The sequence below is a fragment of the Plecotus auritus genome, assembly GCF_963455305.1.
Source record: "Plecotus auritus genome assembly, chromosome: 5".
In the NCBI taxonomy this organism is placed as follows: domain Eukaryota; kingdom Metazoa; phylum Chordata; class Mammalia; order Chiroptera; family Vespertilionidae; genus Plecotus; species Plecotus auritus.
Genome location: NC_137776.1, coordinates 12,443,171 through 12,515,259, shown reverse-complemented (window position 1 = coordinate 12,515,259; position 72,089 = coordinate 12,443,171). Strand labels below are relative to the sequence as shown.

At 40.2% G+C, this 72,089-nt stretch overlaps 1 protein-coding gene and 1 pseudogene across 2 annotated transcripts; one reads left to right on the top strand and one right to left on the bottom strand.

The window, feature by feature from the left end:
• Nucleotides 1-31,803: 31,803 nt before the first annotated feature.
• On the top strand, nucleotides 31,804-33,065 carry LOC308249209 (glyceraldehyde-3-phosphate dehydrogenase-like; annotated as a pseudogene). Its single transcript has 2 exons — nucleotides 31,804-32,589; nucleotides 32,786-33,065. The product of its transcript is annotated as a glyceraldehyde-3-phosphate dehydrogenase-like (transcript).
• Nucleotides 33,066-38,675: 5,610 nt separating this feature from the next.
• On the bottom strand, nucleotides 38,676-58,261 carry ICOS (inducible T cell costimulator; the record flags this gene model as incomplete). Its single annotated transcript, XM_080668650.1, has 5 exons — nucleotides 38,676-38,716; nucleotides 40,901-40,985; nucleotides 42,021-42,127; nucleotides 44,079-44,408; nucleotides 58,204-58,261. 5 exons carry the CDS (start codon nucleotides 58,259-58,261, stop codon nucleotides 38,676-38,678), a joined length of 621 nt encoding a protein of 206 aa, XP_080524776.1.
• Nucleotides 58,262-72,089: the final 13,828 nt, after the last annotated feature.

Genomic DNA, 72,089 nt, shown 5'->3' with positions numbered 1-72,089 from the left:
ATAATGACTATCCATCCTTGTGGCCAGAGACTACTGTGACCAATAGCTTCAATAGCACCCCATGGAATAGACAGGAGAACTTATCTCATGAAAATTAAGGGAGTTGTTGCTAGAAAAAGGGTGAATATATTCTGGATAACATAAACAAAAGATATTCACTGTATTTCACCCCTTCATTTCCCAGCATGTTTACTCTTTACTGAATACAAGTAATCCCAAAGGTGTCCCCACCTGAGAATTTGATTACCTTCCCAACTCCATATCCACATCTAGCATCTTTGGATCATATACATTGCCTTGACTAGATCCAGAAATAATATCTCACAACAGTGGAACCAAGAACTAAATAATGAGGTTAACCACCTCAACATACAAAACATAAAATAGTAGAAACAGGACAACAGCAATTGAAACTCCCATTTGGTAAATAGAGAAGAGAAAAAAATACAAATACCACATGCCATATCCTGCTGGACAGAAATCATAAGAATGTATGTCCCTAGGGCTAGAGGAATTCTATGGGAAGACAATCCCATTCCTACTCCTACTTATATACAGGGTCCTCCTTGGCCATTGAACTCCATGGCTCTCCCTGACATTGGTGGAGAGGGATATTCTGGGGTGTTGTTAGCAGCCCAATTCCAAGGCAAAGTTATGGGGTCCTGGGTATTACCTTAGGGGTTGAGTATCACAGGCCCCTTTCTTGGTCTGTGGTTTCTCATATAGGCTAACTCCTTAAAATTCTAGTAAGCTGTTAATGAATCAATTCTGGAGAAACTGCATTAGGTCAGAACCAGTGCCAAAAATGTTAGCCAGTAACAATTTGTAAATCTGAATCCTGACTTTCAGTTTCTGTGTCTTAGCAACAAAACCTGGTCCTCTGCCCATGCTTCTAGCTCTCTTTTATATCTGTCTATCTTGGTCTCTGCTGTAGGACCATACAAGACAATAAATTGGAGTAGTGAGTTAGAGCTAATCTATCCTTGGCCCTCAGGCCATATCCCATTGGAATATAGGGGCATAAGTGTCATTATTATTTTATTTAGCAGGAATGACTCAGAGTAGGTAGTATTTAGGAGAGGTTCTCATATTCTCTGGCCTTTTCTGGTTCCAAATATAATCTCCTGTCTTTCTGTGTACTAAATTGAGAATGGGACAGATATTTTGGCATTTGTAATTCCACAAATAAATGACCCTTAGTAGTCTTGGCTTTCTGGCTATCAACAGATATATGTTATCCTTTCACTGTTTTCAACCCACCAACCTGTCCCTTTCTTCAGGGCAATAGCAACTACACAAGTAGCTAACATCCTCCATCATTCTTATATTTCTCTAGCAAATCCCCTACAGCTCCAGGCTTGGTAGGTTTTTAATCTGAGTCCTAAAATACCTAGTTCAAATTCTTAGTGCAAAGCAAAAATTTGATCTTTCCAGCCCAGGAAAGAAGACTCACTACAGTCTTCTACTTCACCTCAACCCAAGTACAAAATTTCACATTATGGGGCCCATCACTGGCAATGCCCTACTTCTAGATACCAATTTCTGTGTTGGTCAAACCCCTGTTACTTGCAGATTACAGAAACCTAATGCAAACTAGCTTACATAAAAAGGAGACTTAACTCACTCTCATAACATAGGTTGAGGAAGCTTCCACCTCAAGCAGATCTGGGGAATAGTGAGGTCCTCAGGTCTCTACCCCTTGGCCCTCTTCTCTCTAAGAGCTGGTCTCATTCTCTCCTGGAAGATGGTCTCCTCTTGTGTGATGAGGACAAGCCCCTTGGCAACCCCGAGCCCACAGCATTCTGGAGCAGATATCCCAGCAGAATGAGAATCATCTTTCTCACAGCATCCAGTTATAGGTCCTTTGAAAGGTCTCTGATTGACCCTGGGTAGTCATATACCCAACTTCTAAGCTCATCCCTGTTTCCAGGTGAAAGGCTTACAATAAAGTGATCCTCCTCATGGCTAGGGATTTGGTAAAAGGATGGGGATTTTGAGTAGCAACTCCACCACCACCACCACACGGTCCCTGAAAATAGAGTAAATCCTGTTGTTAGAATAAGTAGCAAGGAGATACAGGGCAGACAAAAAATGATACTGATTTTACTATATAGATTTCCCTGCCTCCCTTGGGCTGAGATCCCTAATTAAACTCACACACACACTGACTTGATGGAGAACCTGAGACTTTAGGATCCACAAAGTATATTGATTCATTTTTTTTCTTAAATATCCACCAAAAAACAACAACAGCTTGTGTTACTCATAAATATGTTTGAAGCAGATACTGTATGTGAAACCTGGAGGGAGAGTGATGCCTCAGGCCACCGAAACAGGACCTGGGAATGTCCACCACAGAGGCCTCTTGCACTTCTCAGAGATGGCTTTCTCTCTTCATGCCATGTTGGTCTAAACCAGTGGTTCTCAACCTTTCTAATGCCGCGACCCTTTAATACAGTTCCTCATGTTGTGGTGACCCCCAACCATAAAATTATTTTCGTTGCTACTTCATAACTGTAATTTTGCTACTGTTAATGAATCGTAATATAAATACCTGTGTTTTCCGGTTGTCTTAGGCTCTACAGCATTGGTTCTTAGGCTCTACAGCAGTGGTTCTCTGATGGTCTTAGGCTCAACCGCTAGCAGGGTTGCCTAAGATCATGGGAAAACACAGATATTTACATGACGATTTATTAACAGTAACAAAATTATAGTTATGAAGTAGCAACAAAAATAATTTTATGGTTGGGGGTCACCACAACATGAGGAACTGTATTAAAGGGTCGTGGCATTAGAAAGTTTGAGAACCACTGGTCTAAACACAGGGACTATGGTAACTTAACTCAGGGACCACACTTTTGGAGTCTTCTTGGAACTCTGATGTTCAAGGCCTTATGTTCTAGTTGTGTTTGAGGGAGCAGAATTAAGGAGCCTGTACCAGATTCAAGTTTCTGTGGACAAGATTTGAGTAAGCAGCCTATCACACTGGAGACAGTGTAGCCAAAGGGATAGGTCTTATAACAGTAACGGACACTTAAAGGTCATAGAGCGGCAGACAGCCCTGACTGCCAGATTCAGGAAGGAGTTGGGAAGTGATTAGAGATGGATCAGGACAAGTGGTTCAGGACTCATGATATAAATGACACTGAAATCTTGAGTTCTACTTTCATGAAGTGCCCTGAAAACTCTTGGGGAGATTAGGCTTGAGGCTAAAGGATTAGAGGCAAAAGTAGGATAATGGATTATGCATCAAATTAATTTTCTAAGCGCCCAATTGCTTTACACTGTTAGTTTTTTTAATGTATATTTTGTAGATTGTGATTTTCAAATGAAGATGTATGTTGCATAATGGGTTAGGATGTTTTTGCCTTGAGACTATTATATTGCTTATTTTTATATAATTGACATTCTAAACTTCATAGAGGTAATTTTCTTTAAAGCATAGAAGGCTTTATTGAGTACTTAATCCAATGTTTTTTACTTTAGTTGTTTTTTTAGCCACTGATTTTTTTTTTTATTCCCCAAATAAAACTTCACAAAATTCCAATCTATAAGACAGTGTCATTCATTTAACAAATATCTATGTTCCAGACACTGGGCTCAGAACTGAAACATCAGGAATCAAATTTTATCTCCAGGGCAGCCTGGAGGGTCCCAGGAGCCCTCTCAACTTTTCTGCTGAGCCTGTCACCTCCCTCAGCAGCCTTGGGTTTCCTGAGGCTCAGCTCTCAATTTATTGATCCCTGATCTAAGTTCACTCCCTCATTCAGAACAAGGACTCTGAGGTCAGACAGCAAACCATTCTAGTAGCATTTTAGAACTTAAGTATCAGAAAGTTAAATTGCATCCATGACTTTCCTCTTGCTTTAGATCTGAAAGAGCATCACAAGTTGCCCACCTTCCTCTTTTTAAAAAAGAGCTATTCCTCCTACATCTGTCTTCAGAATTATTTTGCTTTAAGTAGAGGAACACAATCTCTGTTTTTCTTTTTTGGTACTCCCTTTATACTGTCATTTTGCTTCTTGAAGGAAATCTACATGGGAGGATGGTAGTAGAGTTAAATTGGTGCAATTAAGAAAGCACATAATGGTTCCTGCAGTGTAGCACCAGATTGAGGGGGTGGGGGGGCGGGTGGAAGACTAGGAGGTACAGAAGTGTGATTATGATAAAATTACTAGGAAAGAAAGCCAAAAAGTTGAAGGTCAAGAGAAGAGAAGAAAAAGCCACTCACTGAGGATTCTACATGGATCGCCAGAGCATCAGGGATGATAGAGCGCTGTTCATGAGGGATAAGTTATAGAGACTGAAAGAAGTTTGTATGGAAACATTCCCATGGGAACATATTTTCTTCATGGGTAGTCTCTCATCTTGTCATCTTTGTGATCAAAGAACCACACTTGCTGGTCAAACTTGAAACCAACCCATGACATTGAAATAGACTATAATATAATTCAAAATACATTAACTGAGCACCTACCACATGGAAGGTACCATGGCACACACTAAGAGTCTAAAGGACTCAGAGTTACAGCCCTGTCTCCCAAGAGCTTTCTATCTGAAGAGATAGAAAGACCCATAGGCAAATAAACATAACACTGAGTCATTCATTGACCACTATGTACTTAATGCTTACCCTGAGCCGGGCACTGGGCTGGGTAGGCCAGTAATAATAGGAACATTTCTTCAACTCTTGGCATATGTGGTATGTGACAGAGGCAGCAAATTGGGTAATCACACAAACAATAGTAGAATTTTCCCTTACAGGGCTATAAAGGTGAGGCCTAGGCAGCTATAAGAGCTAAAAGTCAGGCATTTGACCTAGTCAGATAACTCAGGGAAGTCTCTCTCTCTAGCTAACATCTGAAAGAAAAATAGATATTGAGTAGGTAAAGAGGGGGAGAAAAGAGCCTTCTACACAGAAAAAAATAGCTCCATCAAGGTCAGAGAGCGATGGGGAAAAGCTGAGTGCAAAATTGGTGATGTGGGACAGAACCTATGCAGGAACTTATAAGCCACACAGAAGGGTTTTGTCTTTACCCTAAGGGTAGCAAGGAGCCGTAAATGCTTTATAAACAGTCTATGTAAGAAGGGCTATGGGCATAGAGATGTTGTAATTAATTCCTCCTGAGGGATGAGGAAGTCTGAAAAAGCTGCTAAGAAGGTGTAACATTTGGGCTAGGCCCTGGCAGATATGTGTGTATTTTTCCTCAGGTGATAAAATTGGGTAAAGCCATCCCAGAGAATGCCAATGGCATGAGAAAAGGAAAAGGGGGAAATGGAACTTGGCTATGTCAGGGAAACATGGGACAGGACACCTGACATTCTGGTTGTGTTAGCAAATGGTGGTGGCAAGGTGGGAAGGGGGCTTGGGGGCTGCTGAAGGAGCAGTTAGAGATGACGTCAATCAAAGAAACTTGGGAAGTGCAGGCATATGTCAGAAATATAGAGAAGAGAAGAAGGAACAGGTATGAAGGAAAAGACAAAGCCAACTGGCCCAAAGGCATTGAACTGGAATCTTAGTTTTCTTATACCTGCCAAGAATTGTCTTCTCTCTCCAATCTAAGTAGCCAGGTAGACTACATTGCTTCTACCACCATAATTAGGTGCTTGCGCTCTGAGAATCTGGCTCTGGCTCTGGGCAGGGTGTTCTCAGAATGCCCATTTCCCAGCAAGCTACACCCTCTTCTCAGCCCTTGTGCCTTGATCACAATGATTGGTTGCCCAGATTTTTTATCTAGGCTTCTCTCTTTTTTTAAAAAATATTTTTATTGATGTCAGAGAGGAAGGGAGAGGGAGAGAGAGATAGAAACATCAATGATGAGAGAGAATCATTGATCAGCTGCCTCCTGCATGCCCCTTACTAGGGACAGAGCTTGAAACCCAGGCATGTGCCTTTGACCAGAATTGAACCTGGGACCCTTCAATCCACAGGCTGACTCACTATCCACGGAGCCAAACCAGCTAGGGCTAGCCTTCTCTTGATCCAATGTCCTATGGCCTTCCTACTTTCATTTTCAAGTTTCCCATTTTGAGTTTTTGTTCCTCCAGCTTGACTTTCCAAGTTAATTGCCTATCATTTTCTCACGGCCAAAACTGACCCATTTACCTCTATTCTTTGGACAGTCTGAGGAATGTAGCACCTGAAACATTTTAGACATGACTTTTCACCACCTGAATCAGACAGACATCAAATGATGACATACATTTCTCTGAATCAGCTTCATGGTTCTGGGAAACTGAGTTAAATTGAACACTTTCTTTTTCAAGTAAAATGGGGCCCTTTTAGGGTTTTAAGAGATAATATAAGTAAAAGGCTTAGCCCAATGGCTAACCCATGGCAAGGGCTCATTGAAGAATTGCTACTATTAAATATTTTGATAGTGAAAATATATATTCGTATACTTTTATCTCATATTTTCCTGGGATTATTGTATGACAACTAGTTTATAAGCCAAATAAGAGTAAATGTCTTAGATCGGAGGTAAGCAAACTTTTCTTGTAAAGGGCCAGATAGTATTTTAAGCTTTAGAGACAACATGTTCTCACAACTCCTCAATGCTGCCTTTGTAAAATAAAATCAGTCAAGGACATAGTAAACAAATGGGTGTGGCTGTGTTTCCATAAAATGTTAGTTACAGAAACAGGTGATAGTCCAGTAGTGGGCCATGTACATGGTTGCTTGTGATACAATATTGACTAATGAATTAATGAATTTCTTAATTTGACAAATAATCATTGAGAACATGTTATTCTGGGTGCTGGGCACACTATGGTTCCTGATCCATTAGAGATAACAGCTAAGTGGAAGAGATGGACATTAATCAAATAAGCACACATATAAAATTACAAATGTGATTAGAGCTATTAAGAAGGGATATGTGATGCTATTAGACTGACAAAGAGGCATTTGTTTACTTGTATATTTGGTGGGGATTGGTTAGGAAAGGTTCTCTGGAAATGTTGCTTGGGCTGAGATCTGAAGAATGAGAATGTTGACTAGATTGAAGAAGTTGTGGAAGGCTTCCCAGACAAAGGAACTAACGTGTGCAAAGCCTGTGAAGGGAGGAAACATGAAATATCCCCCTGAACTGACATAAGCCTTGTGTGGACAAAGCACATGCAACACATGGGTAAAGACATGACTGGGAAACCTTGGTAAGGATATGGTCTTTAGCCTGAAAACAATGGCAAGCCAATAACCAGCTTTATAGCATGGTTGAGTTTGCATATTGACAAAATATCCCTTCAGCTAAGTTGTTCCAAATGGAGTGAAAAGGTCATGCAACATTTCAATGAGAGAAATTTCCCCATTCTTTTGAAAGAGGGAGAATGTACAGTTTGATGATTTGCAAGTAAAAATGTCTTTCTGCACCATGGATAAATCATTTAAACTCTTTCTGATCTATGGAAAATGAAGAAAAAATGAATATTTGTATTTTTACTAATGCCAACTTTTTATCGTCTCCATGTTTCTCTTTCAGCAACAAAATGCAGATTAATTTGCATAAAAGTTTAGTCACACATAGTTCTGATGACCTACTGCCTCAACTTGTTTTCCAACTTAACTTATTTTCCACACGTGAAACATTTGGCTCGGAGAGGAGACAGATGTAATAAAACATCTCTCTTGTTGTTTGACCTAGAATACCGTTAATCAAAACTATCTGGGAGTAAATTAACTATTTCCAAAGGTGAAAAATTGGTAATCCAACTATTAAAATGAGGTTTAGAAATGTATTTAAGCCCAAGCCGGTTTGGCTCATTGGATAGAGCGTCCGCCTGCAGACAGAAGGGTCCCGGGTTAGATTCCAGTCAAGGGCACATGCCCGGGTTTGCGGGCTCAATCACCAGAAGGAGGCATGCATGGGGGGGAGGGGGAGGGCCCCTCAGCCCAGCCTGTACCCTCTCCAATCTGGGACCCCACAGGGATCGGGCCTAAACTGGCAGTCAGACATCCCTCTCACAACCACTGGCTCCTAACCACTCACCTGCCTGCCTGCCTGATAGCCCCTAACCCCTCTGCCTGCCTGCCTGATTGCCCCTAATCACTCTGCCTGCCTGCCTGATCACCCCTAACCACTCTGCCTGCCTGCTGCCCCTAACTGCTCCCCTCCCTGCCTGATCACCCCTAACGGCCTCTGCCTGCCTGCCTGCCTGCCTGATTGCCCCTAACCGCCTATGCCTGCCTGCTTGATTGCCCCTACCTGCTTTGCCTGCCTGCGTGAGGCCCCTAACTCAGGGGTGGGCAAACTTTTTGACTCGAGGGCCACAATGGGTTCTTAAACTGGACTGGAGGGCCGGAACAAAAGCATGGATGGAGTGTTTGTGTGAACTAATATAAATTCAAAGTAAAGGAGCGGAGGGGAGAGCAAGAGAACCGGATAGAACAGCCAATCCGGCCCATGGGCCGTAGTTTGCCCAAGGCTGCCCTAACTGCTCCCCTGCTGACCTAATCACCCCTAACTGCTCTCCCCTGCTGGCCTGATCACCCCTAACTGCTTTCCCCTGCCAGCCTGATTGCCCCTAACTGCCTCTGCCTCGGCCCCTGCCACTGTGGCTTTGTCCAGAAGGATTTCTGGAAGACATCTGGTCTATCCAGTCTAATTGGCATATTACCCTTTCATTAGTGTGTGATTAGCCTCCTCATTGCACAACAAGCCACATTTATCTGTGTGCCTTCTAACGGTATGAAAAACTCTCACAAGGTCTAGAACAGTAGTTCTAAACTGGTAGTGATCTCCTTCTCACCTCTCAGACAAGGGGACATTTGACAATGTCTGGAGACATTTTTTGGTCACAGATGGAAAGGGGAGGTTGCTACTGGCATCTAGTGTGGAGAGTCCAGGGATGCTCTTAAACATTCTACAATATTCAAGGCATCTCCCCTACAACAAAGAATTACCCAAACCAGAATGTTAATAGTGTTAATAGGGTGGAGAAAACCTGGTCTTGAATAATGTTAAGCAACCAACCCCCTTCAGTTCTGTTTGTTCCAGTTCATGCTATAAAGTCTTTCTTCTTTTTTTCTTTCTACCCTTTCTTTTTTCTTTCTTCCTTCCTTTCTTTTTCTTCTCTTTCTCTTCCTCCTGCTCCTCCTCTTACTCCTCCTCCTCTTTTTTCTCCTCATCCTCCTCCTTTTCCTTCTCCTTTTTCTCCTCATCCTCCTTTTCCTCCTCCGTCTCCTTTGTATTCACCTTTGCTGATTCACCTGCTGTCCATAATCTGAAATGAGATACCTTAGTTTTTACTGAAGTCATAAAATCTTTCATAGATGCAGGTCACGTCCATCCTGGTATATCTTGGAATCCAATAATGATTGACTCAGCTCCTATCACAGTGACTTGTGTCCTCAGTATGTCAATTATTATCTCTCACTAGGACTCACTCATCTCCCTGCATCCATTCCTGTGTCCTCTCCTTCACCATGAAGACTTTTAAACATTCAGTTTAATCTTGTTTATCTCCTATCTACACACATAAAAATTCAATGACTTCCCAAGAGGAAGTTCAAAAGTTTTCTTGGTCAGCAAGACCTTGCATAATCTCTCTCTGCCTCACCACTTCCCAGGTTTTTAGTTTCATCTGTGCCACTCCTCCCCTTGCTCTGATTTCTCTTAGTTTTGAGGCTATGCTCTGTCTGTCTCACAGGCTCTTCCTTCCATCTGGAATGTTGTTCCCTTTATTTATTTGCATAGCTTCTACTTATTCAAGTCTGAATTTAATTACAATTTCTCAAGGAAACCTTCCCTGACTTGCAGACTAGGTATATAACATCAGAACACTCAAGAAAATTTAATTACTTATGTATTATCTTTTGTTTAATGTTAATGCTGGCCCTCTCCACCAGACTATACAGCAAACCATGAGTGGGTGTTCAAAAAGAACTTTGCATTTGGGGGTGTTTCAAATACTTTTCATCTTTTATTTGTAACCACATGTCACAGGCCTACTGTTTTCTCTAAGAAATAGGGGACTAGGGCAAAATTAGAAATAATCCTGGAATCTCACTGTAACATTGCACAACAAGCCACATTTATCCATCCCAATACATAGTCATTCTGCCTTTACTATTATCCTGGGGACGTTATTAGCCATCCTATATGCCCCATCTTGTGTTCTTCTGGATCACTGTGGCAACAAGCAGTTGGTATAACCTTACCTTAGCTGCTCACATATCTCTAGCTTTCAGCCCTAATAGTGATGTATCATGTGATAACTGGGGGAACCTGCCTGGACTCATGCATGTGCAGCTTAGAAGTACAAGAAATTTAACACCCTGCAGGGCAACTCTTAACAATGGTTGATTAAGTTAGTGTTCTCCTACCAGTCCTACTGTCTTAACTGGACTAGTCTGGAATAAATTCTAAGTCTTCTTCAGAAAGTCCTAGCTCAGTGGTCAGCAAACTGCGGCTCTCGAGCTGCGGTTTGCTGCTCTGTTGACTAATGAGTTTGCCGACCACTGTTCTTGTTGGAATGGGTATGAAAATTGACAGGGAGTTATAAGAGATGAAGCTTTTGCAATAGGCAGTGACCACATATCTCCCTTGCATGTCATACTGAGAAGTTTGGATTTTATTAGGAGCAATGGGAAGCCACTGATGAACTGATCTAGTAACACCCATATTTCTGGCTTGGGCACCTTTGTGAATTATATTATTATTAACAGAGAGGGAAAAAAAACACAAGAGTTGGGAGCGCATTTGGGGGATGGATAGCTCTATTTTGTATCTGTTGAGTTTGGAGGGCCTGTGGAACTTCAGAAGGTATTCAGTAGCTAATTAGGAGCTCAGGAGAAAGATCTGGGCCAGGACTTAAATCTGAGAGTAAACAGCCTACAGGTAGTTGAGAAAGTTGTGGGATAATTGCAATTTCCTATTAACGGAACGAAAGAATGAGAAGAGAAGATGACAACAAACTGAAAGCTTACAAAAGAAACCAGGAAGGAATGATCAGAGTAGTGAAGGCAAGTCAGGAAGAAGCCAATGTGATAGAAGCCAATGGAGAAGAGAACTTCATGAGAGGAGTCATCAACCACTCCAGATGCTACCAAAGAATGGTCAAATCATATTGGTATTGAGCTCTGTTATTAATGACCTTGGCAAAAAAACATTTCAGAGGCTGGGATTTCAGAAAGATGGAGAGAGAGTACAGATGGGAAGATTAGCAAGGCAAGACAATCAGAGAAAGAGAGAGCAAAGAGTAGAGCAGAACAAAATCTTTGTTTTGGGAATCAGTGAAATGAGCGTTGTATAACATTGCTTATGCCATGTTTTGATCTCCCTTTGCATGCAAGAAGGAGCCAGTTGGGCAGGACACACAGCTGTGGGCCAGTGTCTCGAGAGGAGCTAGTCTGAGTAGGTATGTGGAGGGCTGGCCCTTGTTCTGTGTGCATGGACCTAGGGATGATCCAAGAAACTGTTTGCAAAAATAGGGTTGCACTGGATGTTCTCTGAGGGCTCTTTTGGCTCTAAAATGTTATGATTCTGTGATTAATTTACTAAATAAATTAATAGTGTAAACAGTATTTCAAGAGGAATGTTTAAATTACTTATGAAAAAAAACTTTTTAAGTACCCTCAAGCATCACCAAAACATCTACTCCCATAGAAATAATTGATACATCAATTATAGTTTTTCTTACATATTCATTCAAGCAGATTTCCTAAGAAGTGTGCTTGGCCACATTCTATTTACCCAGTTCAAGTTCTTGTTTGTATTTCAAAGCCATCAAACTGCATTTCTTTAAACAACATGTTTCAGCCTGGCCAGGCCCCCAGTGGGGCTGAATTATTAAAGTTTTATATTATGCGCAAGATGGGTTCTTGATGAATTGGTTCATCTCTGGAGATATGCCCATCTTCTTCTTAATTTAGGACACAGCTGTTAGAATTGCCGACTTCATCAAAAACGGCCATATATAACTCAGACATCTCAGACACATTTCCTCTCAACTGGCATGGTCTTTGATGACAAACCATGTTTGTGTAACAGGAAAATGCGGTGTCTAGATGATCAAAACAAGATGGAAAATAATATATTTTTACAAAATTTGCATATATTATTAAAAACCACCCGATGATACACCTACAAAATGAGGACATAGCATTTAAGAGAGACAGCCTCATTAAAATGCAGACAGATTAAATGTGCATGTGACTGACAGACCAAGCATTAACAACAATAAATTTTTTTTAAATATATTTTATTGACATTTTACAGAGAGGAAGGGAGAGGGATAGAGAGCTAGAAACATCTATCAGCTGCCTCCTGCACACCTCCCACTGGGGATGTGCCTGCAACCAAGGTACATGCCCTTGACCGGAATCAAACCCGGGACCCTTCAGTCCACAAGCCAACGCTCTATCCACTGAGCCAAACCAGTTTCGGCAACAACAATAAATTTTTTTTCTTCTTCAAGTTTGGGAGTACATCAGCAATGCTCCCTACCATTGCAAAAGCAGGTGAACCCTCTGCTATTAATCTTATGTTTTGGTTATTTTTTATTGGGATGAAATGTGTGAGCTACTTAACCACTCTAAGCCTTAGTTTCCTTAGTTATACAAGGCTACAGGGCAGGGTCCTGGAAGAAATCAGATGGCTCATACAGACTGGATAATTCAAGGAGCATTTAATCTAAAGCTGTTTACAGAAATGTGGGCAGAATTCAGGAAAGGCAGCGAGTGATGGGACAATTTCCAGAGATAGCAGGAGCAAGGGCAAGCTCTATGTAGAAGTTACCTGACATGATCTGTGAACTTAGGAGAGGGATGCAGTCAACCTGTTGTAACCTGGGAGGGAGAGAGCTGAGACCTCACTGCCCACTCACCCATCAGATCTCTTGTTGCCTCCAACTGGCCAAACCTAACTAGAAGTGAGAGATCAAGGGAGCTAGTTGAGGCACTCTATATGGACTCACCTCCCAGGGTAGAGAAGGGAGAAAATGGATTTGAGGGTCATAGATGATATCCACTATCATGGATAGTATAGGTACCAACCTTATATGGTTGTTGTTAAAATTAGGGGAAAATGGAGAATAAGTGTTTAGCTCAGAATCTGACTCCTATTAACTACTTAGCTTAATAAATATTAGCAGCTACCATCATTTTTATTAAGAAAGGAATTCAATGGTCTGACTTTCAAAGAGATAGTATAGCCCTCGCTGGTTTGGCTCAGTGGATAGAGTATTGAACTGCAGACTGAAGGGTCCTGAGTTCCATTCTGGTCAAAGGCATATGCCCGGGTTGTGGGCTCGATCCCCAGTTGGGGGACGTGCAGGAGGCAGCCGATCAATGATTCTCTCTCATCATTGATGTTTCTATCTCTCTCCCTCTCCCTTCCTCTCTGAAATCAATATATACTTGTATATATCAATATATATATACATATAAAAAAGGTAGTATATTAGTTCCCTACAAAGTGAGAGCCCAAGACAAAGTTTTTGTGCAGATGGTTTATTTTAGAAGTGGTTCCTGAGAGCGTGAGTGATGAATTGAAGAAAGAGGGAGGGAGGCAAAGCCAATTCAAAGATGCATTATTGATTTGACCATTATTGTGGGAAGCTGGGGCTTGATTCAGCTAGGACAGTGGTTGGCAAACTCATTAGTCAACAGAGCGGCAAACTGCGGCTCACGAGCCGCAGTTTGCTGACCACTGCCCTAACCAGTTTGGCTCAGTGGATGGAGCGTTGGCCCATGGACTGAAGGGTCCCAGGTTCGATTCCAATCAAGGGCATGTACCTTGGTTGTGAGCTCGATCCCTAGTAGGGGGCATGCAGGAGGCAGCTAATCGATGTTTCTCTCTCAATGATGTTTCTAACTCTATCCCTCTCCCTTCTTCTCTGTAAAAAAAATCAATAAAAATATATATTTTAAAAATCCTCAGACTAATATTGGTTAATATTCCAAGAGTCAGTTCAAAAATGATCGCCTCTATAAAGCTTTTTCTCACCAATATCCACCCCCCCGCCCCCACTGCTTGAGGATTCAGTCACTCCCCTCTTCTGTGCCTCCTCTATGACACTTAGCTGTGCATAGCCCAAAGATCTTAGACAAGGTTATTGTCATTGAGAATAGGAAGAAAGAAAAAGTTCCCAAGTCACAAAGAAGAAGCAACTGTGTTGAGGAGATCCAAGTTTTCTCAGTTAGGGTGAACTAAGTTACCAGCTTTACAAATGGGAGATGTTCAGAGCTTTTCCCTCTTTAAGGTGTCTTTGCACAGGATGCTTTCTTGAAAATGAAATGGCTCTGTGGCTCTGTTTATGTAACAACTTTTCTGCGGTTTGTTTACCTTTGGCTGCTGAACTCTGGAGACAAACATCTCAGAGTGCTGCTAACCAAAACCTGTTAGCAGGGCGTAGAAAGGGGAAGGATGCATGTTCCCTATCTGATGGCTTTAATCTTTTAAGGCTAGACATGGGGCAGCTGATGGAGGAGACAAGCTGAAAAACAGAAGATGCCAAAAAATCACAGGTATAAAAGATTTCACAGAACCAACTGCCCTGATAAGGGTGAAGGTTGGTGTAGTAAGATGGAAAGAAAGGATTTGTCTCTGTTCACTTTGTCTACTTGTAGCTAAGCTAGAGTTGACCATGACCCTTGTATCCACACTGTCTAGCCAAATATCCAGAAATCAATAATATTTTCAAGCTTTTGCAACTCAGCTCAGTCTTTGCTTTCTTTTTCTCAAATTACCTCCAAGACCTCAAATGACTGAGGTTACTGAAGTCAGAATTCTGGCAGCAATAGTAAAGAAGCATTGATATGGTGGTCAGTCCCCACACCCTACCATGTCCACATGTTTACTTATTTTATATTCTATCCTTGAGTATTTAAATATGTCACATGTTTTTATCTAACCTATCTGAACTCCCATGTAAAGATTGATGAGATCAGATCCCTTGCACCTAACGGTACTTAATACATGGTTTCTGGTCTAGAAATTAAAAAAAAAAGTAAGAACTGGAGAAGCAAAGTCTCAACTATCATGTTTCCCAGAGGGAGTCTTTTGTAAATTTCTTCTATTAAGCAGCAGGATCAGTGACTGACGATGAAATCAACCAAAGCTGGTATCTTCTGTTTCATTTCACTGAGGAAAAAGGAGGTGGCTCCACACGTAATTAACAGTATCTGATTGAAATGAGAGTTTCTGAATGATTAAGAAACTAGAACCTGACTAAGTCAGAAACCATGTGGTCTATAACAGAACACCTTCTAAAGAAAAACAACATACATTTCCAGGTGAAAAAACATGATTTCTGTAACTTCATAACCAGGATAAGAACTCCATTTGCCTTTAGTTGTAGACAAAGACCCTGAACCAAGGCCACTCCAGGACAAGGAGGTAAAATGTGTTTTCAATTGCTTAGTTTTTGAGGGCAAGAACTGTGTCTTTTCATTTTATTAAATTTATTGAGGTGACATGAGCTAATAAAATGTTATAGGTTTCAAGTGTACAATCTATAGCACATCATCTATATATTGCATTATGTGGCTTCTTGGAAAGAGAAAAATTATCTATGGAAATTGAGCCCTCAAATTTATTTTAATAATGTCTCCACTTTAGTCAGGTGAATGGTGGTGAGTGGAGTGAATTTTTAATTGCCTGCTTTGCCAGTTAATATAAATGGTTTGTACTTGTTATATTCTTCTAATGAAAAGGAAAAGAACACTGCCTGGCCAGTGTGGTGCAGTGGTTGAGCATCAACCTATGAACCAGGAGGTCACAGGTTCCATTCCTGGTCAGAGCACAAGCCTAGGTTGCGGGCTTGATCCCCAGTAGGAGGTGTGCAGGAGGCAGCCGATACATGATGTTTCTCTCTCATCATTGGTCTCTCTCTCCCCCCACCTCTCTCTTTCTCCTTCTCCTTTCCTCCCTGAAATCAATAAAAATATATTTTTTAAAAAAAGAAAGAAAAGGAAAAGAACACAATCCACACTAAGGGAAAAAGTACTAACATTTTATGGAGTCTGCACAGGCTCTAGACACTGTGAAAGAGGGTTTTTCACATACATTCTCACTTTTAGAAATAGCACCAATAATGATAGAATTCTATTGGCACATCCACTGAATATCCTCTCCTATTGTAGTCTATGAGCTCCTCTGTAAATAATGAATTCCAAACAATGTCTCCCAATGTGAAGACAATCCCTATTGTCACTTTTAGGAGACACATAACATTGTGAATCCTCCATTACCTGCATTTTGAGCTCTGAGGCCAGTTGGCTTGGTAATATAGCACCCATTTATAAATCAAAGGCAGAAGAACCCAAATATTCCAGGCCTGTCTCAGCTCATGTGGGAAGACAGACCAGATTAGGAGAAATTCGTTTATTTAAAGTCTACTGGTCCTTGTGTGTTTATCACCATGATAATTATCTGTTTTACTGCTCCAGTATTTGGGCTTCCCATGAATTCCCTTTTGTGATTTGTTTTTGCCCATTATTTGATCTTAATGGTACAAAAAAATTAGGTAGGGTGACCAGAATGGGATTGGGCACACCATTTCCACCTAAACATTTGGATTTTTTTTCAATTTGTTTATTAAATAATGTAAAGAGAGAGAGACTCACAGTATTAGAAGCAACCTTGGTCAGCATCCTCTTTTTAAGAGGCCTGCCAAGATCACACAGCCAGCTAGCAGCGGAGCTCAGGTTAAAGCCCAGAGAACGGTATTTTTCTGGTGAACCAAAAAAGATATCATGAATATATATCAGAATCAAAAGATCTAGCTGTGAATCTTCACCCTACCACTTCTTAGCTGTGAGAGGTAGCATAAGTTACTTAACCATTTCCTCATGGATGTGTGAACATTAAATGAGATAACATGTTTTGTAAAGTAACAAACATTGCACTTGTGCATCATCTAAGGGCTTGATAAATGTAAACTCCCATCCTTACCAGGTTAGGGCTCTTTTGTTTTTGGACTTTGAGAGGTTCCTCCCAGGTAGCTGACCAAAACCCATGGTTCCCCATTGCCTCTTTCATTTCCAAAACAAGGAGACTGATTAGACACCTGGCTTCCTAGGTTAGTGTCCTTTGGTGAATTGTAACCTGAATGCCAGTAGTCACAACTCCAAAATAGAGTAAGGGACAGTGTCTTTGATGGGCACAGTGCTTCCTCCAATCCAAAAGATGCTTCATTTGAGTCTTGAAGCCAGTAGTCATCTCAATTCCTGTTATGGTCATCCCAACTGAAGAATCCCTGGTAGACTCCTAGACAGTATTTTGAATAGAAAGTAAAAGTTTATTGTTCCCACTTTGTGGTTCCCAAGGGTGAGAATGAATGTAGTTTGAACTTTCTCTTAGGCCCTAACCACATTACACTATCAAATACAACCCAGTACTTGTAATTAAGTCATATTACATATAATCACAGTTTTCCCACTGCAAAATATTGTCTTAATTTTAATAGCATGCCAACTCCTCAAAATCTAACTGAAAACTTCCCTTGCTACCCAAATGTTCTGGCTAAAGAAACATAAGCCTTGCAGAAATGCTTGTTCCAAACTTCCTCCTTTTTCATAGGTCATTGGCTGGGGGTATTTTTACATTTTGCTACTTTTTACATTTGCAGTTTCCCAGATATGGATCTAATTGTTCTGAAACATATTTTCCTCGTCTTACAATCTTTTACCCCTCATTGGCAGTCCTCAAGGTTTTTCCAGAGCCCACTCCTGAAATGATTCACCATCTCAACATCTTTACTCCAGCAACGTGGAGGGGGGAAAATCAAGACACTTTCCTTGACAATTAATTACTTTTGAGGGAGGCTATTTAAAAACTAAACAATAATCTATCACTTTATAGGTGACCTAATGAAAACTACTTAACATCCCTAAGCTTCAGTTTCCCCATCACAAATGAAGATAGTAATAGCACCCATTACATAAGGTGGTTTAATAAGAAAGATAGTGAATATAAAGGGTTGGTGTAGTGGCTCACATACATAAGTAATCAACTAGTGTTGGCTATTCTTGTTTTTGTCATTAGACAATAAGGAATACAAAGGTACTTAAGACACAAACCTTAAGGAGCTTATAAGATACTTGGTATTATAAGACATAACCATGTGACAAGACAACAGCATTGTAAGTATTCTAATAAAGTATGTGATGCCATTATTTGTCAGATGAGTGAGAGACAGAGGACTGTGGGCTAAAATATAACTTGAACAACTTCAGTCTGATGGAGAAACAATAAGCTGGGCCTTGACAGATGAAATATACTGAGATAGGAGCATTTTAGGTAGAAGAAACAACAATAAGAAACATATGGAAATAGGAATGTTCAAGTGTTCAGGAGACCATGAGTGACAGGTTAAGAGGAGAATTCATGCCAATGTAGTTTAGAGCCAGCTTAAAATGAGCGCTGACTGTAAATGCACACAGTAGACATTTGACATCTTAACACATTGAGGACAGATCACGAGAATTCTCGTGTTAAGATGCACAGTTGTGGGAGCTTCTTCTAGTGGTGACATATGGGATGGGTTTGGGAGAGAGATACTTAGCCATTTGTTCAATAATATTAATTCTGCACTCTGCCAGGTCATTGAGATCCAAAGATGAATACAGCAGTCTCTGCCTTCCTGGAAATAACAGTCTAGTCAGAAGAGGAAACCAGCTTGGAAAAGAAAGCTTAATATTTACTCATAAATTGGTAGACCTGGAAAAACTTAAATGTCATGTAGAGTACTCCTCACTCTGCCCTGCCTGAAGCAAACTAAAGATAAGAAAACTAAAGTCCAAAGAGAATAAAATTCACACCTCTATTTACTGTCAGAGCCAGCCCAGAATTTTTTTTAAGAGGAAATGGTTGGTGAGAGGAAGTGGTAAGTTAGGTTGCTAACCCAGTTGGTCACCTTCACACCACGCTCATGTGAGTCCAAAGGTGATTGTTGGACCTCTATTTGGACCTGAGCTTGGCCTGTAGGAGGGTCATTGGGGGTGGGAAGGTGGAAGTTATGTGAGATCTTCTTTTCCAGCTTTGTTCTCCCAGAACCTTCCTTTGAAGTTAGGTTCTGGGAGAGGCCGGTGTTTGCAAAAGTGGCATGAGGCTTACCTAGGGTCTTCTAAGTTCTCACCCTGAGCAGCTGAGGGAGTTAGAAAAGGGATTATTCAGGGGAGGGCTACAGGCCATCTGAGAAGTTCAGATGCACCACTGATTGCAAAGAAGAGTTTGTCCAGAAAAGAATGCTAGTAAATGGCTGAGCCCAACAGAATGAAAGACCCCAGCAGATGACCCGCAAGTACCATTTCAAAGAATCAGGACTAAGTGCCCTTAAATAGCCCTAAACCTGAAGTGAGGACCTCCCCATCCAGAGAGAGCACAGGCCCCTGAAAGCAGCTTTGAGGCAACTGAGAGCATGCTTCAAGGTGAAGGCAGGAGATACGGACTTTGGCATTGGCTCTGCTGTTCACTAGCTGGGTGTGTAAGGACGACCAACCTCATTAGCTGGGCTTTAGCTCACCTTCTGTAAAATGACACCTCAAATGTCAGTCCCTTCTAGTAATTTCCCAGCAGTCCTTGGAACCAGAGGGAAATCCACAGGCCTTCGATTTGACCTTATAGTTAAGTGTCCTGCACTCAGTCCTGCAGAAATAAAAAGAGGATGCAGGAGTTCCTTTTCTTTAATGGTTGAATCATATGCTAGTGTATATATATACTAGAGGCCTGGTGCACAAAATTCATGCATGGGGGTGGGGATTCCTCAGCTCGGCTGCACCTTCTCACAATCCTGGACCCCTCGCAGGATGTCCTACTGCCGGTTATGAGTAAACAGGCAATCGGACATCCTTCTCACAATCCTGGACCACTGGCTCCTAACCACTGGCCTGCCTGCCTGCCTCATCACGCCTAACCACTCTGCCTGCCTGCATCATTGCCCCTAACCACTTGTCTGATCACCCCTAACTGCCTCTGCCTGCCTCCCTGATCACCCCTAACCACTCACCTGCTTGCCTGATCACCCCTAATCCCTCTGCCTGCCTGCCTCATCACCCCTAACCCTTCTGCCTTCCTGCCTGCCTGATAGTCCCTAACCACTTGCCTGCCTTCCTCATCACCCCTAGTCCCTCTGCCTGCCTGCCCAATTGCCCCTAACCACTCACCTGCCTGCCTCATTGCCTCTAACCCCTCTGCCTGCCTGCCTCATTACCCCTAACCATTCACCTGCTTGTCTCATCACCCCTAACCACTCGCCTGCCTGCCTGATTGCTCCTAACCCCTCTGCCTGCCTGCCTGATCGCCCCTAACCACTTCTGCCTGCCTGCCTGATTGCTCCTAACCTCTCTGCCTGCCTGCCCAAGTGCCCCTAACTGTTTGCCTGCCTGCCTGATCACCCCTAACCACTCACCTGCCTGCCTAATTACCCCTAACCACCTCTGCCTTGGCCCCTGACACCGCAGCTTCATCCAGAAGGACATCCGGAATGATGTCTGATGTCCTGAAGGTTGTTCAGCTGTCTGGTCTAATTAGCATATTATGCTTTTAATATATATATATATATATGTATATATATATATATATATATATATATATATATTAATAATAGCCTAGGTGGCATCACACCCTCATGTCATCACAAGATGGCAGTCACAAGATGACTGTCCCAAGATGGCCGCACGCACAGCGGAGGCGGGGCCCGGCGGCCACTCCACATGGTAAGGCCTGGAGGTCCTGCAGCTCTGCATGGTGCGGAGGAGTCTGGTCCCGGCAGAGGAGGCGGGTCACGGCAGGGGAGGGTAGTTGGGAGCAATCAGGCCAGCAGGGGAGGGCAGTTGTGGGCAATCAGGCTGGCAGGGGAAGGCATTTGGGGGTGATCAGGCCGGCAGGGGAGGGCAGTTGGGGGTGATCAGGCCAGCAGGGGAGCGGTTAGGCATCAATCAGGCTGGCAGGGGAGCAGTTAGGGGGCAATCAGGCTGGCAGGCAGAAGTGGTTAGGGGCAATCAGGCAGGCAGGCAGATGAGCGGTTAGGAGCCAGCAGTCCTGGTTTGTGAGAGGGATGTCCCAGATTGGAAAGGGTGCAGGCTGGGCTGAGGGACACCCCCCCATGCACGAATTTTGTGCACCAGGCCTCTAGTATATACAGTGAGTGGCCAGATTATTATGATCTCTGAACACATAATAATCTGGCCACTCAGTGTATATCCTATATAATAAAAGGCTAATATGCAAATTGTCCCCTTGACCAGGAGTTTGACCAGCAGGCAGGCCGGCCAACTGCCCATGTCCCCTCCCCCTGGCCAGGCTGGCCAGACCATGCACCGGGCCTCTAATATATATATATATATATATATATATATATATATATATATATATATACACACACATATATACACACACACACACACACACACACACACACACACACACATATGGAGTGGCCAGATTATTATGCGTTCAGAGATCATAATAATCTGGCCACTCAGTGTATATGTCATATATATAATATCTTTATCCACTTATCCATCAATGAACACATTTCCATACCTTGGCTGCAATTAACATAAGGGATGCATATGTCTTTTCAAGACAGTAATTTTATTTCCTTCAGATAAATACCCAGAAGTACAATTGCTACATCATATGGTAGGTTTCTTTTTTATTTTTTTAGGAACCTCCATACTGTTTTCCATAGTGGCTACACCAATTTATAATCCCACCAACAGTATGCAAGGGTCTCCTTTTCTCCAAATCCCTTTTCTCCCCCTCTCTCCCTCCCTTCCACTCTCTCTATAAATCAATGGAAAAAAATATCTGCAAGTGAGTATTAACCAAAAAACAAAAAAAAAAATTATTTCAAAGTTGTTTGGCATTGGCTACAACTTTTTAAACTGTACACAGGATAAGGTCCAATCTCCTGAGGATGACCAGAACTTATTTTCCTTCTAGTATTTGCTTGCCACTTCTTTTCAGGTACTCCATTTTCCCACAAAAAAAAAAAAAAAAAAAAAAAAAAAAACAACTATCACCATTATCTGAGCACCTCAAGATTTTCACCTCCTTATGCTTTTACACATACTATACGTTCTGCCTCTTTTTCTCCTTGCTACCTAAACTCCATCTTTCAAAGCCCACCCCAAAATCTACCTTCCCTGAGTCTAGACTTCTATTTATCATATTTATTGATAAAACAAGAAGAGATACATACTGAGATGCAGACTATATAGCAAAATAAAATTTATTTTAAAATTTAGCAAATGTTAGAAAAATAAGATGAAGACAGGAGTGATGTTAGACCACGATGTGCTTCTAAAAAGTTCCTATGAATTTGCTAGCCCTTCACAGTCATTCACTTAAGCCTCTGAGGCCCTTATGTGTTTATGTGTCTTACTCTTCCCCTAGACTGTGAGTTCTTGAGGACAAAACATTCACCTTAATCATGTCTGTACCTCCAGGGTCTCAAATAATGTCTAGCACTCATTAAGCACTCAATAAATGATTATTGAATAAATAAGTAAATGCGTGTTTCCATAAATATCATGCTCATTTTTATACCCCCTCGTAGTACTGAGCAATTTATATATAACATATGAAGTGATAGAGAGTTCAGAGAGAAAAATGCAAGTACTTGGAAATATGGTCATCTTTTTTAAGGAAAATATATTAATCTTTAGAAATATGTTGAATATCAAGGGGGGAAAAGCACTTGGAAGAAAAGAAATGGAAAAAGAAGCCAGTGACAGAGAGAAAAGATAGCATCACAATAGGAAGGAATAGTAAGAAGATGGGGAAGACAGGAAGAGTGATGAGTCAATAGCTCTGAATGCTCAAGAGAAGCAAACTCTTCTTGAGTCTATGTTTTCATTTCCTGCGCCCTTTATATAGTAGGTACTAAATAAACATTGTTAAGTCAGAAGTTGGGCAGAGAAACTTTAAAGTGCCAAGTCAGGAGCACAGCGGGGTGAGTGCCTTCCTTGTCCTCAGATTTAGTTAGGGCCTTCATGTGAACACATCTTCATATTATTTGCTACATTTATGTTTATATCAGCTTTAACCCATTTCCTGCTACCTGTGTGTCTATAGACTCAATAGAGCTTTCAAAAGCAACCCCTTTTATCTATATTTACCTACCCTGGTTGTTAACTCTTTGAGGAATATGCATTCCTTCCAGATCCCATTTGATTTCTTCATCTGCCTGGCATTCCTGACTTACTCGTGTCCTAGGACACAACCTATGGATCCACCTGTCCAATCCTGGTTAGTATCTCACCTCACTCTGTGTGCATACGCCCACCTGTGCAGTTACACCATTCAGCAGCTCTCATCTCCTTCTCCAGTCCCAGCCCTGACCTCACTTAGATGTGACATACTCAGCGATTAAAATGCTCTTTTTCTCTTGAGCTAAGTGTTTGAAGACTATATTGCTTTGTGTTGTTTTTTTCCAATGTAGCTTAATTTAAAATCACTATAAATTCTTAAAAGACTGACAGTTGGTCGCAAAAGACAATAATTACTTTTAAATACTCTTTCTAAAATCTCTACCATGTTTTGTAAGAAATTACACTCAAATGTTTCTGATTTTAAAATCGCTCACTTATAATTGCTATTTAAGTCCATGAAGCATTTCAACTTCATTTATAACATTTTTTTAAAGTTATTTCCCCCTTGAAAATCTCATAAAAGAAGCTCGTATCACATATATTCTTATTCTAAAAACTAGGAACTAGGTAGTTGCTAATTCAAACATATCCCACAGTTGGATTGCCACCAATAAAACTGCTTCTTTTAGTTTGCAAAGTCGTTCCTTTCTACCCATTTTCATGGGGGCAATCCCCTTCTCTCCATTTAAATATCAAGGGGGAAAAGAGGCACAATATAAAAATAAAAATGTAAAAACGGGGACTCCCAAATTGAAGTAAAAATCTAAACGGGCTACCGCTTTTCTAAGCAAGTCGTCCAACAGTAAAAGATGGAGGTAGAAAATACTATGTGAGTAGAGTGGTTTTCACAGTGACTTTGGGAGTTTTAAGAATTTCCCAGAAATTAGAGAAGTAAATTGTTAAATCCCTGACTGCGCAGCTTTAAGTACAAGACTTTACTGAACAACGTTTCAAATATAAATTCATCTTGTGAACGTAATTATTGTACTTTTTGCATACAAGGGTTCTTCTGTTAACCAATTGAGGAAAATAAAGACCTGAACTACAAGTGTTCAGCAGTGAACTAAAACAACGCAGAATCTGATCATCTTTAAAATTATCACCAGGAAAGATTTTAAGAAACGCTAAAATGTAAGTGCTGGGGATGGAGCTAAACATGTTTGAATACTAGAATAGTAAAATTGTAAAGGTCCAAGAAACATCGGGAACTATTTTGTAAATGAGGGAAATGAGACCTAAAGTGTATTTGACTGTCAGTGAAATGATTTGAGTGTGTGATGATAGGTGCACTGACAATAAGAAAAATTATGTGTGAAGGTTAAAACTAAATGGGATTCGGTATAATTGTGATGCAATTACACAGTGGCCTCACCTGCAAGGACCCTAAGCTTCAGTCCAGCCTCACCTATAGCACACTCCTTGCTTCCTCTCCCTGAGTACAAAGAAGCTGGCAACAATGAAGGTGATAATATTTTTTTTTAACTGGAAAATTCAAAGCTAGTGATAACGGTGGGAAAATGAAGAGGTGTGAGGTGTGAAAGCCAAAAAACTCATGCTAGTTATAAGAATAAAAATTTGACTAATTTTAGACAGGTTATTAGTAAAAAGTGTATAAGCACATTATAAACCTTTTTTTTCCCAAGCATATAATTAAAAAAAGCATGTCTTAACAATTAGGACCTAACTTATTTTTAGTGTCTTTTTTAAAATTCAGTTTTGTCTTTTGTAAAGATTCATGTTAATTCAATCTACAGCAACAGTAAGTGCCACTTCTTTAGAAAAGCAAATTATGTTTGCTTCTAGATTATAGGCACCAGAACTTGGCCGAATTATCTCTCTGTGCATTGTGTTCTGCCTTTGATATGCTTCTTGGTAAATGGCCCTCAGTTGCACCCCACCCCCCGCCCCCATAGCCAGCTGTGGTTCAAGGTGCTTAGCAGGCAGAGTTTGAGTTGGGTGGGGTGCTTGAAATTGTAATACTCAGTGCCTTCAGGCACCAGAGTTTGCTGTTGATAATGAAGATAATAAAAGGAGGGGAAAACCCAAGACTTCAAATAAGCCTCAGCATCAAAAGTTTCAAAAACTCAGAGGCTGGTAATTTGAGTTAAAGATCTTTTATGGGCTGAACTTGACTTAATGTCCCACCCCTGCTTTACCAATAATACATTCAAAAGAGAGAAATTGAAACCATCTTTTGGAAATCAGATGAAGGAAAAAAAATTAGTTCCATTTGGCCTAAAGAAGAAAAAGTAGAGATTTGTTAATGATATTATGAGAGGGTTGGTGGACTTGTCCTAACAGGCATTCATTAATAGTGTGAGTTATTTTCATTAACAAATGAAGAAATTGGGTTAAATTTGAACAAATAAGCACATTCTAGTGAAAATTACTGAAAATGAACTATATAGGAAATATCCATCTCTGAATACTATAACAATTAAATAGAAGACAGGAGCATAGATTATACTTTTTTTCGAGGTCATATCATGTATGAGCACATCAAAGTTCATCTTACATATTGCTCTTGGATACCTCCAGGATTATATGGAAGAAAAGCTATTGTATTTATTTTGTGTTCCCAAATTGCTAGTAATCTATTTTCCACAAAGAAGTGAGGAAAGCTCTCTGTGGCTACAAGCTTCCCTTGCTGACCCTACGAGCAGCAGAGGATGAAGGAGGTGGGATGAGAAGCCTAGGAGAATAGAGGAAAGGATACATGAGAGTGCTCAGAATCAAAGACAATCATCTCAACCCAAGGAAACCCCTGACCCCGGAGTCAAGTAGATATCAGGGACTCATCCTCCACCATAGCCCAAGCTGTCTCCTCAGAGGAATAGGACTTCTGGGAACCTGAATTAAAAGGTAAAGATAGTAGATACCATCTCTGACTGTCCTATACCTTGTCATCTGAACCTGTTTGTGGAACCCCTGTCACCCCAAGAAGATCTACCTTTCTTGAAAAAGCTTAAGTCTGTCCTAGCCAGTTTGGCTCAGTGGATAGAGCGTCAGACTGTGGACCAAAGGGTCCCAGGTTCGATTCCGGTCAAGGGCACATGTCTGGGTTGGGAGCTCAAACCCCCAGTAGGGGGCGAGCAGGAGGCAGCCAATCAATGATTCTCTCTCATCATTTATGTTTCTATCTCTTTCTCCCTCTCCCTTCCTCTCTGAAATCAATACAAATATATATTTTTTAAAAAGCTTAATTCAAGATAGAAAACATGATTTCTAGAATCTATTCCTTATTACATTAGCCAAAATATATTTTTCAAACTTTTCCTCTTTCCCTGAAGCTACCAGAGTCTCTAAAACTTGGGAAGAATAATGACATCTGAACTATAAAATCTCAACTATAAATTCTCTAGAAGGCCATCCCTAAATCCCACCTACTGCTCCGTTGGTATCCTCCTGTGGAAGCCTAAAAGTGCTCCCAGACAGTACATTCATTAGATAAATTCCAAAGCTACACCTCATCCATGGCTGAGATTTTGCTCCCTTTTCTATTTCCCAACCCAAATTATACCCAACTACACTGCCCAATATAGGTCTCCAGATGTTAGGTGTTACAATTCACTGGCAACACTAATATATTCCACTAACAAATTTCCAACAATGTAAGTATGCCCAAAATTTGCATATGAACTCCCTCACATTGTTAAGTTCCCAGAAGAAATTGTGAAGTCCAAAGATTACATTCTCTTGCATGTTCAAGTTCTAACAATTTAATGTGCAAACGAATTAAGACCCTTAATTCTTCCTCCCCAAGTTCTTATTCTACTTAGACTCAACTAAAGGACTTAGTCTCAGATATCTGGTAGAATCTGAGTTCTTTCAACCACTGCTGACTGGGATTTTTATCACTGAAATAAGTGTAATTTCTCGTGTTTCCCAACAAAGACACACCTAGATTATCATGACAGGCAGTACTATGGTCGTAAAATTTAAAGCAAAACAAAACCCAGCCCCTAGAAATTTCTCAGGTGAAACTATTTCTTGAACATAATACTAGACCCACATTAATGTGGCCAAAGAACCATAGCAGTGAATCGTGGCACTGAGGAAAGAAGAATAGTCAGAGAGAAGAAGACCTTAATGTTAGTCTTGCCAAGATGTCAGTCAGCTTATGTCAGTTATCTAAAGTTCATGACTATAAAATTAAACCCAGTTGGGAGAAATTTCTCAAAACAGATTAATTTCTCCTAAGAGGTTAATGTCACATTTGAGGGAAAATCCCAGTGCATACTGCCTTTTCCGTCAGAGAGAGGTGTAGGAGACGTTGTAGCCTTCTTAGAAAGTGTAGAAATTTACAGTGGTTACAGCACCAGTCACGAGATATTTGCATCTCCCCTTCAAGTCTGGTATTTCTGGTGCCCGGGTGCTATACCTAGTGTGGTATCTATTTGGACCATCATTATCACACCGATTTCAGAGCAAACATATTCAGTCCTATGATGTAATAGCTGCTACTCCTATCTTTTGAAGTAGAATTGCTTGCGCTTGTGAAACCTGTATTATAGAAATGATATTACCTTACTTACTACATTTTTTTTTCCTGCTGAAGTCTCACCCTCAGTAGATCCCTGAACTGAAGCTCCTACCATGTTTCAGAATATTTTCCTCCTAAGGATCTTGTAAAAGCTGGGATTTTTTTTACCTTATATCCTCAAAGCATATTGTCTTCCCTCAGATTTTGGATATTCAAGGCTTTTAGTAGAATTTCCTTCTCCTCCTTCTCCTTCTCCTTCTCCTTCTCCTTCTCCTTCTCCTTCTCCTTCTCCTTCTCCTTCTCCTTCTCCTTCTCCTTCTCCTTCTCCTTCTCCTTCTCCTTCTCCTTCTCCTTCTCCTTCTCCTTCTCCTTCTCCTTCTCCTTCTCCTTCTCCTTCTCCTTCTCCTTCTCCTTCTCCTTCTTCTTCTTCTTCTTCTTCTTCTTCTTCTTCTTCTTCTTCTTCTTCTCCTTCTTCTTCTTCTTCTTCTCCTTCTTCTCCTTCTTTTTCAGTCATAGGACCTATCTCTGGGGGTTCATTTTTCTCTTCTGCCCTATAAATTTTTCCCCAAAGGCTCAGTTGAGATTCTAACTATTAAACCTAACACTTAAATGGATCATTTTCTTACTTACCACAAATAGGAGTACCATGATCTTTGGACTTCAGTATCAGCAGTTAAGGGCCATTTTGGATGTTCTCATTTTTTAGTTATTATGAACTAGAGGCCCGGTGCACAAAATTTGAGCAAAGAACTTGGCCCCTGCCACCGCAGCAGCTGCCTCGGCCCCCTCTGCCGCAGTGGCTGCCTCTGCCTTGGCCCCCGTCACTGCAGCTTCGTCTGGAAGGTCGTCCAGAAAGACAGCTGGTCTAAGTAGCATATTACGCTTTTATTATTATAGATAATGCTGCTATGAACATTTGCTTATAGGTTTTTGTGAAAATCTGTATTTTCATTTATTTTGGGATGATTGCTAGGTCATATGGTAAGAGTACGCTAAATTTTCAATAAATTGCCAAACTATTTTCTAAAGTGGTGTTACCATTTTGCACTCACACTAGCAATGAATGAGAGTTGCAGGTGCTCCCTATCGGGCCACGCTTTAATTTTGGCCATACCAGTGAGTGGGTAGTGCCATATTGTTGTGGTTTTAATTTCCATTGTCCTCATAAATAATGATGCTGAACAGATTTTTCATTGTGTTTATTATATTTGTTTCATATATCCAAACCAGTGGCAGACCCAGAGCCTAAAACTGGACCATATTCTGACTGGTAGTTAGGTAAGTGGATGACACCAGCTGGATTCATGATAGCACAGTAAAATACAGATTCTGATAAGTTTGGTGTAAAGTTATGAAACTTCAGTGACTGACTGTAACTATGTCTCTTACATAAAATGCTTACCAGAAGGAACCTTAAAGGCAAAGGTTATTGATGTCAAGTTATTTGCTTGCTGGAGTAATGAGGAGTTAATTACTTTACTCTCAGGTTTTAGCAATGGTGATTAGTAGAGCTGCAAATAAACAGAAAATTTAGTGGGAAGTAAAAGGACACGGTCTGAGTCCCAGAACTCAGATATCTAGCCCTCATTTCCACTGACCCTTTCATCCAAAAACAGTTTTAGCCATAGCTTCTCATGTGTGGTTAAAACTTGGATGACGAAGGGGGCTGTATCATTGTCTCAGGGGTCAGGGGCAGAGTGGAGTGTTGGGAGAACACTGGAGGTCAAGCAGGGGGTTTGGAGGTAGGGATGAGTCTTGATGAAGAGGGAGAAGAATGAAAAAAAAAAATGAACTGACAAACCTCCTTCCATAGAAGGTTCTCCTTCACTTGCTGCCCAGCCTTCTTTATCCTCTTCAGTCTTCTTTGTGAGAGGAAGAAGATGGATGAGGGGAGAATGAATGTTTATGGGGAGGATATAGGGTATTTGAAGTTGGATTGAGTAAAATAAAGCAAGTGGGAAATGAGAAAAGCAATGGTGTCAAAAATAAGAGGCATTTTTGACACATTTTTGGTCTGCTTCTGATTCTCACTAGGATTATAATAATAGGAAGTCATTTAACTTCTTCAGACCATCTATAAAGTTAGACTGTGGATCTTTGGAGACTCTGTGGTTGGAGAGCTTGTGAAGATTCTGTGGCTGTTCTGTTGAACTTTATAAACACCTTTCTTTGTGATAATATTTGATAACCCAGCTGTGGGCAAACTACGGCCTGTGGGCCGGATCCGGCTGTTCTATCCGGTTCTCTTGCTCTCCCCTCCGCTCCTTTACTTTGAATTTATATTAGTCCACACAAACACTCCATCCATGCTTTTGTTCCAGCACTCCGGTCCAGTTTAAGAACCCATTGTGGCCCTCGAGTCAAAAAGTTTGCCCACCCCTGCCTTAGACCTTGCCTTCACTCACTTGAAATGGATTATTCTAGACATTTGAAAATCTGGACAGTTGAATTTCTGCAACATTTTTCTGAAATACAAAATTCAACATAAATATTCCTTTAGGGTGAATGAGCAGGGGTTTAGTCAGTGAAGAGAAGGGTATTTGCAGGTAGGCATTTTGATCATTTTAAATCACTCCTTTGCTCATCACATACCAATAGAATTTACTCTCAAAGCTCTGTTTGAGCAATGTTAGGCTGGATCTAAGCTTCAACTGGAAGTCAGTGGATGGTTCTCATATTTTTTATGTTAATTCACTTGGGTTTCTTTACGTTAGAAGAGGAATGCTTCCCAGAAATAGCCATTTTTCTTGACTGTTGCTAGGAAATAAATTCAAACTCCACAGCATTTAATATATACCATGGGATGGAGGGAAATAGAAGATCCCCACCCTGATTTCCATTAAAGGGAAAACTCTGACCCAAAACAATTTAATTAAGTCTAGTTCACTCTCCACATTAATAAAGTGAACAGCCATTAAACACTAATGTCAACTTCTTTTAGGATTCTGGCAGGTCCTGTCAGGTAAAGCAAGAAAACAATTTTATTTCACAGTGACAGGGACCCAGTGGCACAAAAACAGGATGGCCTTGTGGCTTAGTGAGGCAATTGAGTCTTTTCTTAACATGGGTTCAAAATGTACTGATTTCCAAGTATAGACTGTTCTTCAGGAATGTGTTTATTATAATGGACCAACTAGCAAACAACCAGTGGAGTCTACAGCTCCTTTCCATAAACATCACATAAAGGAAACTAGAATTAACCAAGTTGAGGACACCATTTTGCACAGAACTGAAGTTCATACTGACCTGTTCTCTCGCCACCTTAGCATTTACTCTGCTAAGAGTAATGAGTGTCAGCCATTGAGTGGGCTGACATCTAAACCTAAGCATGACTTAGAGCATTTCCCATTGGCCAGAGAAATAATCTAAGGTGTGGACTTTCAGAAAGAAAGAATTAGAGCAGAGGGTGGGGAATCCTAAGTATAAGAACCTAGGTTGGGAGAAGAAGGAAAGATTCATAGGGAATACCCCAACCCCAAACCATGGCGATTAGGGGACTGTGATAGGCTAAATAATGGTCCATGAAAAGGATCCAAGTCCTAAACCCTGGAACCTGTGAATTACCTCACATGCCAAAAGGACTCTACAGATGCTTGCAGGTATGATTAAGGATTTTAAAAGTTATGGAGGATCATCCTGGATTATCAATATGAGCTTGAAGTGCCCTTATAAGTCCCCTTATAAGACAAAGCAGAGGCAGATTCAATGACAGAAGTGGAGAGAGCAGTATGACTACAGAGATTGGAGTGATGACAAGCCAAAGAATGATGGCAGTCACCAGAAGCTTTGAAAAACAAGAAAATGGATTCTCTTCTGGCGCCTCCAGAAGGACCAGACCCACCAACACCTTGGCTTTAGCCCAGGAAAACTGCTTTCAAACTTGTGACCTCCAGGACTGTAAGAATCAATTTATGTTGTTTTAAACCACCTAGTTCCTGGTCATGTGTTACAGCAGCTATAGAAAATGAATGCAGGGGCAATATGAATTAGGAAAAAGAAAATGCTGTTTCATCGGGTTCTTGGAATGGGAAAATAAATATAGGGAGGAGATAGAAGATATGTTCAGGTTGCGTAGACTAGGCTTTAGGACAAGCATGTCAAACTTGCACCCTGCCGGCCACATGCGGCTCACAATATTTTTGTGGCCCAGCCAATATAACGGTATGTAAAAAACATTTTAATAAAAATTCCTTAACTTGGCTCTCCGCTCCTCCTGTTCATCAGACAGCCTCTCCTCCTGCGCAGTGCCAGCAGCCAAAACCCTGAGACACAATGGTAAAGGTCAGAGTGAACGGATTTGTCCGCATTGGGTGCCTGGTCACCAGGGCTGCTTTTAACTCTGGCAAAGTGGATATTGTTGCCATCAATGACCCCTTCATTGACCTCAACTACATGGTCTACATGTTCTAGTGCGATTCTACTCAGGGCAAGTTCAAAGGCACAGTCAAGGCTGAGAATGGGAAGCTTGTTATCAATGGAAAGTCCATCTCTATCTTCCAGGACCAAGATCCTGCCAACATCAAATGGGGTGGTGCTGGTACTGAGTATGTTGTGGAGTCCTCTGGTGTCTTCACTACCACGGAGAAGGCTGGGGCTCACTTGAAGGGTGGAGCCAAGAGGGTCATCATCTCTGCTCCTTCTGCGGATGCCCCCATGTTTGTGATGGGTGTGAACCATGACAACTCCCTCAAGATTGTCAGCAATGCCTCCTGCATCACCAACTACTTGGCCCCCCTGGTCAAGGTCATCCATTTGGCATTGTGGAGGGACTCATGACCACAGTCCATGCCATCACCGCCACCCAGAAGACCGTGGATGGCCCTTCTGGGAAGCTGTGGCGTGATGGCCAAGGAGCTGCCCAGATCATCATCCCTGCTTCTACTGGCGCTGCCAAGGCTGTGGGCAAGGTCATCCCCGAGCTGAATGGGAAGCTCACTGGCATGGCCTTCCGTGTCCCCACCCCCAATGTGTCGGTTGTGGATTTGACCTGCCACCTAGAGCAGCGGTCGGCAAACTCATTAGTCAACAGAGCCAAATATCAACAGTACAATGATTGAAATTTCTTTTGAGAGCCAAAAACCAACCTCTGCGCATGGGCCACGAAGTTTCAATCGCACTGTATGTGCACGCCCACACATGCTATTTTGTGGAAGAGCCACACTCAGGGGGCCAAAGAGCCGCATGTGGCTTGCGAGCTGCAGTTTCCCGACCACTGGCCTAGAGAAAGATGCCAAATATGATGATATCAAGAAGGTAGTGAAGCAGGCTTCAGAGGGCCCCCTCAAGGGCATCCTGAGCTATACTGAGGACTACGTTGTCTCCTGCGACTTTAACAGTGACACCCACTCCTCCACCTTTGATGCTGGGGCTGGCGTTGCCCTCAATGACCACTTTGTCAAGCTTGTTTCCTGGTATGACAATGAATTTGGCTACAGCAAGAGGGTGGTGGACCTTATGGTCCACATGGCCTCTAAGGAATAAGAGTCCCCTGGACCACCAGCCCCAGCAAGAGGAAGAGAGGCCCTCAGCTGCTGGGGAGTCCTTGCCCCAGATCGATACCCCGACACACTGAGAATCTCCTAACCACCGTTTCCATCCCAGACCTCCTGAAGAAGGGGAGGGGCGTAGGCAGCCCTACTTTGTCTTGCATCATCAATAAAGTTCACTGTACCCAGCCAAAAAAAAAAAATTGTAACTTAATTTTTACAATATCCTGTTAAACATAATTATTAATAACGAACGTTCGCTAATGACTGGTTAATATAATCGTGTTGCATTCATTTCCCTTATATGCCTTACGCGCAGGTGCACCATTTCTCTCCACTAATACTAGCAGTGAATATTTTGGCAGCCAATTGCCACTTGTCATTAGTCTTGGACTGACTTGTTTGGTGTGCGCAACAGGAAATATTTCGCTTTCAGAGAACAAGAAAAATAGGTTTATTTGCATTACGCTTATTAATTTGTGCAGTTATTCAGTGTCTGGTAAGTTAATGTTTAAGAAAATATATTCATTTTTATTAAAATGTTCTATTATTTTATGTTAATGATTACTCATTTATTTCAGCCCTTTGTATTCAGCATGTCTCTATAGAAATAAACCTACCTTTCTATGAACATTGAAGCTTTTGTTTTTTTGTGGCCCACAAAAACTTAAACCTTGTTTATTTGCCCGTATTAGCCTTTGAGTCTGACATGCTGTTTTAGGAGAAGGAAAGGAGGAAGATGTTCAAGAGCTGCCTCCAAAAAAAAAAAAAAAAAAAAAAAAAAAAAGAGCTGCCTCCAGGCATGTAGGAGGCACTGATAATGAGGAAAGGGTTTTTTTTGTGTGTGTTTTTAATGAAGTTTTGCTGTGCTTTGCAAATTAAACCTATCCCCGTTTTAGCATGTTCTCAAAAGTCTGGGAAAAGATATATTTTCTGTTAAAACTTATTTCTTTCCATGTAACTCATGTGAAGAATGTGAATTTAACAAAGAAAAAGCTATAAGAAGGTGAGGATTTTCACTCATTTGAATTCAAGTTGATGCCCCTAAAGAAGGAGGTCGGTTCCTAGGAGGACTCTGGGTCTCAGCAGGGGAATGGAGCAAGGAACAGGCCGTGTCTGGCTGTGATTCAATCAGAGCCTCTACAAAAATAAGTAATAACCTAAAGGTTAGGAGGGTATGAAGGGATGGTTTCCAAAGATACAGATGAAATCAAGGAACAAACAAAAGAAGATGAAGCACCAGTGGAAAACCACTGTTCCCTCTGGGTCTGGAGGGACAAAGGGTGTCTGAGTTGGAGTTTCCCCAGAACAGTGGCTGAGACAAGCAGGTTATGTGGGAAATTAAAGAAATACCAATAGGGAAGTAAGCAGTTTATGTGAGAAGTGAAAGAAACATCAACAGGGAAGTAAGAAAGAGACACAGGGAAGGAATGGCTGCCAATAAAGAATATCAAACCAATAATCACTACAGGCAATTGGAACTTAACACAGGCCATAAGGTCAGCCACCCCAGGCCAAAGGAGCCACTGTGGCCCTGAGCTAGGGATGGAAAGACCACCCAGCCTAAGGTGTTAGAGCCCAAACAGGGTGAGAAGGGCATCCATGGGGTGGGAGAGCCAGCCTGGAGAGGCAGAGCCCAAGCCACTTCCAGGAGTGTGTGCACTGGATGGAGGAGTCAGAGCCAACGCGGAGAGAGGAAGCTACCACATAGGGGAAGGGGTACTACCAAAATGGGAGATTGATTTAACACTGGGGCATTGAGCAAATAAGTAAAGATATTAAGGATAATGAGCCCCAGCCGAGTGGCTCAGTTGGTTGGAGCATCATCCCACACACCAAAAAAGGTGCAGATTCGATCTCTGGTCAGGGTGCCTACAAGAGGCATCCGATCAATGTCTCTCTCTCACATCGATGTTTCTCTTTCTCCCTTCCTCTCTTTCTAAAATAAATGAAAAGATATCTTTAAATGAGGTTTGGGGAAAAAAGGATGAGAAACAGGTTTCTCACTGTCATAAGAGGGACAAATAATAGAAAGGAATAAATGTAGGCTGAACCCTATAGGGTTGTATTGGAGTTAAAGGCATGAGTATGAACATATGGATTTCAACATATATTGATAGTTTCAGATATAAATATAGATGTAAATGTGTATGTACACATACATATGCACACATACACATATTTACATCTATACTTACATATATTGTATTTATACATATATTTGTATATATATGTACATATATACACATCTACGTGTAAATATGCATATTATATATGTATACATATCCATAAAGATATATATGCACACACATTTACATCTATACGTGTGTGTGGATGTGGATCCCAGTTCTGTTCGCTGAGGAGCCTAGGAGCAGGAAAATCCCAATAGTAATAAGCATAACTAAGCCTAGATCGTGGCTGATAAAAATTATTGCTTACTCCAAAGATACCAGGGCTCCTTGGAGAAACTGTGGATTCCAGCTCTGGGACAGGGAAAACATGAGCTGAGTCTGGAATGCCTAATTCTGCCAGAAAGCAAGGAAGTGCTGAAAGAGTGATGGGGACTTGTTAGAAGAACACAAGAACTAGTTTGAACAGTCTCCCACTGGCCAAGGATGGGACAATGTATGCATAAAAGTAAAATGATGATAGTAACACATGTCTACCCATTGGCCAAATCAGGAAATTTTGATGAAAAAAACAGAAGAGTTATGAAATTTCTAAGTACCTCTGCAAAAAAAAGGAAAGAGTGCTTTACAGCAGAGAACTCGACAAACACCTCAGTTAAGTGACCAAAATCAACATTAAAAGAACATAGCATCACTTCTTTGTTATTTTTGCCAAAGATCAATCACCTGTTGTTGTTTTTTTAATTATGAAGAAACATCAAACTGACTCAAATCAAGGAACATTCTACAAAATAATGGTTTGTAACCTTCAAAAGAGCAAGGCCGTGAAAGTATCGATAGAGGAATTGTCCACGGTGAAGGACACGATAGAGTTGTGAAAAATAAATGCAGGGGGACATTCTGCTATAAATGGAATCCTTTGCTATAAAATATATTATGGGAGCATCTGGAAAAAACTTGAATGCAGTTTGAGGATCAGATGGTAGCAATGTATCAATGTGAACTTTCCAATGTTGATGGATTGTGGTTATGAAGAGAAGTATGCTTGTTTATAGGAAATAGATACTATTAGTCACAGGTGATAGGGCATTAGGTCAGAAACTTCCTCAGGAAAAGTTGGCTGTACTTCCAGCATTTTTATAAGTTTGTGGTTGTTTCAAAAAAATTTAATAAGCCAGTCAGAGAAGAATAAGTGATCTCACTCATTTGTGGAATATAATGAACAACGAAAACTGTTGAACAAAAATAGATCCAGAGACATAGAAACACCGAACAGACCGTCAAACCTCAGAGACAGGGGGAGCGTAAGAGATCAACTAAAGGACTTGTATGCATGCATATAAGCATAACCAATAGATACAGACAATAGGAGGGTGAGGGCATGTGCTAGGGTAGGGGGAGAGCAGCTGGGGAGAGGACAATGGGGTAAAAAAGGAGACATATGTAATACTTTAAATAATAAAGAATCAAAAAAATAAATAAATACATAAATAGCACCAAAAAAATAAAAAGGAAGAAGAAGAAGAAGAAGAAGGGGAAATGTGCTAAGGTAATCATTTCCCTCCCCCAAGAAAACACTGAGAGGTATTTTCAGTTGCTGAATATCAAATGTTTATTATTTAGTTTCCTACCACTACTAAAATCCATTTCATAAGCAGCTCCTCTTAAAGCCAGCTTTTATTTCACAGAAATTGTAACCTTCAGCACTTCACTTTGAAATGTGCCATGCTGAGGATGGGGATGCTTCAGGGCACAGCTTGGGCAACCACACCACATGAAGGGTCTCCCCACCCTGATCCCCCACACAGATAGCTGCCAATACGTTAGGAAACACCTCTGCAAAGCCAGCCAGGTTGTTCAAGTCAGCTGAAAACAGAGAACACCATACTTGATTCAAATTACAAATTCAGTATTGTACTGTACACATCCAGCATTACACATGCTTAAAATAATATAAGCATGCCTAATGACATATCAGATCTCATTTTTTTTAAAAGTAAACTATAAGCAGGCAACTACACATATTAAAACTACCATAACCCCATTTTCACCTACAGTTAAAACTATTGTTGAATACGCATTGGCTGTTTCAGAAGTCTTTGGCATGCACAGGAAGTAGAGAAAATATCCAGGCTAAGAATAACCACGTTACACGTATCTAAGAATCTCCCAACCAAATCTATCTTGAAGGGCCAGGCCAGCTTCCAAGCGGCATGGTTTCTAGGAGAGGCCATCATGCTGATGCTTCTTCACAAATCCTGGAGGTACAAATGCAGGCTCGCCCTCTGTGGTCCCAGGATGACGTCAGCCTCTGAGGACAACAGCGCCTGGTTGGCCCTCGCTCAGGGGAGTCTCTCAACCTGTGGAATTCCATCCAGGTCTGGATGGCTGCTCCAGGCTGATGGGGCTCATTTCAGCCAGTGGAGCCCAGAGGCAGCAGGGCCAGAGTTTGGCAGTGACCTCCGGATGTCGCAGCTTTGATGCTGAATAGATCATCGTCTCTACCCCAGGACCTTGATTACAAAAACAGCCTAGCTTGTAATGACTAGCACCTTGAAAACATAGGTAATGGTAGAAAACAGGATCATAAAATGAAGTCACTTTCCATTCTGGCCAATGTTTCCTACCACTAATACCAAGTCAAGAAAATACACCATTTTAACTGAATCTAGGGAAAAAAAGATGTCTTTTTGGAGCAAAAATATTCTTGTAGGAAGACTATAGGTAAACCATATTCACCAGATTGTTAATATATATATTATGTAATATGTATATGTACTCATATATATATACATATATATGTATTTTATGGAGCAGTAGGGAAAAAAATATAGACATAGCTCCCTCCTAAGAGCGTCTGTCAAGTAGTAGAAGTATTTTTAAAAGGAAAATTGAGAGCAGACGGTATCTAAACTCTTGGTGGAGTGGCGGACTGGGGTTCAGAAGTTGGAGAAGAGTAGTGTGCACTAATGCATTGGTACATTATAGTCACACGTTGTCACCTCAGAAATAAAATACCTACAGTTTTGAAGTAACTCCTCTACTGTCTGATTTAACAAGGGAAGCTCATCCTTCAAGAAGAGGTAGTCTGTTAGTGAATTGCGATCCCATGCTGGCCCTCGGCTGCCTGTTTGCTTTGTAAACTCAGTGCCCTTGGCGTGTTTTAACAATGTTGGTAGATGTGTGTGTTTTACTGGCTAGAAGCAGATGTGAAAGTGATCCCATCCCAGCCAGGTCTGTTTGTTCACACACGTGACCCCAGCTTTCTATAAAGTTGCAAGAGGGTGTTTGTTTCCATAGAACTCAACAGCTCGGAGGCAGTCTCTTACTATCCCTGTTGACTGATATAGTTACTGGTCTGGATTGAACAAAGCTTCAGTAGAAGATGTATGTAGTCAAATCAAGCCAGACTCTCCAGGGTCCAGGAAATGAGGAACTCTTGCACTTCAAGTAGGCGGGGAGATGGCCAACGTGGTTCATGCCTGGGTGCTAGAGAGTCCCAAGTTATGAGCAACATCTGTAACAAAAATGTAGCATAAATTCTTTAAAAGCTCTCCATGCGTCAATTCCCTACCTCAAGTGTCCCCCCTTTTTCTGCCTCTTATAATCACGTGCACACGCACACCTGCATATGCACACCCACAGACACACCCCATACAAACTTTTCTTTATCAGTCAAGACCCAGCACCAGTTACACATTTTCCATACAGTTTTACTCAGCCCACTCTCAACTCCTACATAACAGATTGTATCTGAAATGTACACTTCGCAATTACTAACGTGTAACTCCACCCTCCGTGTAAACATATCACCTCTCCCAATGACATTACAAACTGAAAACAAGGACTGTCTTGGGTCTTCCCTCCCTCTGCCCAGCACACATTACTCAACACAGTGCTAGTCACATAATAATCTTTCAATAAATATTTGACAGAGGTGCTGGGTCAGGCTCTGCTTGGAATTGGGTATGTGTAATGCTTTCGGAATATAGAGAAGGAAGGTCCTGCTTCCCCTCAAGAAGCTTACTCCCTGGCCATTTGCATAGTTATTTGTTTAAATCCAATTGGAAGAGATATACTAGGCTTGGTAGGTAGAACATGAAACCACCCACCTCTGATTTCAGCCTCAGGGGCTGGACACCTCTGTGCCTGCCAAGGGTTCTAGCACAAAAGCCCATGGTGCATTTCTCTGCTTTTCTGCCTCAGGGTTTTCTCTGAAGACTTCTGAGCCAGCTCATCCCAAGCACAGGGCACAGCTTAGGGATGTGGGAGATTAAGGTTCTCTGTAGGCAACCCTAAACAAGGGCCGGTGGAAGCCAGTGGATAATGCCCCACTTATGGGAGACATCTGTACACTCCTCAGAGAGCCTGTGGCCTCTAGCTGAGATTTCAGTGATGCATGCAACCTTCATTTGCGTTTCCTCCTTACCTGTCTCACTCTCCTTGTTCCCTCACCCCTTCTTCTTGGGATCACCTTCCACCTAAATTACTTGCCCCCAAGACTCTGTCTCAGGGTCTGTTTTAAGTGTTCCATACCAAAGCAGACACATTATTAAGAGCACAGAGATTAAGAGAAATTATTTTTTAAATAGCAAAGTTATACGAAACACAAGCTCTTTGCTAGTGTCAAAGCTATGGTATCAATCTCTGGGTAACAAAGATGTCACCAAACACCCTGGGCATCAATAATTTCTTGCATCTGAAAAGTGAGATGGACTAAAAGAGCATTTGGCTCCCTTCTTACACTTTAATTCTATGGCAGATGTTTTGTGTGTTTCTTTAATATAAGTTCTTCACCACTGAGTTGTGACAAAAATGCAATGGCTTCTGTCTCATCATATACCTCATATCATCACAACCTCTAAAGCATAAAATTTACACCTTTCTACAATAGATGCTTCAACTTTTCTGAATGCTCCTCAACTTAATGACACTCAAGTTAACAACCCTTAATCTGAATGGAAAAGGTCAAATTCCCACCTAACTGGCCTTCTGTGATATATCCAATTTCTTTAAACTTGCACATTTTAACAATACCTTCACCAATTCCTCCTTCTTTCTCTTGGTAACACCAACCCATGTCTCTCTTCCAAATCTCAGTCTAAAATCTCCATGTATCTATATATCTCCCACAGTGCCTCACTTAGATTTTTGCACTTAATTGATATTCAGTAAATCTCATTGTATGACTTAATGAACTTTTTTAACAAGGGAGACTTTGAATCATCTCAATTTTTAAAATATTGATTGGAAAATTATTTGATACAACAGTGATTTATGAACTTGTTTGTTTAATTTTAATAGTAGTTTATAACCTTGTTTGTTTTCAATACACTGGAGAAAAACATAAAATCAGGTAAAATAAGAATTCAGTTTTTCACAGAAAATATGAAAAGTCAGACTTAGAGGCATTATTTCTCCCTTTAAAATCATAAATTAAGCCGGTGTTGCTCAGTGGTTGTGCATGGACCTGTGAACCAGGAGGTCAGGGATCAATTCCCAGTCAGGGCACATGCCCAACCAGGCAGTGTGCAGGAGGCAGCCGATCAATGATTCTCATCACTGATGTTTCTATCTCTTTCTCCCTCTCCCTTCCTCTCTGAAATCAATAAAAAGATATTTTTTAAAAATCGTAAGTGAAAATTCCAGGCTTACTATGAAGACAGCTCTTCTCTTTCCGAAGCCCTAAATGTTGCTGTACCTGTGAGCCGAGGCTTCTTCGCCGTGTTCACCGCTGCCATGAACATGTACTCACTGTTCGCATCGTGCACACTGGCTCGATGCTTCTGAAAGAGAAAGTCAGAAAACAGGTTGGTCATCTGCTCTCTCCCATCTCCATCCCTGTTATTTGTTTGTTTTGGTTTTTGGTTTATTTGTTTACTGTTTTCTATTCTTTGTCGGACTGGTATGTGACAAATGTTATAATGGGACTTAGGGTCCTGGCTTTCCGCTAGGTATGAGAACAAAACGAAAAGGGCTTTAAATAAAAAGAGCTGACTTCCTCAGTTTGGCCTTTATTGTTCTTTCCTCCGTAGAATTAGATCATGGGCTCTATCTCATGCTCTTCCTTCTTTATCTCTTTTTTCATATTCCATTTGGCACAAATATACTCACGGCCTGGTCAATGATCATACTGTGGCTACATCTGGGTATTAGCAGACTTGCATCATATGCAGGGAGGTATAAGTTCTTTGAGAACGTGTATTGCAAAAGGCTAAAAAGAATATTCTCAGCATAGATTTTTGTTGTTGTCATTATTGTTGTTGTTTTATCATTCTGCATAGCTTTTCAGTGGTTTTTCATCAAAAATAAGGAGCCCTAATAGTTTACCATGGAAACAAGCTGGCCATTTACTTCTCAGCTACTACTGGTACCTTATAAGATTTTTCTCACTGATTATTTCTTAATTAACCAATGGAGTGAAACAGAACAGTTTCATCTTTGTCCCGACTCTTAGGAAGCTTAGAATAAAATGTGCAGCCCACATTAAATAATTTTTAAAAGCAAGAAGCATCTATTTTTATGTTTTTACCTTCCTCCTGACTTTTTGTCTTTTATGGGCCTCAACTGTCTCATCTTTGTTGAATAATAATAGCAACATATCTCTTTGTAAGCCATCGAATCAGTTTTGAAATGAAGCAGCTGTAAAGTAAGCTTCTGTTCCAAGTTAGTAGTTTAGTTAGTATGTATATCTTGAGAGAAAAAAAATAGTCTACCTGTTGATCCATGTACTCTGGTAAGAGTAATATGTACTTTGATGAGTAAATGACCACTGATGTTCCTCAATAAAGTTGATGTAAGAAAAGATAGACATTGCTCACCTTATTTTTAAACCAACATAAAAATGTGCATCCAAAAATGTAGATGAGACCAAAAGCTGCACATCCTATGGGTAACCAGAACTTCAGCTGGCAACAAAGCTGTGATTCTGGGGTAGAAAAAAGAGATGTTAGGAACAATTTCTAAAAATCAAATCTCCTCTTTCAGTGCTGAATCCCAAGGTTGTGGTGTATTTTTTTTTTTTAACAAATTTAAAAGAACGATTTAATCAAATGAGCTTGTCTTCATTGCAACCATAAAACCCAGTAAATAGTAAACAACATCATTTTAGTATTATAGCAAGGATCCAAAAACTAAAACCTAAAAGACTGTATGCACAAATATGTTTACAGATGTGACTAATAAAAAGGACTTTTCTGTCTATATTTTTGCAAAAGAATAAGTAGAAAAAGTAATGACATGAAACTGTTCTTTTAAGTCAACTCACTGCATTCTGCAAATTCAGCAAAAACCACAGCCTTAAGCCTTATGTGAATAGAATAGTCATTAAGCCATGGGTTTGGATATTTGTCTTCATTTTTCTTGATTTTTGATGGCATATATGTTTTAGTTATTTTTTATATTTTTATTGATTTCAGAGAGGAAGGGAGAAGGAGAGGTAGAAACATCAGTGATGAGAAAGAGTCATTGATTGGCTGCCTCCTGCACGCCCCACTGGGGATGGAGTCTGCAACTCAGGCATTTGCCCTGATCAGGAATCGAACTGCAACCTCCTTGTTCACAGGTCGAACCACTGAGCCATGCCAGCTGGGCAATGGCATATTTGTTTTAGAGACAACATGATCTATTTCTAACTCAGCAATATACATTATCAAATGGCATATTACTGGTTAATATCTATTATTATTAATAAAATAGAGGCCCGGTGCACAAAATTCGTGCACCAGGGGTGGGGGTACCTCAGCCCAGCCTGCCCCTTCTCACAGTCTGGGAGTCCTCAGGGGTGAGCGGGCCTAAGTCGCAGTCTGGCCTCCCTCTGCAGGAGGCGACTGGGCTGATCAGGGGAAGGCGCCACCCTGATCACCCCACTGCTGCTGCCACTGCCAGCCACCACAGCCGCCAAGGTGTTTTCATCAACATGGACTCCAGTCCCTTTACCACAAAAAAATGACAACTTTCTTTAGGCATTTTCAAGATGTGTCTTTCATAGCATATGACATTTTTCTTTTTTTTTTTTTTATCCTCACCTAAGAATATGTTTCCATTGATTTGCATGAGCCCTGACCTGGGCCCCGGCCAGGGAGGAGCCTGCAACCTAGGTACATGCCCTTGATCAGAATCCAACCCAGACCCTGTGGTCGGCAGGCCAAGGCTCTATCAACTGGATATGACATTTCTTAGCCCCTCCAGCAGCGGACCTTCGTTTTTTCCTCCAGGAGTGAGTTGGAAAAACCCTAGATCACCTTCTTAGATTTTTATTACCCAAGTTACCAAGAACACTGTGAGTGGCAGCATACAGGGAGCTTAGCCAATGAGTGGTCAGAAAAGGTGTTTCCTCTGCAGCTCACACACAGAGGCCCCCCGTGTGTGTCTGTTGGGTGGGGGCGTGCTCCGAGCCACACCACAGGCTGCTGGGAGCAGGCCCCCACCCCTGTGTGTGTCTGCTGCAGTGGGGGCGTGCTCCAAGCTGCGCTGCGGCCACCCCTGTGTGTGTCCGCTGGGGGCCTGCTCCCAGCCATGCTGCGGTGGCTCAGAGCAGGTGCCCCTGTGTGTTGTGTCTCCGCTCCGGCCCATCCCCAGCCCCAGCCTCCCCGCGGCTGCTGGGGCTGGGGGCAGCACACAGTCCCTTCCCGTCCATCTGCGCTGCGCGCGCAGCCTCCTCCTGAGCCGGCTGTGACACCTTAAGGTGTCCCAGCTAATTTGCATATTACCTCTTTATATATATAGATCATCCCTTACATATTTTCATCATAAGTAATTGTCATCAATTGCACCTAAATGAACTCCAACACAAAATATACTTTTTTTTTTCATTAGCAAGAAGAGTTGTCAAAATGCATGTGTACATTTACATCCAGAAGATGAAAACAATGTCTTACCGTAAATATGCAAATATTCGTGCTTGAACTTCACTTGAAAAGGAGGAGGATCAAAAATTGATAGTTTGCAGGAGTAATAGCTGTCATGAGAACTGTCCAAGTTACTCAGAAAATAAGAGACACTGTTATTGGATGATTGACAGAATTTCAGACTCTGATTGGTTGCGGTGTTTCCGCTTTCCTTTGTCTTACTGAAATCACAGATTATTTGTGTCCCTTTCAGCAACTCCATTCTAAATCGCTGGACATTCTCAGAGCATTTGCATAACATCTGTACACCTCCATTGTGAAATGTAAATATTTTAGAGTTGGCAAAGTCATCAATTTCTTCTGGATAAAAAGAAAAACAAAAAACAAAAGCAACATTTTAGGAATAGGTTGCCCTAATAATTATATTTCAATACAAAAGTAATCTCTTCATAAAGTCACCTCTATTGTATAAAAATGAAAAAACTTCACAACAAAGAAGAACATAATAGTTAAAACTGTGCCCTAGAAGAAGCCTAACCAGAAGCTTGTTTGTCCAATATATGCAGTATATTAGACAATATATTTACAGAGTATGGATGAAACAGATATGGTTCCTGCCCTTTGGCAGCTTCCATATTGGAAAAAGATGGTAAACAAATAAATATGTAGTAATGCACCATAATTTGTGTAAGGAATGGAGAACTAATTGAATAAAGGTGGTGAGATTAGTTCTAATTTTTATTGTAAAATCAGAAAATGCCACTTTTCGGCTGGTGTGGTTCAGTGGTTGAGCATTGACCTATGAACCAGGAGGTCATGGTTCGATTCCCAGTCAGGGCACATGCCCAGGTTGTGGGTTTGATCCCCAGTAGGGGGCATGCAGGAGGCAGCCAATCAATGATTCTCTCTCATCAGTGATGTTTCTATCTCTCTCTCCCTCTCCCTTCTTCTCTGAAAGCAATAAAAATATTTTTTAAATAAGAAAATGCCACTTTGAGGAAATGATTTTTAATATTGAAATTGAGGGAGGATTTGCACTTAGTTAAACAAGGAGAGTTTGGGGAAAAGATTTTGGGAATGATACAGTTATGAAAAAATTCTTAAAAGTACAAATATCTTAAACTAAAAATAAGTGATTATATTTAAATATACATTGATATTATACTCTCTTGCTCGAGTATAAAAGAACAGATGCATCATTTTCAAATGATAGAAATGTGTCTTCTCAGAACCTCATCCATTGAAAACTAAATTAAGGTCTGATGAAAAAGGTAAGGCCCCAGATATTTGCTTACTGTTTCATTTTTTTTAATTAATTTTAATCTTCTAGGAAGCCAAGGTTGTTTTTGTGAGCTACATAGGGATCACAGAAGGAGGAGACTGAGATGGTTTTGGCCTGGCTACAGATTCTGAGTTATCAGATTACTCAGCCTGGCCTGCGCCCTTTCGCAGTTTGGGAGCTCTTGGGGGATGTCCAACTGACAGCTTAGGCCCGGCTTGTGGCTGAGCAGCGCTCCCCCTGTGGGAGTGCACTGACCACCAGGGGGCAGCTCCTGCATTGAGCATCTGCCCCCTGGTGGTCAGTGCGTATCATAATGACCTGTCATTTTGTCATTTGGTCAATCTGCATATTACCCTTTATTATATAGGATAAGTTCAAACTGCTCATTGCCTTTCTTTTTATCTTCTTCCTTTTTTTTTTAAATGTGAGAAAGTTTTATGCTAAAATTGTTTTGGGAAAATATTATCATGAAAGTTTTCTACTTGTTTTAAAATCTCTATCTTTATTCTGAAATATTTGTGTATTTTTGCTTTTTTTCATCCATATACATACTTGTTTTATATAGCAAACATATTATTTTGTTTTCCTCCATTGTCATTTAATGATATATCATAAACATTCCATTTTGACATAGTCATCATAATTATCCTTTTTGTGGTGGTATAAAAGGCCATAATGTTAATCTATCATAATTTGTTAAAGCATCTACTAATGCTAAAAGAACTGCTCCAATTTATAATATGACTAGCATTATGCAGGAGGATTCATTTACTACAACTCTACTTGCACAAATTTTGTTTAAAATTTTACTTAAGATTTTTTATTAATTTTATTTAAGATTTGCCACAGTTACTTATTTTTCTTAATATCTCTAGGCTTCAATGTATATCTACCATATTACTTGGGAATAGATTTTCAACTTGGGGTTTGCTTGTGAATATACACACAGGTATTCTAGCTTTCAGTATGGCAGTCCAGGTTGTTCAAAATCCCCCCATACCCCAACTAAAATGCTGAACAAAATGTCTTGAAATATTATTAAAAGAGAAGAAAGCACTAGGTTAAAATGTGAAGAACCAGAACTCAGAGAGATAAGCAGAGCTTAGGAGCTACTTTTACTGTGAAAGCATTTGCTGTTCTCCCAGATTCAAACTTTTGTTTTCATGTTTCAACTTCCAGAGTGTAGAAAAGTGAGAAATCTAGTAGAAGACCCTTTCCTCAATAAGCTGGGATCCCAAAATGTTACATCCTTGGAGTACAGGTAAACCAGAAGTAAACCAGCCCTCATGCAGATTATAACCCACCTTTGAATCTCTTCAATGGTCTATCTCAATTCTTACATTTTGTTTAAGGTGATTTTGGATTATTATTACCTATACACTTTTGAAAGTAAAAATGCAAACTATTCCAGGAAGAAAAAAATTTACATCTGAGGCCTCAAATCATATTTACAAATAATAATTAAATACAATGACAAACACACCATAAAAAATAATCAGACACAAAGGGAAACATAACAGAAACAACAGACTACAAAAACAAATCCACAATTATATATTTAAATTATCAGATCCACAAAATAAAACAATTGAGCTTACTACGTTTAAGGAAACAAAAGACAAAGTTATAATAATAATATCTGCAGAGCACAGAAAACTCAAAAAAGATCAACTAATTTGAAAAAAAAACAAATAATACTGGCAAAAACCACACAGATTAAAAACTCAGGGGAAAGGTTGAATATTAAAGGTAAAGAGAGAGATGATAAACTAAAAAATAGGCTAGAAAATTTATTCACAATGCAGTCATAATCCACAGATTCAAGAATCCCAACAAATCACTAGTAGGTGTTTTCAAAATACTTACATCTACACATAGCATAATGAAAATCCTAAAAGCAGCAAGAGAGAAAAAAAAGACTGATTACCTTCAAAGAAGCACCTATTAGATTGACAGGTGATGCTGCAACAACCATAAAAGCCATGATACAGTGAAATTATGTCTTATATCTTCAACGTGGCGAAAGAAACTACCTATCAACCTAGAACATACTGTCTAGAAGGACAGTAAAGGTATATATAACTTGAAACTTTGATAAGTGAAGTATGCATGTTGTGATAATGACTAAAAGAATAGATAGAAACAGAATATATAACCTCAGTGGATATCACAAAGTTCAGTCTAAAAGGGGAGAAGAGTTGGAATAGTTGACATCAGGAAGGAAAATACAGGCATGGAAGACTTCTATGTGCTGACAATGTTTTATTTCTTGACGTGTAGTGGTTGTAGGAATGAGGTAGTATGTTTTATAACTTACTCATCAATGGGACATTTATATTTGCTCACTTTTCTTTATAGATGTTTTGTTCTAGAGTTAAATTTTTTAAAGTATGGAAAAACAATGCTTATTTCATTTTAAAAATAGATGGAATAATATAAGCAAAGGGGAAAGAACCAATAGCATGAGTATAGATGAAGTCTGTATTATATGAAAATGAAAGTTGTTTTGCTTGGGGACTTATTTGTCTGAGTAAATTATGTTGCTACTATTGTTTTGATGCTTATGTCTCTATGGTCTGCTGTAGAAGATAAAATCAGTGGGCTGGTTCTCAGTTCTTTTGGAAATAATCAAAGTAAATTTCCCAAGGACTTTACAATAGCAGTAAGTAAACCACAGGGCCTTTTGGGGTAAAAGTTTCTGCAGCCACTGTGTGTACAAACAGACATAAATGCATTGCTCTCTATTTCTGAAGATGATTTTATCATCAATTTTTTCCCCTTTTGTGTCCACACAAAATGGTTGGTGGTACAAGATGGAAGAAGTCCAATTCAGTGGTTCCCAAGGAAACCAGAGGCAAATACTGGCTCTGGCATTAGCAAGCCTCTGTGACTAGAGTACCCCTCTTGACTTCAGTCTCTTCATCTGTGAAAGGGTTAGGGTCATGGTTACTGTTAGGGTTAGGAAGTGAGACCAAAACATCTTAAAGTTCTTTCTAACCCTTAGTCTCCATTGATCCAGGATCAGAACATACCATCTGAGATTGCAAATAACCAAGAGAGCTATAACTTTGCTGTTGGGTCTTCCAGAGAAGAAACCATGTTCCTATAATCCCCTCTCTGTCCCAGAATCTTAGTGGGCTGTTTCAGGGAGTTAGGAAAAATGAAAATGAATGAGACTATCTTACTTGCCCATAAAAGTATTTTGGTAGGGCTAGGAAGACTACCTCAAGTTTTCTTGAGTGACAGTGTCAAGGGTTTGTGCCATTGACATCAGAGGAGTAACTGGAGATGCCCTCCTAAGTGTCATTTCTACTGGACATGCTTAATTTTTTATTTTATCATAATTCATGTAAAAATTACCTGATCACCTTTTTATTATCAAACTAGAGGCCCAGTGCACAGATTCATGCACTGGGTCCCTTGGCCTGGCCTGCGGAGATTGGGCTGAAACCAGCTCTCCGACATCCCCTGAGGGATCCCAGATTGCGGAAGGTGACTTACTCCAGAATCGGGCTCCCTCCTCTCTGGTTCCAGGTGTGTTACCCAAGAACTGCAGCTGCCAATCTCGGCAGCTCCTGCATTGAGTATCTGCCCCTTGGTGGTCAGTGCGCGTCATAGCTACCGGTCGGACGATCAAACGGTCAGACGGTTGCTTAGGCTTTTATATATATAGATGTAGTGATAAAAAGCCTGACTTAAGTTTCTACATACTCAGTGTTTAAGTTCTCCATCTGGAAAACCACTTGGCAAATCTGTTTGCAATTTGAATGGTTTCAACTAAAGAAACTAGGTATGGCATTTAATGGATTGCTTCATAATTATTTTGGCATCTACAGAACAGATATGCTCAAATACCTAATCACAAATTCTCCTTAGTCTTTGGTGACATTTGAAAAACAGTATCAAAAGGAGATTATACCTGTAACCATGACAGAAGCATTTAATGGATAGACAGACACTTTCAGGAAAATCTGTACATTACTTTATACAACAAGAGAAGCAGTTAGAATCTTTTCTTCACCCTCCCTGGATGTTTTTATCTCCAAGGCTAATTAATATTCAATCACCATTTTTATAGCCAGTGCTTGGGTGTCAAATCTGCTTGATCAGTTCCTCTGCCACATCAATAATTAAAAATTGCAAGTGTCCCCTTCACCAGTCTCTTTCATATTGCCCTTTGTTCCTTTCTCTCATGCTTAAATTTTTTCCAGATACCAACTCTTAATATAAAATCATCCTTCCAAATGTCCTCTCCCACACTATCCTCATTCTCCCTAACATACCATCTCCATCTCAAATACCCATACATTCTCACATACATTGCTTGTCCATGTTTCAGACACCCTTGTACCAGTAAATACCCCCACATTCTTATACACATTTCCTGTAATATCAACCTCTATCCAGCATCATATGCAGTCAGACCTGATAAACTTAGAAATCATACAGCAAGTCTGATTCTTCCATGTACAGACAACTGACGGCTTAGGCAATTTAGATTATTTGCCTGTAAGGTCACATAACTTCTTAGGTGCATGAAATATTTGGGGTTTAATTTAAGGTTGGAGTGCCACTAGCAACAACCAAGGAAAGGGTTATGGAAGCAGGCAACCACATGAAGCTAAACAATGTTCACCACAGACTGAGTCTTATAAGACCACTGTTAAAATCTGTCTACAGGAAGAAAGTCTAATTTCCTATTTTATGCCCAGGAGAATGTATTCATTTCTCTGTCCATGATGCTGTTTGGACAGTTGTAGTTTAGATGGAGGAGAAATGAATATAAACTACAACTGTCCAAACAGCATCATCTCTCCCTGGGACTACAAGAGCTTCCTAACTCTGTTGTCACTCTTTCCCACTTACCATCCATTTTCCTCAAGGAAACCAGTATGATTTTCTAACACACAATATTGGATAGTGCCATTGCCATGCCTGTAAAACATGTACAGCCTTCCCATTTCACTTAGAATAAAATCTAACTCCTTACCTTGGTTTCAATGACACGCATGACCCACCCTATTTATCTGAATTGCAGTCACATTGCTCTTTTTCCTATTCCTCAAACACAAGAAGCTGGTCCCTTAGGGCTTTGAAATTGTTGTTTCTTTGCCTGGAATGTTCTCTCTGATCTTCATATGCTTCTTACTTCTCCAGGAACCATTGACCACTCAATCCAAAACACACCCCAAGTCATTTTATAGCATACTAGAGGCCTGGTGCATGAATTTGTGCACAGGTGGGGTCCTTAGCCTGGCTGGCAATCAAAGCTGATCGGGGCCATCTCGCCCAGTCTGGGGGGAGGGACCGCAGGAGGTTGGCTGTGGGAGTGCACTGACCACCAGGAGCCAGATGCATCATAACAACCAGTCATAATGGTCACTTAGGCTTTTATATATATATAGATTACCAGAGATGAAGTATTTATCATTATCTGAAATTATCTGGTTTATTTGTTTACTTGTTTATTGTCTAGTTACCCCACCATAATGTAATCTTTAAAATCAGGGGCCTTGTTCATCTTATTATAGAGCTACATCCCAAGTTTCTGTAACAGTACCTGGTATGTAGTAGATCACAGGATATACCTCTTGGGTGGGTGGGTGGATGGATGGATGGATGGATGAATGGATGGATGGATGGATTAATATGTAGATATTTATAAATCTGGGGATATGAGGCATTGACTATAGAACCAATGGGTTCTTAGAAGATGATCCAGTTAAGCCTTTCATTTTACATTTACATTTATCAAGCTAAACTGGGGCCAAAAAAGGGATCATCTTGCCCGGGATTATAGCTCATTGGTGGGATATGATCCCAAGGTTAGCTATACCATGTTGCCTTTCTTCTGGAAACAAGGACATGCAAATATACAATCAAGCATAAAAGACACCTCTTCAACCAGGGTATCAGATTCTAATGTAAATTATCTGTTTGAGCTTCAAAGAAACAGGTTCTTTACTTGTGAGTATCTCCCAAGTTCATAAAGACGTATTTAGATGATTAATGATTCTCTTGGCTCTTTTATGTCTTTAGAGGGAAGGTCAGGTTTAAATCTGGTTGGTTATTGGGACCGCCAGAGTGCACAGTCATTACATTTGTCCAATGTACAGGGGTTCTGGGACCAATGATTATTCTGATACACCTAGATGTTTCATAACCACAGCATGTGAGTGATTTCTGATACCATCACCATGCTATATCTTTTAGCATTTAATACATTATTAAAAATACACATAGGAATATGTTCTCTTGAATCCTGGCAATCAGTCTTAAAATCTGGTTATTAATTCTTAGTTTGTTTGTTGATATTGTATCTGTTTACTTCTTTTTGGTACTCTAGGATTATAAATACTGTAGAGCAGCGATTCTCAACCTTTTTCATTTCATGGCACACATAAACTAATTGCTAAAATTCTGTGGCGCACCAAAAGATATATTTTTTTGCCAATCTGACAAAAAAACAAGTTTAATACCGGATGGCTATTGTTGTGTTGGCTGTGGTCATTTTTTTATTTCACAATCTAAGGGAAAGAGGTCAATGTCCCTGACTAAATAGTCAGGTATTGCATGTTTTAAAAATTCTTGCGGCACAGCAGCTGAAAATCGCTGCTCTAGAGGACAGGTACTCTATCTTAATCACTTGACTACATGTCTGTAGGGTACAATCTTCCCAAAAGAGGTTCAAACCTGTTAACTGCTGCTAACTATCATTTGTATAATATTTCTATTGATATCCATGGACTAATGTTTTCAAGAGAAAAAACAGAATCTTTATATTAGGTGACTTCTTTAGGTTTTCAATTTTTTTCAGATAAAAGCATTTGCATCTTTGTTTTTGGGGAGCTGTTAAGAAAATTCTCTGAAGAAAAATGTATTCACCTGAGAAGTGCCCTATGGTCCAAAGGTTTATTTGCAAGTTGATTCATTTAATATCTAAACTATTTCATTTCTTCAGTATAAGACAGTCTTGTTTGAACCCATCCTGCCGCGACTCTTTGTAAGCAGTGTATTATCCCCGGTTGAAAATCTTTTGACAAAAACATTCAGAAAATCCACACAGTGCAGGGATGTGAGACAAATCAGCAATTTGACTTTGTTCTCCTTAGCTCAGACTTCTAACCACAAACCTCCCAAAGGTGTCAGGGTGATAGGAAGATAAGATCTCCTGAGTTCACATTATTGATAGTGCTTATTAAACACATTTTCTGTAATCAAACCATGATAAGCTTTAGCTGAGCACAGCACAGGAATGTGACATAGAGGCAAGTTCTAAAAATTGCAATGTTTATTTTAGGATTCTGTTACATTTGATCTTTTACTAAGAAATTCTAAAAATGTGCTTTCTAACACTTTTTTCTCCTTTCATAAAAGCATTGTCATTTCTTATGAGTCTACTAGCTAAAAATTTAATACATAGATCATTTCTATATTTGTATTATTATTCAAAGGCACCCATAAGTTATTGAAATCAGTAGGAAGAATAGGCAAAATAAGCCAAATCCAAACACTTAACATTATCGAGGGAAAAGGCCAAAAATGTGGAAAAGGAGAAAATGTAAAATAAAAAATAAACACACATACACACACACACACACACGCACACACAGAACATGTGAATTGTTTGTATGCTCCATACTCTCCAAGGAACTTTGTACTGGGGAATAAAACAAGCTTTGTCCTCTAACTTAAATGAAAGATTAATTTTCTTCCAGTAAAAACCGATTTTCTTCAAGAAAATTGAAAAATCCCAGAGGTGATATAAAACTTTGCAGCAAATACTCACTAAGTAATTAATTTGCAAACAAGTTACTTCTTTAGTTATTTCATTGCCATTGATTTGAAATTGTCCTCCTAGGAAAATCACAGGAGATTAAAATAGACCCAACTCTCTTCCAGGGAGAGGGAGAGAGGATTTTGTCAGTACTCATGAATATCCACATACTTCCTATCCTTCAACTGCTGTGCAACGCCCTTAGGGCACGCAGACAAGGTGTTCACTGGGTGAACTTGTTTACATTTAAGGCTCCAGTGACTCACACCTTTTTCTCAAGCCCACCCCTCCCCCTGGCTTCAGGGAATATTTCCAATTTCCTTTCAACATCTCCACCTGGAAATCCCCTGACACACCAAAATTAGCATTTCCAAACTGAATTCAATATTCACTCACAAACCCAAAAACCTCATGCTTTGAGGGAGTCACTTGTCCGATTCTCAGAAACTCAGTCTTCCTATTTCTCGCCCTCTGACTCTCCTAATCTAATTGGTCACCACAGCTCAAGGTATCTTTTGAATTCCATTGTTTACCTCCCCTCCCATTGCCAATCCAGATCTTTCAATGTCTTCCCTCATCTGTGAGAGCATTTTCTTGACTGTCTTTCTCAATAGCAGTCTCTCCCTTCTGAGTCCCTCCTCCAGGTTGCTCCCAAAATTGTATTTCCGAAAAGCATTTCACTCCCCAGCTTAAAAGGTTCTATTACATTGTTGCTTATGAGGTAAAAGTAGTCAAAAATCTTTGCCATGACACAAAATCCTTTGACAATCTCAGACAGTATATTTAAGCCATACCAAAATTTTTGGCCATTTTTTTTACATTGTTACTTCCATTTCCATAGACTATATCCTATTACCCCTTTATCTGCCTAGAAACCCTCATTCATTCTTTAAGAACCATTTTGAATTTGTCCCTGAGACACATCCCCCCACCAAAAAAAAAAAAAAACCAAAAAAACTATTTCTATTCTCTCAATAGTATTTTGCTTACACCAATATATTTGTAATTCATATATGTTTAGAGCATAATTATTTTTGCCCATCTTTCTCATTTAACCATGAGCTTCACAAAAATAAGGACTGCTGCCCTGCCAGTGTGGCTCAGTGGTTGAGGGTCAATCTATGAACCAGAAGGTCACTGTTTGATTCCCTGTCAGGACACATGCCCTGGATTCAGGTTTGCTTGATCCCCAGTAGGGGGCATGCAGTAGGCAGCCAATCAATGATTCTCTCTCATCATGGATGCTTCTATCTCTCCCTCCCTCTCCCTTCTTCTCTGAAATCAATGAAAATATATTTTTAATAAAAGATTAAGGACTGTATCATGGTCCCCAAAATAACCCAGGACCTGGAACATATTAGAAGCTCAATAATATTAAATGAATAAATACATAGAAAAATATAGAGGATAAGCATGGTGGTAACTGTCCTGCAACAGGCTGAGAAGAGCAAGAAAGGCAGGGCAAGAGATCCTATTTACTGGATATCGGAGGACACTTGTTTCCCAGTCCAAAGACAAAGACTCATAATGATGCGGAACTCAAGAATTTAAAAATCTTAGCTTTAGTTATATAGTTAATGGGCCTGGTAATTAATGCATGTAGAAAGCTATTGTTCCAGGACTGGAATGTATGACTGGACCTGCCCTGACTTCCAGAGGCCTGCCAGCAATTCGACCTCTGTGCCCCAGGAGGACTGCAAGGGACCAAGAGGGACCAAGAGGATATCTGAGTCATGTGCTCCAGGGAGAGAACATCAGCAGCCCCCCAGGACACAGATGAAGAATCACCAGTCATCAGATGAAGGGATGCTCGGAAAACCACCAGATTGCAGCTTTTATCTGATTAACCATTTTCCCTGAATTCCAAACCCCTTACCAGTTGTTTTCCTGAATTCCAAACCCTTTACCTACTCTTTTCTTCTCATAAAAAGGGTCAGCTTGAGATGAGCTGGGAGACAGTATTTAGGGTTTATAACACGCCATCTTCTCAGATCTCTGGCCATCTGAATAAAGCGCCATAAAGATTCAAGCCTTGTCGCTACTTATTGGTTCTGTTAGTGACAGGTAGCACGAACACAGGCTTTTCCTGAGTGATTACAAAACAGTTCTCTGAAGCCCAATAGGTCTAGAAGTTATATAAATATCTAAGCTTTCAAAAGCTTCCAAAAATAATAGCAATAACTTATAAGCATGGAGTGCTTCTTATGTATTGAGTACTGTGTTAAATGCATTGCATGCATTTGTTGTTCATAACAGCTTTTCAGTCAGATTGTATATTTTTATCCTTGTTTTACACATGAAGAAACTGTGGTTTTAAATTACTGGCCCACGGTTATAGAGCCAATATATGGTAAAGCCATAATTTGGACCTAAATAATCTGAAACCAGATTCCACACTCTTAAAGAACCACTTAGTGCATTAGGCTAGATTTGGAAGGTATTTTCAGATATTTATTTTCCTTCAGGATATATTGGGTATATAATTGTCCCAAACACTTAAAGTAGTCACATTGGTGTCACATGTATGTTGTGATTGTAATTTCTTAGATATGAAATTATATGTGCTTAACACATTGAACCTGCAACAACGTCTGGATCTTTGCTCTAACAGGGTTTAAATTAGTAATGATTATTCTGTCACTTACCTGCCTGTAGAAATGTAAATATATGAATTCACATATACAAGAAACTTTCATCATATTTAAATAAGTGCAAACAGATATTACTATGAGATTTTTGCTTTAGACCTATATAATACAAAATGAAAAGAGTTTTAATCGTGAGGGCAATAGAGATGTTGGTGATGGTGGCATTGTTGAGTCTTTCATGGATGGATTTTTTTGGTGCTGAGCCCAAGGAGAATATAAATGTTGTCTGCTAAAAGTTTGACTTCTCAAATTCAAAAAAGTTACATTTAAAAGCTCTTTAATTGATTATGGAAAGTCCCACGTCTATGTCAACATGGCTCAAACAAAAGATTCTATCAGAACTGGTGGTTGACAGAATCAAAACTCTTGAGTCTGTCTTCCTCTTTTTATTTTTGATATAAAAACTAGAAGGGACATTCAAGTTTCAAGTCTCCACATTGAACTAAAAAAAAAAAAATAGTCATCATCAGCATATGGAGGTAACTCCAGAAGGTAGAAGCCTTCCATTTGTATTTATATACACATATGCACAAAAGAATTTAGTGTTCCAACAGAAAAAATCGGAAAAAATATTTTGTCGAAAAGTAATAAGTTATTTCAAGACTCCCACAGCCTTGCCTAAGGACAAAAACACATTTGACTTATTTCCCCATGTGGCTTTAAATTTTTTTAAATTTGTTTTTGTCTTTTATCTATTTGTTTTTAGTGTCCAGTGCAGGAAAAGTCTTGCAAATTTTCATAGACCTAAAATGTGCGAGTTAGTTCTTTCTATAGACAGCAATGTTGGGATTCTGCTTTCCTTCCCAACCTCATCTTGCATCATCCCCCACGCCTTCTTTCTCTGTACTCAGGCACATTGGCTTCTTCCGGTTCCTTGGCCTTACCTTATTCCCTCCTGCCACAGGTCCTTAGCACTTACTCTCCTCCTGGTATGAAATGTTCCTCCCAACCCTCACACCATTCTCCCCATTTACTCCCACTTGTCCTTCAAATATCAGTTTAAGTACCACTTCCACACAAAAGACTTCAATGAACCATGCTCCCCAACACCACCTCTACACCTACCCAGTCTAGATAGGCTTCTTTATTATATTCTATGATGATAGAACTGAGTTCTACCTGTAATTATCATTAATTCATGGGATTATATGATTAGTCCCTCTCTCCCAACCATTTATTTAGCTTCATGAGAGCAGGGACTGACCTAGTTTTGCTCATCATTGTATATACAGCAGCTAGCATAGTACCTCCTGCATAGCAAGTGCTTGGTACAGTATGAATAAATTGATGAGTGAGTGAATGAATGAATAAATTTAATTCTGAAGCTATTTGTTTGTTGGTTATGTCACTAAAGGATTCCACTGGGTTGTAGAAAAACCATAGTTAGACAAGCAAGTTGTCCCAAACTGCCCTTGGGATTTATAAGTAGATCCTATTTCCTCGTTCCTCATTCTTCTTTACAAGAGCATTCGAGCTACCTTGAGCCACTGAAAGTCAAACATATGACCAATCTACTTTTGCATGTGTGTTGTTTTATTTGAAAAAAATTAGTCTATTTTTTTGTACCACTAAAAAAATGTATAATTTCTAGATAAGGTTATACCTACTAAAAGTGGTGATTTCACTTTTAGTGTTAATGGAACTCCCCAACTTAATATAATTTCACTTTTCTTTTCCCAGCCTCAAAAACATGGCTCAGAGTTAAGGATAAAATAAATGTAATACTAAATAAAATGTACAGAGTAAGAAGCAGTAGGAACACATATATTAGTTCAGTTGTAGATAGTATTATTTAAATTGTTTAAACAGAGTCTGACATATGCCACCTGAAAGAAAGAATTGAGGACTTCAGAACTATTATTTTTTTAATGTCTACAAGGGCTGGGGTGTGTTTTTACATCATCCACTACTCCTTGGCCTTTTAGAGGGACTCTGACACTTTGTGTTGAGAAAACTCTGTGGAGGCCTGGGCATTTCTGACAATAGACCACCCAGATAAGATTAAAATAAAAATCCTTATTTTCAAAGTCCTTCCATTTCATTTTCTCCTCTAGAAATAATTCCCAGCCCAATGTCAGGACTTTTCATTTTCATTCCGTTGATGCAAGTCGTTTTGCCTTTCATCTTTCTCTGAGAATAGTAGGCCACTCTTCTACTTTATCCACTAAAAGGTAACTCCAAGCAGGTAATTAAAAACTTTAATGGACTGATGAAACCTTTTTCCTTATCTTAAAACATAATATCAAAGGAAGCAGTACAAACTCAATGCCATCAACAGTGACATGAGTGACAAATGCCCTTAGCCATCCATGTACTTGGGCCCTTCTGCAATTGTTCTTACTTTCAAAAAAATGTTTTTTCTATTTGATGCGTAAATTTTCTACCTTTGATTTTTCTTACTGTCACTTATTAAGTTATAACATAAGAAATATTCAATAGACCACTTACCTGTTAGAACTTCAACTTGGAAGCAGAAGAGAAAGAAATACCAAAGGTCCGACTTCATCTTTGCCAAGAACAGATAAAATCCTCTTCTACAGAGCTAAAAAAAAATAACAGCAAAATTCATGTTCCTAGATGTTTTCTACTTGCTGGAAAGGAAGTGGCTTTGTGGGGGTTGATGCAATGTCACACTTACCATCAAGGCAAGGATGTGACTTTTTTTAAATTTATCTTTATTGTTGAAAGTATTAAAATGCCCCCCTTTTCTCCAATGACCCCTCCACCCCACTCCCAGTCACCTCCCTAGTCAAGGATGTGACTTTTAATTGATGGCAGTGGCTGTACGAGAGGTATTATTGCTACTGGGGGCTAAGCATAACTCATGGATTGTTAATGATTTTGAAGACACAGGAAAAGTCTACCCTCATTTTGGTTCCAATAAAACAAGTGAAAGAGACAATGCCCATTCTTTTCAGAACCACCCTACTTTTCTGAAAAATAGTTATTGGGATACCAGAATCTAAAAACAGACATATGGTGAATAACATATTTTGGCACATTTCTGTCTTCTATTTGCCTGAGAGACAGAAAGCCTTTGAAATAGGACAAGCAGTAAATGATATTACAAAAATGGAAATGAAGATATCTCATAGAAGAGTAACGTAGTAAGCTGAGAAATAATATTTACATGGCATTCATTGTTAATGATCATTTTCCAAAGGATGGAGTCAGTTTTAACCCAACATAAGCCTTGCTCTGCATGTTACAAAGGAGTCTGTAGAAACCAGAACTCTACATGTATAACCTCAGATGAAAGCAAGAAAATGGAAAAGCCTGCCCATGATTTCTCTATCCCTGTAGGGAACTAGAGTAAGCAATAACAACAGTAATAATAATATAAATAATAATATTTGCATTTACACAAATGTTTTATGTGAAAGAATACATGTTAATACAAAACATGTATAAAATTAAGTACAAAGCAGTATATAATATATTTAACATGCATAAAATGTAATATAAATATAGCTAATATTTTTACATTGTCTCACAAGTATTTCAGTGAATTCGCTGTGTATATTTATATTATGCTTTATACATCTATTAATCTATTTATTCCTCTTAAACCATCCTATGAAATGGGAACTACTAATTACCCATTTTACAAATAAAAAAAAACTGGAGCACAAGACTGTAAAGTACCTGCCCTACCTTGTATGATTAGTAAGTGGCAGGGCTGGGAGGTGACGAGCCACTGGCTCCAGGGTCTCTGGCTCCAGGGTCCTCAGTCTTAACCAAGCAGGTGGAACCATTAGTGCCAAGGCTTCTGAGAACACCATCCAGGGGTCTAGACCAGCTTCCAGGAAGTTGAATCCATGCTGGGTTTCTGAGAAGTGACAGGGCAGAACCAACTCTTAGCCTGCAGAGGTGACATCCAAGAAAAGTTGGAATCCATTGGGCAGGGCAGCCAAGGTGTCAGTCTAAAATGTCCAGACTTTAAAGTAGAACCCAGGTTTGGGGCTGTAGAAGAGTAATTAGGGATACTGGACCAGAGCCGAGGGGTTCTAAAGGGCAAGTAGGGGGCCGATTCTGCAGTGATTTCCCTAAGCTGCTGATGTTTTCCCAGGCACAATTTTTAGGGCTCATGGGCCTCAGTAGTGGGGTGAAAGAAGCTGTATGAGAGACTGAGCTAGTCTGAACAGTAAAGATCGGACCTCCAGGACCCCTAGGAACCTGCTACCCTGATTCCTTCCTTTCCCTTCCACTGTACCCTGGACAGCATCAAGAGGAAATGCCTCCAGAGGCATTGTCATTGCATTGGAGTCTTTTTCCAGCAAAGACACAGGCAGTGAAGAATAATTGACTTTTTCTAACCTTCCTGTGGCCTACCTCTGGAACTAAGTACAGTGTGGAGTGCTTTTACTTTATTTGATAAAAGCTGCCACAGATCTAGAGTTCAGCTGTAGTTATGCAGGGGGAAATAAGGTAGACAGGGAGTAATGAACATTTATTGAGCACATGCTATGTGTCAGACATCATGCCTCACATAATTATCTCATTTAGTTCTCACCGCTATAAGATAGATCCCATTATTATTCCCATTTTAGAGGTGAGGAAACTGATAGAGAAATTGAGTAACTTGCCTCGGATCACACAGTCATAAGTGATTGAACCATGCATGTCAATTCCAGATAAGGAAACTCTGAATTCCACACTCTTAATTACCACACTACACTCTCATGTTAGTCTTCATTTATCTAGCCAGAAATTACTGATAGCATTATTTTTTTGGCCTCATATTTTGATGGAAGAAGGGTACCTTTAGGTCCTAGACGAAGTTCCAAAATATTTGAATGCAAGAGATTTTCTAACAAAATTTAGGTGTTACATTTCTATCTCAAGAGGAGAAAATTACACAACAATAAACACAATTACCGTTTTAAATATTCAGAACTACTTTTTGTGTGCCTGCAAAATAAAATGGGCCAAAAATTTCCATTCACCGCACAGGAAGCACTCTTGTTTGCTTTTATGTTATTTTTTTAAATTATTCCATGACTTAAGAAGGTTTTGATTTGTGTGTGCAGATGCCTGGGGCAAAGGTGGAGAATGGAAAGTCTGTTACATTAAAAGTAGAATGTTTATTATGACTTATCTTGTGGGCACCACAGTTCAAGATAGTGTGTGCTTGCCTTTCTGAAGTTTCACCGGTAAATATCTTTCTTTTGCTTTGCTTGAAACTCACGAAAAGCAACATCTGCATGTTTAGGGGGCCCACACACGGAGGCCATTGAGTCCAAACAATGGGTTCAAAAGCAGCCCAAAGTACCTGTGTGTCACCTCCTGACCTTGGCTTGCCTTTTTGAGATAGAAAAGCCCAGAAAGAGAGGGTTCTTCCTCATCAAAATTGCTTCTCTTCACTCATTCTCTTGATTGTTGAGAGGCAATGCCAGCCAGACACTTAGCCAGGAATCCATGTGTCAGCCCTCTTCACTCTCCACTAATCTATATATATAAAAGGCTAATATGCAGTGTCCCCTCAGGAGTTCTACTGGGAGACCAGGAGTTTGATTGCTCACTATGATATGCACTGACCACCAGGGGGAAGTGCAGAAGGAAGGGAGGCCCCGGCCTAGCAGCTGGAAGGCCCCAATTGGCCCTGATCACCGGCCAGGCCTAGGGACCCTAACCGTTCATGAATTTCATACACCGGGCCTCTAGTTTACCAATAAGCCCCATTCTTCTATTTTCTTCTGCCTGCCACATGTTTTTCTCTCTCTCTTGCCAGGGTCACTGCCTTAGATCAGGCCTCCAGCATGTCTCTCCTGGTCTTTCTGTCCCCACTCTTGTTCCATTTCAATCCGCCTCCACACCAACCAAAGAAAGTAATCTTTGTAAAATGTAAATCTAATTCATCTGTGCTTCCCTGCTTAGCGTCCTGTCAATCTAAGATAAGGCCCAATCTCCTTATAGGACCCTTTATGATAAGCCTCCAGCTCCTCTCCTGACACATTTGTTCCTTCTTCCTCCTGCACTGACAGTGTCAGAACTATTGAATGATGCTGCCTTCCCCACATCCCCAAGCTAAGGCTTCCCCCACCTGCCAGGAGCCCTCTTCTTGTGCCCACGCCCCCTCCTCACCAGCCCAGCTTCTTTTCATCTACAGAAATCCTACCATTCTTCAGATCTTTGCTTACATGCCCATCACTTCATCAAAAAAGCCTTTCCTGATCCATTCGTTTCACTTCCAACCACTTCCATAACTAGTGTCCATTAGGTAGCTTTTCTGCATCCTCCTAAGGCCTCCATTCTAGAACTAATCATGCTACTGTAAAGGCCTGTTTGCTTTCTTGCAGCCCCTACTGTGAGCAGCATCAGAACAAAGACCAAAGATGCCTTCTTTGCAGCCATATCTGCAATGCCCAACACAGTGCCTGGGGCATAGCAGATGCTCCATAACTGTCTCTACTGAATGAATATTTGAAGAATTTTTGACTTTTGAAGGAACTATTGCCAACTAGCACTTTGCTCTTTGAATCATAAGGCATAATGTGAGGGCAGAAAATTATCAAGATGTTTCTGTATTTCATGTTGAAATTAATCCAACAAATATTTAAAAAATAATCATCCTCATTTAGCTCTTATCTAATCATTTATCCATCCAAGTCATCAAACAAAAGAACCTCCTATTTTAACAGCCAAATCATATTTTCTCATTTAAAAGTTATTAATTAACCCATAAAGCTCAGAAAACCAATTGCACATTTCCACGAATGATAAATAAATCACAGTGTAAAATATGACTATAAAGTGATATGATTGATACTTTTAACATAAATATTCAACTTAGTCACGTTGGCAGCAAAGCTTTCATTCTGATGATGGTGCCATCGCTCAAACCATTATGAAACACCCCTGGACCCCATTCCCTTAGTCCTGTCTTTTGGTCCTGGACTGCCTTCCTAGAGCTCCTTCCTTCATTTATAAATCCTCTAATGATAGAATTTATCTAATCATTAACACATACAAGCACATTTCCTCAGATACTTAACCCCTGTCACAGACATTTCTCTCTTCTTTCTTAATAAGGACAAGTCCACACTCATTCTCTGCCCCTCAGAGCTTCCTACATGCTCCTCAACCCACTGTAGATGGGTTTCCGTCTCTATCATTCTACTGAAACTGCTTTCCCAAAGCCCACTCATGGATTCCACATTGCCAACTCCAACCAACACTCTCTATCCTTCCCTTCCTTGACCTCTGCGAATCACTTGATGCTATACTTATTTTATGTTGATGTTATACTTTATCTTGAAACAGTTCCACCCATTCCTGACTGAGTTACCAGAACTAAGGACCATTCTGCTTATTTTAGGTTGCTTTGTATACCTCTACTCTGATTTATTCTATGTTCAATTTAAAATCTATACTCAGAAGAAAATCTTTATCCTCTTAATTTCAAACAACACTTCATTGAAGCTACTCTGTGGTCCCCATGTATGATCAGAATCATTCCTCTCTTCTTTTTAACTCCCATCTCTTAGACCCCTTCCAGCTTGGGTGTTCCTGCCAGTTGTAATTTCTCTCTTCTCCTAAATGTTGATGTTGATATTCCCCAGAAATTGAGCTTCTATTCCTCAGCTTTCCTCATTCTATCTACTCTTCCTGAGTGATCAAGCAGATTAAGTCACTTGATAATTATAAAAAATTAAATGGACTAAAATACCAACACCATTTTTCTACTGTGACTCATAATCTGATTTTAAAAGCTATCTCAAAAATGTTTTGAATCACAATAACATTGTTAAAATGAGTACAGAATCCTCCCAAAAGACTCGTAAAAGACACAATAACTTATATACATACAAGGGCCAGGTGGATAGAGAAAAATGAATGAAGTAGACCTGCTATAAGGCAATAAGGAGTGGTGGAAATTGGGGCAAATTACAGAGCACACAAATTAAGAGAAGTGGCCAATCAGATCCAGTGTACATTGTCTCAAGGGAATGTGAGTCCAATATAGCCATATCTTCTGATTTTTTTCAAATAAATATGAAAGTCAAGTCTTTGTGGGAAATATCCCAATATTTACATTTTGCAACTTATTCAAAACATTTAAAATACAGTGTGAGCCAACACTATAGGAGGCAAACAAACATATCTGAAGATCCAGTTTGGCCATGCACTACCAAATTTTAACCTCTGCTTCAAAGGATAACATTCACTTGGCAGTACATACATATACATATACATATACATATACATATACATATACATATACATATACATATACATATACAGTTAGAAGATCTTTGCTCCAGACCTGTCTTTATCATTTACCAGCTATGTGGCCCTGAGCTAATCTAGGGCCTTTTCTGAACAGAAGTTTACTCATTTTTAACCTCAGAGGATTCTAGTGCAGATGAAAAGGTAATGCATAGGAAAGCTCTTAAGAACTATTGCATGATAGCAAAGGAATCTAGTTAGTATAATCATAGTTTAATGACTTAAAATTTCATGACTTTTTAATAATTTTTTGATGTTTTAAAATATCTTATTACATTTTGACTCATCTTGAATTTTTATACATGGAATTAAGATTGGCAAACCTCTTGCAGAAAAACATAACAATAGCTTCATTGGCTTTCTTTGGGTGGCTATTCAGTGTAGGATTTTAATAACCTCTTAGAGTAATTGATGTTTTTTTAGGAAATAAAATGATCACTCCAAGCCTATGTAATGCATTCCATTTCAAAACTTTCTCTCTCTCTCTCTCTCTCTCTCTCTCTCTCTCTCTCTCTCTCTCTTTCTCTCTCTCTCTCTCTCTCCCTCCCCCCCCCCCACCTTAAGAGCAAAGGTAGCATCTCTTCCCAGTGGCTCAGTTTGGCTACAACATAATACTGGAATTCAGTAGATAGTACAGAGGTTAAGTCAAATTATATTAGGTTTCCTGGGTGAGCTTTTTGTGAATGATGACACCTGCTGGTGGAAAAACTGCTTTTTCTTTTTAAGAAAAAAACAGTAATGTTCATCTTTTAAGCCAAGAAAAAAAAAAAGAGAGAGAGAGAGAGAGAAAGAGAAGGTTATATCCAGCAGAGTCCAACGCTATCAAAAGTATAATTGCCAGATGTACAAATTAAGAATTTTTTGAAATCATAAGAAAATGTTCATGATACAGTAAGTTGAAAAAGCAAGTTATATGTATTACACATATATATAATTTTTGCCTAAAAATTTACCAACAAAAATATATAATACCATAAATAAAAACTATACATAGAAAAATTCAAAGGATAAGCACCAGAATATTCATTTGCTAGCATTATAAGTGATTAGAGTTAGCCTTCAAAATTATAAATTGAAAAAGTCTATCCTGGGTACACAAAGTCTTTCCCCCCATGGATCCTTCATTGTGTTGTCACCATTTTCTTTATCCTTATCAGACTCTGCCTCACTGTTCCATTTCCCTCTATCACCAGTGTTACCTTTCAAGAAAGAATCTGATAGCAATCATTTATAGAGTGAAGAAATTTTAAAACAGGGAGGTTTGCACATTACATTCCTCTCCTTAATATTGTAATGAAAGGCTTTATCTCCACTTACAGGAAATTCACCCATCAATGAGTAACATCAATAGGTGAGGAATGGGGTGAGATAAAGGCCTTTCCTTGCCTTACTCCTGAACTAACAATACATATATAGTCAGGCATTTACTATTAATTTCTTTACAAAATTGGTCCTTAGATCTATGAGGCACCTCCCCTCCTCAAAGGAAACAGGCAGTAAACTCAAGCAGGAGTAACTGAAGAAAATTTAATAAAGAGATTATTTGAAAGGTGTACACAGAGTTAAAGAAAACCAGTACACGATGGGGAAACATACCAGGGCAAGCAACAGAAGGAAGCCATTACCACCTCTAGATCCGAAGGTCAAGGAGAGGGAACGTTACCAGAAGCCGCCATTGTAGGAGTAGCTGTAGCTGTGAGAAGGGCTTTCTGATGGAAGATATGGTTTTGAAGGGAGGCCTAGGGAATAACTACTCAACTTTACTTTCCTCCTGCCCTACACTCTCCCACCAGAGTTCTCACAGCTGAAAGCTAATGGAAACCAGAGGCTGAAGTGGTCAGTGGGTTCAACCTCCCAAAACACAGAGCAGAGTGGACAAGGTCCTTCTCACTCAATGTGTTTCATTCTTTGTTGCAAATGAGGTAGCTATTCAAGGCCTTGGAACAAACAGTGGGTGCTAATTATAGGCTCTCATTTTTCTCCTTCTCCATTTTCATTGATGAAATGACCAAGAACAAGCTTCTGTTAATCACTGTCAGTGATTTAGTCTAAACGCCTGGTTATACAGCCTATCACAGCGAGTTTTCATACTGTGTCTTGAGCACTTATTTTGTCCCCGGTGTCAAGAAGAAGGAAACATCTTCCCATCTCTGCAGACTTCTGCTGCTTTCGTCTGCCCAGTGTTCCTTTTCCTCCTTTCTGGTAGCAGCACCTGGATTTTCCTTTAGGGGCCACTCTTCCCCAACTCTTAGTTCATGTGGTTGGGCTGGGGCTCCTGGTCTCTACTTCCACAGAGATCTTGAAGAGATTCAAAAAAGGAGAGCAGCCCTAGCCAGTTTGGCTCAGTGGATAGAGCGTCGATCTGCGGACTGAAGGGTCCCGGGTTCGATTCCGGTCAAGGGCACATGCCTGGGTTGTGGGCTTGATCCCCAGTAGAGGGCATGCAGGAGACAGCCGATCAATGATTCTCTCTCATCATTGATATTTCTATCTCTCTCTCCCTCTCCCTTCCGCTCTGAAATCAATAAAAATATTTTTTACCAAAAAATCGAAAGGAAGAACAGGCTGCTGCTGAAAAGCCTGTGACCAAGGAGGAGTTTCAGGGTGGATGGACTGCTCCAGCTCCCAAGTTCACGGCTGCTCAGCCCAAGGTTGCAGACTGGTCTGGAAGCTCAGGTGCCCTCTGTGCCTGTTCCGCAGTTTCCCACTGAAGACTGGAGCTCAGCCTCCACAGAAGACCGGCCTGCAGCCCCCACCGCTCAGGCCACTGAATGGGAGGGAACAACCACTGAGGGGTCTGAAGCTATTCTTCCACGGACTCTTAAACAGAATATGGAAATAGGGTTGAGAGAAAATAAACTTACTAAAAAAGTATTTAATTAAAATAAAAGCCAAGTATTGAGGCCTGGAATAGATCCTTTCCTCGTGGCTCTCAGAAGAAGCCTATCCTGCCAACACTTTGATCTTGGACTTATAGTATCCCAGAATTGTGAGAAATTTCTATTGGTTAAGCCACCCAGTATGTGGCACATTGTTATGGCAGCCCTAGCAAAGTAACACACCCACCCTCATGGTTTCTAAGGTAAAGACTTCTCTTCGCGGGAAGCTGCAACTTAGGCATATAAATCCTAAAGGGGGGTGACCATGTTTTAAAACCTATCCATCAATATGTGCCATCAGATCTATTAGTTTAGGCAGCAAAATTGCCAGTGCATTTATTTCCTCGCCTTCTTTTGGAATTAAATTAAGGCTGGACTACTTGCCCATCCTACCAAATATTAGGACAAAGCTCCATTTCTAAACAAGGATTTGGCATTTTAGGGCTTAACATGTTATCTCTTCTCACACAATGATACTGTGCAAGGATCACTGAACAAAGGGTATGGAAATTCAACTGATGTGAAGAGCAAGAAATAAAATAGGGAAGGTAGGATTCCTGGAGTGTAGAGGGTAGTTCCATAGCTAACCAGTAGATGGTGCTACTCCAACAAAGGTTATTTAGAAAGCTTTATCTAAACCTCTGGGTCCCCTTGAGTTCATACCCTGACCTACCCAAAACCCCGTAATTTGTAGGAGTTGTTTGCTAAAGACTGATCTATCCAGTTTGTTGTTGGCAGTATCTTCCATAAACAGGGAAAGTCTATCTAAACAGAAACAGAAAACAAAGCAAAGCAAGAGCCCCACACAGTCACATTTTCTTCTTCCCTCTATGGGAATAAATACTGCTGGGATACCCCCTGCTTCTAATGCAATTATTAAAAAGTAATAGAATTCTCCTTTGATACTCATTGCCTTAGAAATAAATGTAAAAGAACCAAGTAGGTTTGGGGCAGATTGAAAAACAAAGAAAATGAAAACCAGAATGCTGAACTCAGACTCAAAGATGGAATACCATATGTGATAGAAACCCCAATAATGGAGTCATTTGTTTCACTGTCTCATTTTAGTTCCAAATTCCAGACTTGTTCCCTTATATTTAATTTAGTGAGTCTCCATGATCTTAACAATAATTTATAGGAGTGAGTTTTTCTCCCAAGTACATAAAATTAGATATTTTGCTGCATTCTGAAGTGGGATGTTTTTACACCGTCTGCCCAGAAATTTTTGCAGTAAAACACAACTTGATTTCAAGACACAAGAACTGGATTCCTTTCACAGACTCTTGTTGGCTCCAAACGGTTGGAACAACAGTGCTTCATCCAGAAGATTGGCACCCGGTGCAGAATGGAGAGCTGGGCTTCTGGATCTGAACCCGAGCTTCTGTTTTTACTAGCTGCTGGCCCATGGGTGAGTGCCAGAACTAAGTTATGTTTTTTTCATCTGCAAAATGAAGACAATGACAGTACCTGCCTTGTTGGTTTGTTGTGGGAATTAAATAACACAAGCAAAGTCCTTCCGCTGGTGTCTAATATGGTTTACTTGCTCGGTAGGTATTGGCTGCCGCTGGTGTTAAGGGAGCAGAGAAATAGCATGAGTTCTTATCCCTGATCTGCAGGCCTCCGCTCTACCTCCTACGCCCGTCAAGCAGTCAATCAGGGGACTGGGAGCGCCTGTGTGAACCCAGGGGTGACCGGTGTGGTTAGCTGGTCACACCTCTAGCTGTTGTTCAGGGGCCCTGAGCTGAGCCTGTGGTGGCGGTGAGGTTTTGTGGCACCAGCTTGCTTGGTGGGTTTTGTTTTAAAGCTCTAGAGGTTAATTACTTTCAAACAACAACAAATTACTTCAAACTTTCTCTTCCTTGACCTGTAAGACTTAATAAAATTTTAAAGTATCTTTTATTACGTGTGCTCAAAAGCTAAATATAAAAACAATGAATGATACGAAATGTGAGAAAGGAGTCCTGAAAGAAGCTAAAAGCAAGACAGGACATTATTCTCAGATCTGAGGTATTACACTACCTCCTAGTGGGAAAACCTCCATTGGCTCCTTCCTTCCTGTCAAATTCCAGCCAGAACAAGGGGAGAAGAGAGGGAAAAATCACTTTTTCCCCAAATCATTTTCAAGTTGACTGCCTTGTTGGTTACAGTTAGTTTGGATATATTGGCAGTGTTTTCCCTAAATTACCCCAGAATTTGATGCAATAATATCCTTCAAGAACATAAATCATCCAACTCATATTCTAGAAGTTTCATTCTGCTGCCTCCTGGTGCATAAGATAGGAAAAACCATGTACACCATACCCTACCTGTCTGATCCAAGGAAGCCATGGGAAATGTTCCCCTCTGTGGAGAATAGAACCCTCCAGTTGCCCAGAATTTTAACCCAGAACTTGTTAGCATAACCTTAAAGGGATTAAAGAATATCCAGGAAATGTCTTGTGAATACCTGGGTCCTCTTTGAAAGATACCACAAGGAAGCCGAAAGCCCAGGGATTCAGAAGCTGCATCCTGACTGGCCAGGTGTCAGAACACGTGTCAGAAGTGAGCAGTGATTAGTGGGTGAGGAGAGCCAGAACGCTGGCTGCAGGGTAGGAAATAAACGAGGAGGCCATGAGAGGAAGCAGATGAGAGGAATGAGAAATAATGTGGAAGGGGGAAGGAGAGACAACAACCAGAGGAAGAGAGGACTGTAAGAAGAAAAACAACCTTTCTCAGGAAAGATTTAATGAAGGAGCTGATTTATTGAAACACCCCATTCTACCTCCACAGACGTAATTGTTTTCTTAAAAGTTTCTGTAAGGGGGAACCTCTGAGACTTGATCTACAAGCTCCCCAAATTTCAGACATTTTTGTGGTCACTTGATGATTTGGGGAGGGGAGTTTGGTTTTGGTTTTGTTTATGTTTTTGCTGTTTCCCAGGGCCACTTGGGTTACAATTATCTTAGTATTTGTATCTTTATCAAATGTTTCTATATTTATATATTTTTATTTAAAACTTAAAGAAATTTCTTATCAGTCATTAAATGGGAAGCTGAAATTATTTTCCATAAATAAAAGGTGATGACAAAAATAAACAAACTAGAAACAAGTATTGCATTGAATTCTAGCCAGAGAGAGTTTGAGATTAGCAAACATTGGGATGTGCTAAGATATAAGGGCACCAAATGAGACTTGATCCTAGGTGTAATCAAAAGGAATGAAAAGAGCCCTAGCCAGTTTGGTCCCGGGTTCGATTCTGGTCAAGGGCACATACCTCTGTTGCAGGCTCCTCCCAGGCCCGAGTCCTGGTCAGCCAATCGATGTGTTTCTCTCACATCAATGTTTCTCTCTGTCTCTCCCTCTCTCTTCTACTCTCTCTAAAAATCAATGGAAAAATATCCTCAGGTGATAATTAAAAAAAAAAAAAAAAAAAAAAGGAATGAAAAGAGAATTTAAATGGGGGAAAAATATTCTCACTCTGTGGGTCAATGTAACTGAATGAAATGTCCAAGTACAACCTGAAGTCATTTTTCTTACACCCCTCTTTAAACTAGTTCTGTTTCTCCCACACTTTAGCAAGCACTGGGGCTGGGAGCATTTCATTCCCTAGAAAGGACCATGCTCTTTACAAATTAATGCATGTTCTCATGAGACCAGCCAGCAGTGTTAGGCTAGTAGTGAACCTGAACCCTCCTCAGCCCAGGGGCTAATACCTCTAAGAGTAAAAGGGAAGGACCAGGATGAGAGCCAAGACACATGTTACCCCAGAGAAATGCTAACCAGAATTGATAGACCCCTAGATGACACCCCATCACTGCATCTACCCATGTGCCATCAAATTTGGCCGCTTCCAGACACATGTGGTTACTGAGCACTTGAAAAAATGGCTAGTTCAAATTGAGATGCACCGTCAGTATAAAATACACCCGACTTTTGAAGACAGTGCAAAAAAAAAATAAAATTTCTTATTAACAACTTTATGCTGATTACATGTTTAAATGATATTTGGGATACGTTTGGTTAAATAAAATATTAAAACTAAATTACTTGGGTTTTTTTAACTTTTAAATTATTTTATTTTGAACCAATTTTAGACTTATGGGAAAGTTGCACAAATGTTAGCGTTTCCATATACTCTTCAGCTAGTTTTCTCTCAGGTTAATATATTACATAACCACTGTACAGTTATCAACACCAAGAAATTAACATTGAGACAATGCTATTAACTAAACAATATGTAATCAACTTGCACACTTTTTCCCACTGATGTCCTTTTTGTGGTTTCAGAGTCCAAAGGGAGATACCACATCGAACTTAGTCGTCATCTTCCCTTAGTCTCTGCCAATCAATACCAATTCCTCAGTCTTCCTTTGTCATTCATGATGTTGATGCTTATGAAGAGTACTTGCCTGTTATCTTACAGAATGTCCCTCAAATTAGGTTGGTGTTTTATTATATTTTATCATGATTGGAATGAGGTTATGGCTTTTGGGAAAGAAAAATCACAGCTGAGGAAAGTCCTTATCAGTGCATCCTGTCAAGGAGTTCATGATGTCACCATGTCTTATTACTGCTGATTTTTACTTTTATTTAACACTAGAGGCCCAGTGCACAAAATTCATGCACTCAGGGGGCCCTTCAGCCTGGCCTGTGACCTCTCGCAGTCCAGGACCCCGTGGGGGATGTCTGACTGATGGCTTAGGCCTGCGCCCCGTGGGGAGCGGGCCTAATCTGGCAGTAGGACATCCTTAGCACTGCCATGGAGGCAGGAGAGGCTCCTGCCACTGCTGCTGCACTCGCCAGCCATAAGCCTGGCTTCTGGCTGAGTGGTGCTCCCCCTGTGGGAGTGCACTGACCACCAGGAGGCAGCTCCTGCGTTGAGCGTCCTCCCCCTGGTGGTCAGTGCGTCATAGGACCGGTTGTTCCGCTGTTTGGTCAATTTGAATATTAGCCTTTTATTATATAGGATGGCTACTATAAACATTGTACTTACATAGGTAGCTCACAATACTGTTCTATTGCACAGTGCTTGTTGATACCATACATAAAATAATAAGTATGTGACTTAAAAGAGCATGTTCATAACAGAAATATATGGATTTAACTGTGTTTTTTCTAGATCCTTTTGACGTATTTCACCTTTTAATACTAACAACAACTAACATTCATTGAGAACCTACTCTACACCAGACTCCTTTGTAAACACTTTCCGCTATTAAATCATTTAATCCCTAAACAATCTGATAA